The following is a 72089-nucleotide window of genomic DNA, read 5'->3' on the forward strand; positions in this document are numbered from 1 at the left end:
TAGAGTTTCCGAAAGCGCTCTCCCGCGCGGTGCCGGAGCTGACAGCAGGCTGCTGGTGCACACCCTATCCAGAGTCGGTGGCCCGAACTGGAAGCGGACGGGCCGCGGGTCCAAGAAAACAAACGACTGTTTTGCAGCATTCCCATTAAACAATAAAGCAAGCTGTAAAGCCTCAGGTGCTGTGTTTGTTGTGCCGTCTGTGCCGAGCGGTGGCTCCGGCAAGGGTGAGCGGAGCGCAGTGGGCCGGGGGAGCGCCTCTTCGGCTGATTCCAGGAAAAGATAAGGAGCCGCCGAGCCACCAGCTCTGTCTAGACTCGCGACCTCACAAGTCAAGCGCCTTGTTTGGATTAGCCCTCCAGATCTGCCAACCTGATCAACTCCTGAAAGAGAAGGGCCCAGCAACACCCTTTTTTCCTCTCACGGACCACGATTGTCCCTTCTTTAAGGGATCAAGGGCTGACTTGCCTGCGGGAGTCGCGGGGCTGGTTAGACCAGTGTCCGTCCCCGCTTCTTAGCGCCCACCCACCCACGGGAAACGCACCAGAGGGAAGAACCACCAGGAAGATCGACAAAAATAAGTAGCCATCTCAATCAAATCCATAAATAACACCACCCTGAAATAAACACGAACTTTCAATCAATGAAGTGGAAAGAGGATCCCAGGCAAGGAGAGGGCTAAGTAGAATCTCCCACAGGACTGTCTTAAAGTGCCTTTCCCCCCACCTGGCGAAAAGCAATCTTATCCACATCCTTTTCTCCAAATCTAGGCGTCCTCTTTTGGGCGGGGGGGGGGACGGTTTTCTTTTTAGAACGCTTTGCTTATCATCGCCGAGCGCTTTTCCAAAGTAATTAGGCAGAAAGATTTGAAAAATAATTTTTTAAAAAAATAAAAAGAGTCAAGTGGTCTTAAGTGCGGCTCTGGGGAGAGACTGGCTTCTCCAAGACACAGAAACTGGCTTCTCAGAGCCAACAGCTTAAGCGCCATAAAAATTAAAGGATGTGATAGTAACAATGCTCACAGCAAACACTCAGCAGCGTTCCCTCCCGCCCCTCCCCCTTCTTCGCTCCCTGTGAACCAACTTCTCTGTCTACACTTCAGAAGTCTCTGGGAGGTGTGGAGAGATCCTCCATCACTACTTGGGACATTGTAAGCTGTGAAGTTTATGTTTGTGGCGCCTGGGCTCAAACAGCCATTCAGTGGCTTGCTCAGTTATCAAGAAAACAACAATCAGAAAAGATCAGTAAACAGAATCGCTGCCAGCACCCTGAATTAACTACTTGCATTTTAGTTTAAAAACATTGACCCACACTGTACAAGTTAATTGTTTTTATTTTAAATAGTTAGCGAGAATTCAAGATTTGGGGCCATTTTTTAAAGTAACAGTTTTAAAATAAAAGTACACACACACACACACACACACACACACACACAAATCCTTTACCCTTTTCTCCTGGCACTTCCAAAGAAAATTTGACTTGCCTTGTTGTGACTAATCTTTAATTGTTGATCAGCAGAAAGGAAGTAAATAGCCTTTAATGAATAAAACTCAAGCATAATTTGGATTATAAATCTTCCTTACAAAAATTGAATAAACTTTACAAATAAGAAAATAAGTACTTTCTGCTTATTGTACTTGTAGTAGGGGAGTAGGGGTGGGATTAAAAACCCAAACTGATTGAGTTCTATCCAAATTTAGTTTTTCTGGTGTTTTGGACAGAGTTTTTAACTTTTTTCTTCTTTTTTTAGGAAAATGGAAAAGACTAAATAAATCCACATGGGATTTGCAAGAGATGTTTCAATGAGAATGATCGTATGGCTTAAAGATTCAAGGTGCTAGGGAAATGCCAAGTACTTCTAGGTACCTTAAAAGCACATTGTCTTTTAGCCAGTAGTCAAAAGGCTGAGATAGACCAAAAAAGAGGTCAATGCAATGAGTTTAACAAGCTTATTAGGGTGAATAGCAGCAGAGCATTACAAAGTCATCCATTTAATCTTGAATTCCAAAAAAAAAAAACTTGTGAATTGGTAAGTGGGTACACACGCCCACGAAAAATGTCAAATAACCAGAAATGTTATTTCAACGAAGAAAAAAGTCTCTTCAAATATGATTCTAACTTAGAAAGGGCCTTTTTTAATGGTAAGGAAAACCAGGCTCATTTAATGAAAAGGAAAGAGAGACAGTGGACTGAAATAGAAGATGTTATTGCTCTGAAACAATGGGGAGGGGATCCTGAGATTAGATATTGATATGGATCGCCTGATTTAAGGAGAGAATCCTGGATGTTTTTAGTTGCATTAAGTTTTAGCCTGCAGAAGCTGGAGGAAATGAGTCATAATGTCCAGAAGGAAGAATTCAGAGTAATAAGGGGAGGGAGGATCACAGATAATAGCAAACGGGAGGAATTTCATTAGAAGAGCGCGGCTCAAAGCTAGGTCTCCAGAGGTGTGCAGAGAAAAGGAGAGTATGTGCAAGAGATGGTTTGCAAACAAGGAGACATTTCAGCTACACATTTTAGAGCACATGCTGAGGAGTCTAGAGGGGAACACACCTTTCATATGAATAATACAAGAACTAGAATGCCATCGACCCATCAATCCATTCTCAGCCATCAGGCAACAAATATCTTGAATCTAGCAAGTGAAACCAAATCATTCATCACTCCCCTCCCAAATTACTGTACTTAAATTCAAGCTGTGGACCTCAGAAAAGTCTGACATCTATATATGTAAAACATCACCTCCATCCCAATCCCCATCCCCCTAATCTTAGGAATAAACGCCAGGATGAGAAAGCATCACAAAGATGTGTGCCTCACTTAAGTCCCTCCATTGCATTCAAACCCTAAATAAAAATCTCCCATCTAACCTCTACAGAGTCCACCAGGGGCTGTGGCTGGGGAAGAGCATTTAATGGTTTCTAAACAAGGGTTTGGGTGGTCAGTAACTTTGCAGACACCAATATTCACGTTGAACCTGCCATCTTTGCACTTACCAGCCATCCCAGGTATGATGGGGAGGAAAAGGAAAACTGAAAAGGCAGGCAAAGAGAAATAGTGAACAGAAAGGTAAAAGAGCCAAGTCTGGTGGGAGACTTTAGAGAGAGACTCGAGAGGGGAGGGATAGAGATAGAGATAGAACGAGAGAGAGAGAGAGCGAGAGAGAGAGAGAGAGAGAGAGAGAGAGAGAGAGAGATCTTTCCAGGAGAAGATCTATGTGAGATAAGACATAACTCCTGTTTTTCTCAACAGAAGACCACAAGCCATTATTACCGCCGGCCAAATTATTACCCCTCTGTGAAGAATTAGACACAACAATCAAAGTAATCAACGGGCATGTCTAACGCACTGTAACATTTTCAATGCAAAGTTTGTTTTCTCTCTGCCCCCACGTTAGAGCCTGTAATTAACCCGTTATGTAGAACGGTGCCAAACAAAAGGCTAATTGAGGCTCGTTTCCCGACTTGCGGCAGGTTTGGAGAGGGTGAAAGCAACTGAAGAGCCCGGGAGCCGCGGGGCTCACCCGGTTTCCAGCCGGGCCTCCACGCTGCCCCGTCAGGGGTCCGAAGGGGCACGCGCCACAAGACACATGATTAGGGTACGTTAGCTCTCGTATTTATTAAGAATTGTCAGATACTTAAAACGGCATGACACTCGAGCATACAGATGAATCCAGTTTCTCAAGAGTCAAAGTATCATCCTGGGGTGAGAAAGGAAAGGCGACAGGGTGGAGCCCCAAATCCTAACTCTACACCCGCAAACGAAGAAGCACCAAGAAGCCTGATTTCGGGCAGGGCCCTTTATCTATCCCTGGGTTCTGGCTCTCACACAGGAACTACTGCTAACTGCAGGGGCGGGGGGAGCGGGGAGGGTTAGAGCGCAAGTCCACGTAACTCCGACCGCGGAGAGAGCTGCAGAGCACGCGACCCGGCCCCATCCCATAAAAGGCTGTTTCCCAAAGGAGCCTCCGCCGCGCTTCTCTGCCCTAGCCAGACGTCGTTCCAAGGTTTAGGGAATTAGAGTTGGGGGAGAAAAAGAGAAGGGGAGGGGGTTGGGAAACAAATTGGGAGTGGGGAAGAGAGACAAGAAAAGACACACGCTGACTGGTCTGGGAATTGCTGAAAAAACTCTCTCCCCTCTTGGCCTGCTCTTCCTGCGCAAATAAAGCAGCATTTCTCAATCGGCTGACAGCCGCCACTGGTAAATAATGGTCATACCTCACTGACTAGGCAGAAAGGCTCTCTTTTAGCAGGAGCTTATACTTGAAATATGGGTCATTTCAACAATCCTAAACAGGAGACTTTGGTATAAAGCACTTACTCCCAGAAAATAAAATAATGACTCAGAAGCAAAACCCATTTTAAGCAGTACCCTCTTCCCATTTGGGGTGAGGTGGATGGGACAAGAAAAGAGACAGGAGCAAGGGGAGGTAGGGAGCAGAACGGGGAGACAGCACCTCATTTTCAAAAATACTGTATAACATTATCACAGCTGAGAACCAAAGGCTTCCAACCAGTTTTGATTCAACTATTAAAATGCAAACTAGCAAATTCCACCTTAACTATTTGCAATAAAACATCACACCTATTGTATGTCAGCTTACCCCATTCACATGCAGTTCTTAATTTCAGACATTTTAATCGCTTACTTGTAAACACATAAAAGAGGGACCCTGGATCATTGCATTTATTTATTTATCTATGCCAAACGTTTATTAGTGAAATAGTCCTGAAGATATAATTCTACATATGGCGCTTTGATTTCACATAATATTTAAGAAAAAAGACAAAACACATAGAATTAGACATATAATTCAAAGACCACGGTATAACCTTTATCTTTTTTTTTTACTTCAGCAAACAAAAAATAATGTCAAATGACATGAAAAGTGGCAAGTCTTTCGACAATAAATAATAAATTACTTTATAATTTTTGCAATGCAAGAGCAAACAAAAAAAAAAAGTTTCCTTTTTTTTTTCCTCTTTATTTCCAGAGAGAGAAAACAGTCATTTTAACCAATAACTATACACATCTTTGGGGGAAAAGTTCGTGGACAGACACAAGTCAAACACAATCCCGAGACGCTTGTGGCAAAATAGAGGTAACCTTGTTGCAATGCTTTATAAGTTGGTTTTTAAATTTGAATTCAAAAACCTTTAAAGTCGCTTCAGACTTCTTGATAGAGGATGGATCTCAAAAAAAAAAAAAGAAGAAGAAGGGGAAGGGGCAAAAGTAAAAAAGAAACCAGCTACAGGACATGCTAAGAGACCCAGGATTTCAATTAACCCCTTGTTAAAGTCAACTAAAAACATCGCAAACCAACGCAGCTCCACCTTCCTGAAAGGACTTTCAGCCAAAGAGGCCAGTTTCTCTTCCTGCTCATTTGCTGGAGCTCCTGTTTGGCAAGGCAATGACCAATATAGAAACAGCACCATTCAGAATAGGATGGACTAGAAAATCTCTATTTCTGCTTTTCTCTAGATGTGCAGTGAAATGAAAATGCTTTTTTTGAGATCCTTGAATATAAATCCTCTACGTTTTAAAAACGTCTTTTTTTTTTTCAGTACTCCTAAGGTCATTGGATAGCGTATGTTGAGTTTGGGTTTTGTTTGTTGTTTAATTCTAGTAAAATCCCATGATTGTCTTCACAGTGTTGCTACCATATCACCTTGTCATTAAAACAGACTTCGTGCATTTCATGGAGCATTCATTTCTCGATTCAGTTTTCATTGACTGGGTCGTTAAATACTTTTGTTTCGGAGTTCAACATTATACTTTCCCACTTTCTCCAACAGGGAAAAAAAAATACATCTGAATGAATGTTCCTCAAGCCTCAATAGGACTGGCTACCATGCTGTTAGGTGTATCTGGGAGCTGAGAGGACATCGACGCCACTTCACTGCCAGTGGAATTAGAGCCCGGTCCTCCTTCTGAAAAATTCACCTGCATAGAAGGTTGAGAAATGAATAAAGGAGGCTGCGATTGTATTCTTTAAAGGATTGTAAACTCGTCATATGTGTCCATGTATGTGCGAGTGTTTGTGTGTGTAGATGGATATGCTGATAAAGATATCTACATATATAACTGAATTTTAACAGGCTTAAAGGAAGCCCACAAAGAAAAGAACTTGAGAAGAAATCCTCTAGCTTTCCCATCTTTCAAGAGATCTCTGTTTTAACTGAAACTGAATTCCCAACATTGTGTTGCATTAAATTATTTAAGAACAAATGTGTTTCTCACTGTAAAATGGCATCGCAACTCTACCGTGCATGCTCAAAATAAAATTATCCTGCTGGCTACATGCTGCCCTGGGAGCAGGCGAGCTCTCAGTCTCTAGGCATCAAAGCCTCTCTTCTTGAGTTGGAAAATCCATAACACAGGCTCAGATCCTGTGACAGAAGATTCAGAGGAGACTCCACAGAACAATTATTAACTCCTCAGAGGGTTCACAGCGTGGGCTTTCTTCCTTGTTGTTGGTCCTGCTGCCTTTTGGCCTTCCTCTGTCTTTCTCTTTCTCTCTCTCTCTCTTTAAATCAGACTCTTCCTTCCAAGAGGAGACCCGTATATTATAACGTCATTGCATTATAAATATCTGGCTCCTTCTTTTAAACTGAAAGTATTGTGTTGCTGTTGGAAACCTCCTTCTCCACTCTGCCCCCACACCCCCTCCTGCCTTGGCTTTCCTCCCACTGCTCTCATCTAACACTAAAGTTTCAGAAGGTACAAACACTTGGCTGCCCTGAACCCTCCTCTTACTTGCATTCTATGATCCAGGTTTTGCTCAAATAACTCATAAGATTAACCTCACTTTAAAATAAGTTCTTTTTCCTAATTCCAGAGTCTACCTTCCTTTCTATCCTATTAAACTTTCCCATGGTGAGGTCAAGGGACTTCTCAAATTTGCCTAGCCTCTAGACTGGCCCACTTACAAATGTAAACCTGGGCCAAGTCCTTGTAACCACTGCCTCTGGACTATTACACCTAACTGTTGCCACAGAGAAAGAAAATGTCCTCCGGGTAAACGTGAGGATAAAAAGCTAACCTCAACTAAAGTTTTATTTTCAAAGAAAGGAACAAGTTTTTAGAATAGATCTTGTTTTGTAGAACAAGATTCTATAGGACTGTTGACTATCTAAGAAAAAAAATTATGTGTATACATGTCATAACACAACGTACATTTAATAATCTTATTTATCTTGACCCTTAAGCCATTTGTAGGCGTAAGGTGAGTTAATTTTCTCTTCTCTGGGTCTGTAAAACATATTAATGCTAAAAAACAGGTTTTCATGCACTATCTCTCTGATTGGTAGAACTCATGTTCCTTTGGGTAGACCTGCCCCACAGTATGTGACTGTGTATACCATCTGAACTCATACACTTCCAATGTTAAAGTAGTCCTATATTGTAGATTAAGTTTGTCCCAGAAAGGGATGTTAATAACAAAAGGTATCCATCATGTCTTTAAATAACTGAACTCTCTATTGATATGTTTGAAAACTGTACTCAGGCAGGTGCCTGCTGCTCATTGATAATAACATTGATCATGTCTTACAACATCAGTTATTAATACAAACAGCTTGATTTAGGCCTTTAAATATACCATTCTCTAGGAGCTGAGGAGAGCAAATTTACTAATTGCTGATCAAAATGACAAGGTGATCTCTAAAGTCCCTTCCAGCTCTAAAAGTCTAAGATGTATCATTTTGTAACCCTGTGCACCTTTCCATGCATGTCTAGGTACTTAGATACCTTGGAGGTTATCCCTCAAAACAGGCCCGGCCGATAGAAAATTCAACCTGTATGGTCAAATTATGAACTCACAGAAAAGACTCATAAGAAGTTTGTTTTCCCTGAGCACTTACCTCATCTACACCAAGCCTCCTTCATCTCTCCCCAACCCTGGAGCCAGGGAGGCACCCTCTCCCCCCTGAATCTTTCATTGTGTGACAGTTAAACCGAATCTTCTTTTTGTTGGAGATTCAGCCTCCTCACTCTGAGAGCTGACACTTACCAGTTGCTGAAAAGCAGGCTGATCTATGTCACTCTGCAAGGCGAAGTCACTCAGTACTTTCCAAGGCGGCTGGTAACTTTGCACCTCCACTGGGTTTGCCTGTAAGCCACCATCGTGTCTCTCGGGACTGGCAGCCACCATGGGAGTTCCTGTCATCCCCTGGATATTCTGTGAATAGGCCCCCCCAGTCCCAACATGTTAATGACCGAACTCCCTCCCTCCATTGTCTGCACAGGCTAAGCAAATATACCCTGGCATTATCTTATCTATATAGTGGCCATTATTGACTCAGTTAATCTTCTGCATGTAAGGATATTAGCCAGAGTTCAGTTTTGTTTTATTGCATTCTGTTTTTCTGCCTCTGTGGGTGGGACTAGTAGGTCTGCTTGGACCTTATTAAAATAAATTCTATTCTGACTTTCTCCTTTCCCTTTATGTTCACAGCTCATCCCAATTCCTCCCATCGGCCTTCATGGGCTACGGCATCACAGGGGCGGAAAGCTGAAGCCTCTAGACAGGGTGGGTTTTCTGGGCAGTTTCAGTTACACTTTCTACAGGCACTTTTCTTCACAGAGCCAACCCCCACCCCCAAGCATTTGGGTCTGGCCGCTCTTGTGTGCTATTACACACTCACCAACTTGAAAAGTGCCCAGGCCCAGGCTTGGCTGGCCTGCCAAGTTTAATGACAGCGGGCGTTTTATGGCATTTAAAAATAGGGCTGAAGCGGTAAAAAGAAAAAAGAAAAAAAAAAGAACCTCTTTAGTTTAACTCAACCGGAAATCCTGTGGAGTGGGTTCTTCCATGGGCCTGGGATGACAGTGTATAATAATATCTCTGGAGGCCTGGGCTTGACCTAGAGCAGAGGGTACCCTGTCTTCCCAGGTCACCTTGGTGGACCTCCCTGGTCTGAAGGCACTGAGGCAGGTCTTGCCCAGAGTCAAGGGGCACACCCAGGGGTTCTACGGCCAGGGTAACCCATCCACCCCCTGAATTAGATAGGGAGCCAAGGAGGTGTCTCTCACTTCAGTGCCTGAGGAACTGACAACCTGAACCTTGGCAAAATGGGGCCAGGCCTTGTTCTCCCCGTCCCCCCGCCCTGTCCCCCCCTCCCCCCGCACAGGGCAGGGGTGACCCTGCCCTTCCGGTTCCGGGGTAGGGGCAAGGTTCAAGGGCACAAGCCCACCCACGTGGGCTGGGGGTAGAGGTGCAGGGCTCGGCAGGCAGCCCTTACTGGTGTCTTCTCCCCTGGGCATGGGTAGAGGAGGTAAGGGGCTGACGGCTTTTGCTCTGGGGCAGGACGGAACCCACTTACAGGCCAAACTGGGCAGCCCCTGGCACCTTGCACACTTGCTCTGCTCCCCCCTCAAGTCCCGTACTCTGCCCCAGGGCCACTCACAGTTTTGTCATTGGGCTGCTGCTGCTGGAGCTGCTTCATCATGATGCTCCGCTTCTTGTCCTTGCACCGCTTGTTTTGAAACCAGACCCGGATCACGCGGGGGCTGAGGCCAGTCATCTCTACCAGTTGCTCCTTCATGAGTGCGTCTGGCCTGGGGTTGGCGGCATAGCAGGTCCGCAAGGTGTGGAGCTGTTTCTCGTTCAGCACAGTCCGAACGCGGGTGGTCTTCTCGGGCTGCTTGTGGACGTGGGGCCGCAGGGCCGGCTGCCGCGCGGAGATGGGCTCGGCTGCGAGGCAAGGGGCGCGGTAAGCGCGGACCCGGGCAGCTCGCCCTCCCCTCCCGAGCTGCTCCCTGACAATGGCCAGTGCTTTGCAGCCTCAACAGACAAAGACAGGGCGGCAGAGGTGGGGACCAGGGAAGCATAAGGGAGAATAATATCTGGCTCTCTAATCTGAGAGGTCAATGCTGAGAATTCAGGCCCAGAGCACAGCCTCCACCCCTACTCTTAGCCTTAGCAAAGGGGCCCATATCTCAGGGGCAGCATCATTCAACATTGTTTCTCCTCCTTTCTCGCCTGTCCTCATACCCAGAGTGGGCCCAGGTTACACGAGTACCCACCACCTCCAGACTCTTAGACAATGGCCACAGATGGTACAAGGGAAAATGCAGAATACCCCTGTGTCAGCGAGACACTAAAGCAGCCAGGAGATCTCTAATGCAAAGGTCAAAGAGAATTCTGCCAGAAAAGCTTGAACTTCAGTCCAGAGAGGGCAATCATCTCAAGGTGCTAAATAAATTCAGCATTTCGGCCATAATTCCCGACCTTGATCTTTCTTACTACTAAATCTACCTGCTGTTCCTGAGATGGGCTGACCCCATGCAAAAGAAAACCGAAACTGTTGAGCTGCCTAGGCTCTAGATAAATGACAGCTGGGAAGTGTTCTGTCTCCTGACTTCCTCCCAATATTTCCACCTCTTCTGTGTTTCCCCACAAGCAGAGTACAGATTGCACAGAACAGAAATTGCCACTCTGGCTTTGCTCCTGTGCAAGCTAGTCACACATCCCCCCAGAACAGAAGTCTTACAGCCTCTGAGAAAGCAGAGTGGACAGATCTGTGTTTCCTCACCATCAGTGTTTAGTAAGAACTGATACTTTAAAAATGCACCAGGTAGATCTATTCCTGAGGGGAGGTAAGGTTTGGAAACATTGCCTTCTAAGGGAAGGCCTCCTCCGGGCCAACCTTGCCCTGTTTCTACTCTCCTTCTTGGGGAAAGGGCTCTCTGAAATGTATGGTACAAATTCTGCACCTTCTGGGACCCCTAGGGTCAGGTCAAAACCTATTGGGTCAATTTAGTGTTATAGCGACAGGCCTGAAGATGAAATTCTCACCAAATCACATAGAATGAGTGGTTTAAAGAGGCAGGCTCCCTTTAAAAGGCAATTACGGCAGATTAGCTTGTTGACAGTTTTAAATTACAGCTCTGTGCAATGGCCTGCAGTTATTAAGACTGTATCTTTTCACATCCATTCTTTCACAAAAGGATAAAAATAAATTTTAAAAGTGTTTTGGAGTATGGGGCAGTTGCAAGGAAAAAGGATTTGAAAGGCTAAATGACTTCGGGCCACCTGAGCTTCCTACATTGGGTTAAAGGAGGAAGCTCTGCAGGGGGGCCCCCCCAGCTCCACCCCTTTAATTAGGCAGCAGCAGGAAGAATACCTGGGGGGGGGGCGGGAGCTGAAGCCCATTTTCAGTAAGCCCGGGTTTGGAGGGCAAGGTGAACTGGAAGTACTGTTTGGCCATACGTATGCATGTATGCACAAGTGGTGTACATTCATGTATACCCATATTTAGACAAGCAAACGTGTAGATGTGCTGGGGGTGGGGGGGGGAGTCTGGAGAGACAGTGAGTGCACCGAATCTTGTGCAAAAGAGCGAAGTACAGTGCAAACTGTTCCCAGAACACTTCCTTTAACTACCGGCCACAGCTGCAGCGACTGCCCTGTGGCTACCAACGTGGCCGCGGCGGCCTGCGCACTAGCTGGGGCGGTGCTGGCCTAGCCCAGCACCGGCCTCCCCCAGCAGGCCTCCCTCCCGGCAAGGAGTACCTGCCATTTGCAGCGGCCGAGCCGGGTGCAGAGGGCTGAGTGGGTCACCGGTGCCCAGGCTGGCCCTCTCCACCACGTCGTGGTCCGCACGACAGAAGAGCCCGTCCTCCCGAAGCGCGAACTCGTCCCCAGGGATGAGCTGACGGCTGCAGGCCACGCAGCGGAAACACTCGATGTGGTACACCTTGGAGCGGGCGCGCATCACGAAGTCGTTCTTGCTGAAGCCGATGCTGCACTTGGCGCATTTGATCCCATACAACCTGCGCGCCGCCGGGCAGGGACCGTGAGAGAAACACAGAAAGAGGGAATCATTTCAAGCTGGCACTGTCCCGGCCCAGGATTGCCGAGGACCCTGGCCACTGCCCAGGGCCACTGAAATCAGCATTAGCCGACCAGCTGGGAATGGGAGGAAAGAAATCATTAAGTTTCTCTCTCTTCTCCTCCCTTTCTTTTACCCCTCTTTTCTTTTCCTATGAACCTCTGTGTCTCCGTCGGTAGCTTTTAGTTCAGAACACTCCCAAAGTAAAAATATTTGACATGCTGGAAACCTGGACCTCTGTTCTAGCCCAGTCCCTGGGTAACCCTTGCAGCTCTTGGCAGAAAGGAATCAGGAGGAACGCTGGTACACTGGCCCCACACTTTTGCCTTCCTATGCCCCAATTTCTGCTACTAGAAATGTCTCTAAAACTGCTACAAAAAGTCCTTCCAAGAGAAAAAGAGGCGAGGGGACGAGACTGTCACCCCACTCATTTGTAAATATACACAGATGCACAAGCAGAGTAACAAAATGAAACCTCTGAGGGTTTCCAGATCCCCTTCTGCACAACAAGCATGTTGCAGTTTTTCCCCAACTAAAGATTATTCCTCGGGCAACAATGTTAACAGTAAGTTTCCTTTCCATTCTTCCTTTTATTATTATCTTTAAAATCTTCTTCTGCTCCCTCAATCTTTTTCAAGCTGCTGAAGCATCTGCCTCTATTTCAGTTTGCTTGAGAACCATGACCAGCCAGAAAAAATGAAAAGACCCACTTCTAAGGTCTTCCTCACTCCTGACCTTTCCTTACCAAGGGACAATCCTTGTAGGTTCCACCTAGGCGGCACTGCCCTGGCACCCTCTCCATGTATCAGTAATAACAGAAGCAGGGGCATTCTTACAGAGAATGTACCAGAGGAAAAGATCCACACAAAATGGGAGGAGGGTACTTCACTCCCCCCCAAGGGGAGAAGGGCATTCAGACCTAAATAGTCTCTCTGTTCTGCTTTTACAACTACAGGAGTTCAAAGACACACACACACACACACACACACACACACACACAACTGAGAGAGTGAAGGAGAAAAGGCAAAAGCGATTGGCTTCTTCTATAAATGTGTACGCAAAATTGGCTACATGAAGTTCTGTATGCAATTGAGCAAAACACTATCTCCATAGGAGGAAAGATGCAAAGTGAGGTGCAAAGTGAGCTCTCTCTCTCCAGAATCTTGAGTTCACACACTAATCAAGTAAACAATGAAAACAGCTCATTTGTCAGAGGTTAGAAGGTAGATTCAAAAGTTTTTCCTCCCTCCGCCTACTCTATGTGAGATCTTCCATTTCATAGGATGAGGACGGTACCTTGCCTGTGACCAAACAATTTGGAAAATCCCTCCCTCTTCCTCCAGTTCCCCCCTTCCCCTATTTCCTCCCACTCTACTTCCCTCCCCCACCCCCATCCCACAAAGTATTAATAAACCCTTACACACACTTTTCACTTTTACCTATCAGGATTATACTCTCTATTTCATGATTTTACAATAAGAAAAAGTGCTGGACACTAAGTGAACAGGTAAAAATTGTGACCACTTACTTAACTCTTGACTAAACTTTAATATAAGTTCTCAGCTCCAGAAATTCTATAACGTACAAAAGCTAATTACTTGTTAATAGCCACTGGAGAAATTAAAAAATATATAATATTTGATATTATTTAACATAATAGTGAAGGTATTATCTCTTCTGTTTGTTATTAAAACAATAAAATTTTCTTTAGGAATTCTACTGACTTCCTAAGGCAGAAAATGAAATTTCTGACACATATACACAGGTCAGAGAAAATTTGAGATTTGTGAAGCCTGAAGTTTTAACACAAAATAAACTAAAAGGAAAAAAAAAAACACCTCAGAAAGTCTTCTATGCGGTTTTAGTCTTGTCAGTATGGGCAATTCCCTCATTTTATCAGTTACCAGATTTTAATGTGAGAAAGGAAGCTGTTCAATTATCTAAATATACCAATTGTTCGTAGACAGATGATGGGCAATTTGATCTGCTCTGTCTAATTCATCAGCTCAGATAAGATAAGAAAGAAAAGATAGTCAGATGTCACCTAAGGGTTAATATTTAAAAAGATTAAATTTCCAGTCTTTTTTGGGTTGGTTTTGAAATTTTCCAAGAAAGGACTCTTACCCTAAAAATAAATGGGGCAATATTTCTATCTGCACTTTCAAAGTGCACTTCGAAACGTCCTTAGGTCAAACTTTTATTTCGCCTATTGCATTGACATCTCCACAAAATTTCTAAGTTACTAATAAAACACTGAACTATAAAAATAAATAAATGAATAGGGAAAAACACTGCATGATACAATAAAAGCCAACCTTTAAAAAAGAAAGTTTAGAAAGGCCAAGTTATCCATCTTTAAATTTCTGCTTGTTTTGGAAGGGGGAGGGTGAAAGAAGAAAATAATTTGAGCATCACAAATTCCAAGAGCAATTAAACAAGCTTCAACACCACACAATTTATGAAAACCACTATTGAGTTTGTGGGGGGGGTTTCCCCTAAAAAGTGAAATAAACAGAATAGTTTAATTTATGTAACATACTTAAAGGATAACTTTTGCACATTGGACCGCACTAAGGCATACTTCGCAAAAAGACAAAGCCACATCAAAAAATAAAAAAGGAGTAGAGACAGGGAAATCTCACAAAATTAAGGAAGCAATATAAATGGCGTACCTGATATAATCTCTTTTACAGTAGGTTTTCCCATCTCTAACAAAGCACGTACAGCTCTCGTCCAAATACTGATTACACTCCGCACATTTCAAACATGCCGCATGCCATTCCAAATCCGGAGAAACCCTCAGAATATACTGATCGTGAATCTGATTGCCGCAACCAACACATAGGGAAATCAGACGTTTTTCTGAAATGAAAATAAATACATGATTGACTAACCGTTTACTTCCTACAGAGATAAACACACTTTTAGTGTCGTTCTCTTATAGGGCGTACTCTGGGAGTTTTTTTCCCCCTTCCTTTCTTTCTTTCTTCCCCCCCCCCTTTTTTTAAGAGTATTGCACTTTGGGATGGTAATTGAAGTGTGCCATCAAAACCTTGACTCATTTTAAAAAGGAGGTGGAATATATGTAAAATGCAGATTTGAATAGTCTACATTTGTAAGCCTAGCACGCAATCAAACCCGTTCATTTTGTATTTCTTTTTCCTCCCTCCTCCCTCTTTGCCGTAATCATTGGGAAAGATTATGGATAAGTCAAGTCAAAGAAAAGGTTTTGACTAGAAGCGTTAAGTGAACGCTTATATTTTCCATGAAGCACGCTCTTAAATACCACATAGGACTGGATATTGTTAGTAAGAGCAGACATCAATACAGTTGTCACTCGTTCTCTTTTGCAAGTCTAATGCTAATTCACATCTCCGGGTATTGTATGTACACGCAGACCTTTGCAACAGAATAACCTTCTCGGAGAGCTCAAGATTCCCGAGGAGGAAACCACCGCTTAGCACCAGAAGGCTAGGGCTTTGGAGGGCACACAGGCGAATTCAAGCACAAGGTACGATCAGTTTCCCGAAGATCAGAACCGACAGCAAGCATGCAGGCGTGGCGGCAACAAGAAAAAGCCACCTTTTCTGTCTCTCCAGGCAATGACTCCAACTCTGAAGAGCCCTTGGCACCCGTGCCTGAGAGAGACCCCCGCACAAGAACAGCACACCGAGCCCCACAAGGTAAAATAGCCTCTTACTTTTTGGTGGATCTCCCATGTCTCCCATATCTGTAAGAGGGAGTAATGTCCACAGTGAAATGGTGGTTGTACAGTTGGTGAACAGCCCACACAGAGGATGCTGGAGCTGTGGCTAAGTGGGAAACAGTGGCCCCTGGGGTTGCCAAGGCTGAGAGAGCCGCTGCCCGGCTGCGCCGCGCCCTCGCGGATCTGGGAGTCCAATTTAAGCCGGCGGAGTTGGCGGAGCAGAGGCGCTGCGGCGGCGGCGGACTCGGCGCGGCTCGGGCACCTCTCTTCCTTATCTCTTACTCAAACTTCTCAGCTCCAACTCAGCTCCATCGCCATTGGTCTGACGCAGCGCGCGGGGACGTCAGGCGAGCGCCGCGCCCATTGGCTGCGGGGCGCGCGGCGCAGCTGTTCTGATTATCATATTTCAGCCTCGCCGCCGCCGTGCGCCACTGACCGCTCGGCGAGCCCGCGGGAGAGGATTAGGGCTCCCGAGGCAACTAGCTCCGGGCTCAGGCCGCTCTCTCCCGAAGCTCGGGCTGCCCGGCTGCTCTGGCTTTTGGCCTTCCTCTCTTTCTCCTCCTGCCCCCCCTCCCGTGCTCCTTCCCGGCCGTGCCGTCAGCGCCCTCGCCTCCTGTCACGCTGCTCCTCCGCCCTGCGCTCCTGGGGTCCCCGCAATCCGGCTGGCCGTGTTGCGCGCGGGGCACTTTTCTGCCGCCGGTGGCGAGTGGCTGGTGGGTAGGTCTTCCTGATGACGAGGTCCTTCCAGGGCTCTAGGAAAAGGGGCGACTTGGAACAGGCCTTTTGGCTCGCTTTGGTCTCGCGCTTTAGCGCTCAGCTCCGGGTCTGGCCCGACTTGGCTGCCGGGGAGGGTGAGTTCCCAAACTGGCTGCGCCTGGCGCGCTGGGAGCTGCCTACGGGAAGAAGAACCGGGAATGGGATGAATAAACCCACCAGAATTGTTCTCTGCTGCTACCCCACTACCCCGTTACCACCGACCTCAGATCTCCAAAAAGCTGGGGTGGGAGGAAAAGAGTGCTTCTTGACTTAGCGGAGAATCAGGTTGGAAGCACACAGGTAAAACGAAGTTGACTCCGCGGACTCCTCTCTCTTCTAACAGCCCTTGAGGTCTGCTTTTGCAGAACTTAGAAGCTCACTAACCCAAAGCCAAAGACTGAAATGATCTTCCAGTAGTGGAAAGTTTGTAAAGCGATTATATATATCCTGTCCAGTTCCTCTGTCTGCTGGTCTCCTGCCCTTTGTTTTGAAGCAAACGTGTGCAATTTGCTGGTGGTGTTTCGGCAGTTATAAGGACAGTTCTCCGTGTCTCTAGTCTAGAGATTTAAAAAAATGTTTTAGTCTAAGGGCGTGAGTAGGGAGGAATCTAATACTGAAAGGCAGTGAAATACCTGTTTCACTTCACCGGGTTTGTTTATCTGGTAATTTTCTCTCGGGAAACAACCTGGAGAGAGAAGAACGTTGCCTCCAACTCGCCGGCAACCTTTTTAAATAATTTCTGACATGTTCCCGTCACCTTTTACAGTCTCCCCAAAACAAAGTCACAGGAAAGGCCACGAAGAACACCCACACGTCTTCCAAAGCTTCTAAATACCTATTCCTTATCTAAAGTGACTGCCAGTTTTCTCTTAAAAGGTCCACAAACCCAAGCAGTAGAAGGCTTAATTTCGGTGTCTTGCTGCCGCGAGAAAACCCAGTTGTGTTAGAAAACTACCTTCTTTGTACTTTCCACCAGATCTAACCCTTGATAAGAGCTGTGAGCTCTCAGCTGGCCTCAGTGGCTCGGTTGGCAGGGATATGCTTTTCCAAAGCACAAAAAAGCTAAGATGTTTGAGTTTCCTCCCGACTTAGCTGGGCTTTACCAAGAACATGTTATCTGTTTCTTTTTGTTTTCTCTCAAGGAAGAGTTTTACCTGGATCTCATGCCTTCTATTTTTATTATAAGAATACCTGTGTGTGTGTGAAATTGAAAGTTGGAATAGACATAGGTTGATAAATTTATCCATTTTTTTTGTTTAAAAATCTGTTTTGTTTAAAGTTTCTAGTCTCCGGTATTATATGCATGGAGCCTTTTGTCAGGGTGCTTTTGCAAAGCTGATGCTGGTAATCAAAACACGAAGCAAGGCTTCCCGGTATAAGGGCATGTTTCCCTTACAGATAACCAAGTTGACTCTAGTTTAAAAAAAAAAAAAAAGATACCACTATAATGCCAGAAAGTAAGTAGAGGATTTTAACCAATCAAATTCCATTATGCCACCTTTATAACATGGAATTAAATGACAGAAGCTGCCAGAAGCTGATGACATATTTGAGATCCACAAAGTGCCCTCACTATCCATTCTTCTTCAAACCAGTCACATACACAGTGTGGTATTTTAACTTTCTGAACTAATAACCTATTCCAAAGGATTATTGCCGATGATGGTAGCAATTCCAAATAGAAAAGCTGGCATGTGTCTTGGAGGAAAAACTTTACTCATGGGCAGTTTCATCATAATGGTTAAGACCCTTTTCCCCCCTTTTTTTGAGCCCACACTGTTATTGTAACCAACCGAGTATTTATTTTCTTAGTAAGTTCCTAAGCTGATAGAGGTAAAGATCATGCAGAAGATACTCCCTGTTAAAGGGAGAAAGTTGAAGGAACCTAATAAGATGTTCCATGATGGATGTGCTCTGGAGTTCTGTGTCTACTGCTGATACATTTTGCATCAGATTCCAAGTTAGAGGAGCAGCCATTATTTTTTTCACTTCACCTGAAAGTTCAAATGTGACCACAGATTATTCCCCTTTCCTTAGCTGATTGCTATATGTGCATTTAATGCATCAAATATATCGGTTAAAAAATTGTGTTTTTATAGAATACAACAAACTGTGATTAGCAGTATTTCCCCCCAGTACTTGATCACAGGAGCGACCTCTTGTGTTCAAAGGGGAGATTAGACCCTCTCCCCTCTCCTGACAAAAATGGACTTATTTTGACCTTTGCATGTTCTGTTAGGTCAAAAATACATCTTTCAGAACAGCAGTTGTGTGAATCCCCTGCTGTGATCTCCTCTATTGATGAGAGAAGAATATTGGTAGTTACTAAATATAGTCCCCATTACCTCCAGGCCATCCCAATATATTTCACAGTGTCTTTGAATATAAAAGGTATGCTGAGATTAAGTAAATTCCTCTTGAGTCTGTGGCATCTGCCCACGTGCACTTGCACACACCTTCCAACATGCAGCTATTACACCTAAAACTCCTGGTGGGCTCTTAAGCCTATGTGTTTGTGTGCTGTTACTTTCTTTCTCTGCTTTAAAATTTAAACATTCCACATCAAACTTAATGCCATATACAGAGCTCTGAATATGTTCTCATGCTACTTTTCAGAAATCTAATAGGTTTTAATTGCGATTGAAAAGTGGCATTGCACATTTAGAATGTATTTATTCCCCAACAAGCTCTGGCAGATACAAGTGAATTTTAGGTCAGTTCTTTGGAAAATTATGCACAGAAAAAGAAAAAGATTTTTCCTTCCCCACTAACCAAGATTGGGAAGGAAAGGGGGTTTCGATTGGCTTTTTCTGAACGGTGGATTTGTTTGGGAACTTATTCCCAGGGAGGTGAAGCTCTCTCTAGCCCACATCAGAATCGGGTTTGAAGGAGTAGAATAACAATTGGTCTTCCAGTTTCCGTGGGGAAAAAAAAAAGAAAAGAAAAATATGTATATGACTGAAGGATTTATTTTTCTGATATTCAAAAAAACATGTAATTTGGAGGTCAAAATGGACATATTCACCTCAGAAAATAGGTATGGAATATATGAATATGTACTCCATTCCCCTTCTCATTTCTACTTTTTCTGTGTAGTTTTAATCATGCAGAATAAGGCTATATAGCCATCAGTATCTTAAATCACATCCAAGTCTCAGGTAAAATTATGTGCTTTTAAAGGGAGTAATGATTAACCATTTATATTCCACCCAGAATGAGGGTATGGGTGTTTAGAGCCAGTTTGCCCCTCTTCCAGTTGTTTTAGGTGGTGGCTTACTGAGGATGAATCAAGAGAATCTACACTCTAATTTCAGAAGAAAAAGGAAGAGATCTTTCTGTACTACTGGGTTTGAAATGATTGTTTCTCTTTCCTTTAACTGTCCATTAAAAAAATACCAAGCGATGATAATAATAAAGGCAGTTGTTAGCAGCAAAAGCAACAAACCTTCAGTTGTGATTCTCATTTTATTGACGAGGACTCCTGCTGTGAATGTGGTTTTGTTGAGTGTCAATTGCTTTATTAACCAGTTAGAACAATCCGGGTGAATTAGCAAGAATCTTCTTCTGCAGGCTGAACTTGTTAGCCTGCGTTTCTGGGTTCAGGTAGCTCTTTCTGTCACCAGCGTTCCCGATATTCTTTACTGGCAGAGGCAGCCCGGGAGGCAGCGTTCATGTGCGGTCTGCTGCTCGGTTACCAGCCGAGATAGAATTCCACGCTCCCGGCAGCAGGAAAGCCACAAACCTCAGGATCAGTCTTGAGAATGCGAGGTTCGCTGTTCATCGCAGGGAGGAGTTCGACCAATCGACAGAACTTTGCACCCTTCGTTTAAAATTGTGCGTCTGGAAGTGTTAGGATCACACAAAAGCGGCTGGTAGTGTCAGGTGACATCTTTTTCTTCCCTTTTTCTTCTTTTGGGAGGGGCGTGTTTGTTTTTGTTATTGTTTTTGGAACTGTGAGTGAGTAGGAACAGGTAATTCTTAACGGACCAGAGTTCTTTCTGGAGCCCAGATTGGAGCCAGTGAGTGCAACGTGCGACTGGGAGATTCTGGCCCAAGGACGCACTGAAACCTACATCTGGCAAAGCTTTCCTTAAATGTATCGGATTCTCGCCGGGTAGTTGAGCGTCTGGAGAGGAGAAAAAGCTTTATCTCCCAAGTCCTGGACAGATTGGGCTGAAAGCTAACATATCTGCACTGAATCTAGCAAAACACCCACGGGCCCACCCGAGCTCTCAGGAAACCGGGAACAAGTTAACTCGGTCTAGTTGATCAAATGACATTCTTTCTGAAAGAAATGACACCCTTTCCCCCAACCACAATTTTGTCCAACGGGGAGATCTGAGTTTAGCGCCAAAGGATTGATTTCCACCGCCCGCTGAAGGTTTACCGGGAACGAGTGGAGGAGGGGAGGCGAAGGTACCTTGGAAGAGGTCAAGAGGAGGAGAAGGAGGAGCAGCAGAAAATTACCAGCCAAGCGGGGGAGGGAATCGGAAGCCCTGAAATCTATCAGGCTGCCTCAAACAACCTTCCCTTACCCTCAGAATTCAGCGCTCAAAAATCAGCCTCATAGCAAGGTGTCCTGGGCTGGAGTCCTCGGGTGGGTTGCGGAGGTGATGTCAAGAGTTAGAGCTACTTTCTATGAATTAAACTCGTGGCTAAACTGTGTCAGGGCTGTTCAGTGTAGCTGAGGGATGTGTGGGTAGGGGCTGTTTTTAAGGGGAGGGGCAATCTTTGGTGGCATCTACAAGTAGATTCTGAGAGTGAAAGAGAAGGTGGGTTCGGGGCCGGAGAAAATCTTCAAATCTTAGAAAGTGGTTCATCAGTTCGAGAGATAAGATTTTAGCAAAAATTTTGAAGGTTGCCGTCTGCTTCGACTCCGCGGACGTGAATAAGAGGATGGAGCTCTGGGCTTGTATGCGTTTAGAATTATCTGCGCCTCCGGATCCAGTCTGTGAAGAAAACTCATCAATTCTTGGAGACTTCAGGTTGAGAGACGGATTTGCCCTGCTACTCTACCTGGTAAATACAAAGAAAAGGGGCTCTGGAAACGACCCCTTCCAGAAAGAATCTCATTTGATCAACTCAACTGAGTTAATAACTTGCTCCGGAAAGGGTCAAGAACTCCTACCTTTCCCACCGCGCAGCTGCGCGGCGCCGAGGTTAATTTCCCTATCCCAGTTAGCCTCTCAGCGAGGGCCCTGGAATTCCTGTCCTATGGTTCTTTTTGGGTTCAGAGTCCTGCAATCAAGTTTCTGGTATTTCCAAGAACCTACACCCTTCCGTGTTCAAGCACCTAAGTCTCTAGAAATTTAGCCTAGCCCGGGTCCCAGGATAAGAGAAGAGTGAAACAAAGAGACGCAACCCCCGCCCCCTCCGGATCCCCGTGGCTTCCTCCCTCCGGGATTTCCAAGTTACCAACCTTCTAGCTGGACCCTCACCCCCCGCTCCCCACCCCCCCGTGTTCTGCGCTCAAGATCATTGGATTCCATCTTCCCATTGACAAAAGAGGAAAAATCGAACTGAACCTACACCCCTTGCCCTCACTCCTTCTAGACCTAAGGAGAAAATCAACGTCAAGCAGACCTCTCTCTTTCCCAGGTTGGCGAGCGCAGCCCCTGGAGGGCCACTCAGTTCCTTAGTGTCAATTGCCTTGCCACCCACGTTTGGCGCCAGAGCCCGGGTTGGCCTCCAACGCACTTTGGTGGTCCCAGGTGGGGACGTGAAAGCAAAAGTGAAGGAATCCTGTCGCCCGCGGCTCCGATCACTAAAAGAGGAGGGGTCCCTGCGTGCCACCTGGGGGCTGTCTGCTGGGGGACCTTCGGACCTCCTAAAGCCGAAGAGTGGAGAAAGAAAGCTCAACCTCTGGCTGTGGCCTCAGAGATGCAATCCTCTAGGAAGGTTAAACTTTCAGTCTTAGGTTGCTCCCTTCTCCCCTCGTCCTTCAATACCCCGGGTTTCCCCAAAATGAATACACTTGTGGAAATGAAAGAATCAAGGCACCATTTTAATTGCTTCAAACTCTGTCAAATCACCTCTTTATGCCATCTCCAGAGGCTCTGCTTTCTCTGAGTGCCCACCTTCCAGAAAATTGTTAAGGACCATATTTCCTCTGCATTCCCCTTGTTGGTGGCGTCGGGAAATGACATAGTTATCAGTATACAATATTTAAAATAATAGTTTAATTCTTAATATCATCCTCAAAATACAGACACCCCAAAGTATTAGTTGCCATTTCTTTCAAGTTTATTCTATTCACTTTGTGTTGGAAACGTTGAATTGGGAAACAAGAGAGAAACCCCGCAGCGTAGATTCACTTCTGTGCTCTTCTGTCAGGCGGGGAACCCGCCTGGGCTGATTAGCGGAGAGACGGGCTCCTTTGTTGATTTAAGAAGTTCACCAGCCAAGACAAGACGTAACAATTACCTTGATGCCTTTTCTCAGTTGTCTATCCTTGACTTGTATCTGCAGTGCCTCCGCTGTACAAAATTAGATCCAAAAAAAGAAAAACAAAAAAATTTAAGTGAAAATATAATAATGGTAATAGAGGTCTATTTTAACTGGCTTTGTTTATGGATTGTCTATATCTCACACATCTCTATGAAAGATATCAGAAGTGTATAGCACATATTTTATGTATAATTTATATGTTATAATTATATGGTAATGTAACATCATTTTTATGTTATAAAGTTAATGCCATAAAGAAAAGTTTGAAATGTTATTTCTTAGACACATAACACTTTCTGTCCAAGAAAATCATTTGCAGGCTTAAAATTGACATTCAGAGGTGTTTCTATAGAGAACAAAATCGGAAACTTCAAGAACAGAAATCCCATCAAATATGATGGTACATACCTGGGTTACCACAGATTAATACTGCAAGAAAATACTCTCCTGTTTTGCACAATCTCATTTTATTTTAGCTGTGCATTTAAAATTTGTATTTTACCATTTAACAGTTCTGAAATCTCTGATCACCTCATATCAGCAAGAAATAAAATCTGAAAAACTCATTGATAATGCTTAAGGAATTACTATAATTAACTTTTGTGTTTTCACAATACTCTGCTCATCTTTATTTAAATGTAAATATTAATATATTAAAATTAATATAACTGTATAACAAGATAATATCACCCCATCATAATTTGCAAGAAATTAATATACAGTAAGAGAGCAAGTGTAAACTTCTTTCCATAATGGCTAGTTAGGGTTTATTATCAAAATATAGTAATAATAATAAAATTCATATGTGTAACAAATATGTAGCTCTCCTATCAGAGTGTTCCATCTAGTCATAAAAACATTGAACTATTATTATATAATGTGTGGTCTCACTTGAATGTAGCTAAATTGATGTTTTGCCATACTTTAAGAATCCTTTCCTTACTCCTTAGAAATATGTAACAGCCTAGAAAGATCACTGCATCTTGAACTGTAATGCTAAATCAGAAATTATATTATTACCCATAACTAGCATCCTGCTGACTTTCACTTAAATGTCAGGACCCAAATTATTTTATATCTCACTTCAGAATGTGGTACAATGTGCTATTTCATCTTCTTGGCCTCATCTTAGAATTTATTATACACCTTCCTTTTAATGAGCCCCACAAACCATTGGTGATAGTGATGAGAAGCACTGTATATAGTTTCATTGGCTTTGGATTCTTGTATGGTGTATGAAAAATAAAAATCACATCTTCTAGGTCTTGATGGCATATTCCTTCCAATCCTGAGATGTTGATTTAGCTTTCCCAAATGTCACATGATGTGACTCTCCATAATCCTGTACTCAGGCCATTGCAGAAATGCTGATGTGACTTTGGTGTGCTGTGCCAGGGTAAATATATTCTTTTGAATTATGCCAGCAGTGAGGAAGAAACATGAATATAGATCTCAAAATGGAAGAAAAGGTGAGTGGATGGAAAATCATTTTTTTTAAAAGGTTTTATTTATTTATTTGACAGATAGAGACAGCCAGAGAGAGAGGGACCACAAGCAGGGGGAGTAGGAGAGGAAGAAGCAGAATCCCAGCAGAGGAGCCTGATGTGGGGCTCGATCCCATAACGCCGGGATCACTCCCTGAGCCGAAGGCAGACGCTTAACGACTGAGCCACCCAGGCGCCCCGGAAAATCACTCTTTTTGAATATGGTAATAGAGGAAGAATTGAGTGTACATGACTTTATCAGCCATCAAAAAAGAGGATGAAAATAGGTGTTAGACTAAGTTAAGAAAAGTATTCAGCTTTGAGAAGAGAAAGAGAATGCTTATTGAGGAAAGAGAAGAGTGAGGTCAATGTCAAGAGAAACAAAGGAAAGGAACAGGCCTCACTGACCCAGTTCATCCTGATAGACTGTGCATTTAAGGGCAAAATCCAGAGCCTTATTGGTAGTAGATGGAAGTTGGGAAAGTAGATGAAGACTGGGAAAAAGGAGACTGTATATTTATTTTATAATCTGGAATTTAAAACTTTAAAACTCCGATTTAAGAGGTTTCTTTCTTTTTTCTTTTCTTTTCTTTTTTTTTTTTTGAAAGTAGACTGGCAATTTTTAAAAGTTGCTTTGCCTCCTTAAACATATACTAGAATGCTTACAAAAGTAAGCTCACTGTTGGTAAACTGTAATAGCACAGAACAGGGAAACCCAAAGTGCTGGAAATACCATAAAATGGATTCCTACATTTTAAAAAAAAATGTATATCTAAGGTAGGCTCATTTAGCAACAGGAGTCAGAACTTAGTAAGGAGAAAAGACCAGATCCGAGAAGGGATTTTTAAAAATGGCTTCGAAGTTTTCTAAAGTTTTTGTTAGCCATTGCTTTTTCTACAGATTGTAGTATACCAGAAAATGTAATTCATATATTTGGAACGGCTCACTTAAACCACAATAAAAACAGAAAGATGTGAAAACACTGCCTTATGCTCAAATTCATGCCAGGCAACTTGAAGAGCTGCCAGCAACATTGCTGTTCTGTTAACATTTCTGACCTGGCTTCACGTTCTCCCAGACTGTTTCTTCTGATGTGAGAAGAATGTAAGCCAAAACCACCAGGGAGCATTCTTCGCACCCATGCACTTGAGAGAGTTTGGGTGTCCAAAACGTTGAAAAGGTCAGATATAGTTGTTCTCATAGAATCTCTTCTGGAGGTCACGGGGTCAGAATGTCTGCATATGTGCACAAACCAACAGGCCCATAAAAGCCTGATAGGAGGCAGCAGTGCCCCATAAAAGGTCACACCCAGCCAGAATCCAACAACATTTGAAAGGCGTCTGCTATAGAGAAGAAATATGAGACTGACAGCATTGGTAGCGGCAGCAGCAGCAGAGAGAGATGGATGGGGATTAATCATGGTAAAATACTGAGCAAAAGAGACAGCAAATTCTGCCAAGCATGAATACCTCTCTACTCACATGTTTCACAAAGTACACTCTTCAAAGTACAAGCCGATTGGCCAAGGTCAGGTTGATCTTTGTGAGGCTAAAAGAAGCAGCTGCTGAGTGTATATCCTGGCCAATGGGGAACACATAAGGATCTTTAATGTTAAAGAAAAAAGGGGAAATTAGTTTCAGTTCAATAGTAGAAAATCTCCTGATAACACACGGTAATCAAAATTGCATTCCCTCTCTGTGCTCAGGCCATGAACTTTGGGGGTAGTACCCATTTATGAAGATCATTGATTGTCATTAGCCTATGGGTCTCCAGGACTTTCCTTTTTAATGTATACCCCTTGTGTTTCTTAGATTTAGCATCTTGCCTTATTTCAAAATCTCTCCTCGTTGAGGAACCATTTGTATACGCAAAACATGTTACATGACAGCCTTCGGAAGATGGAAGAGGTAGCCCCACACGGTGCAATTTACAGGATTCGAAGCAAGGGCACCACAGCTGAAACAGCAGCCCTCGGTTCTGTCAAGGTGCACTGACTAACTGGTAAAGCTTTACTGCCTTGACACTCATAAGGGCTCTTTAATCTTCAGGTATTTTTGTTTCATTTTGTTGGTTTCTTCTTAACTTAAATACCGAAATTTTCTGTAGGTGACTTTTTTCCTGTTCCTTTATCCTTTTGTACAATTATGAAAGTTTCTTATAATAAGCATATTGTGCTGACAATAAGAAAGAAAAAAAGGATAATGTTAAAAAGGAAACCAAAAAAGACCTAAAAACAAGTGATATGCAATGAAATACCACTTAACACTGAAAAGAACTATTAATACATGCTATTACCCAGATGAAACTCAAAATAAATAGCTGAGTGGAAGAAGTAAGACCAACAAATGGACACAAGGTGTGATTCCATTTATATAAAATTCTAGGAAATACACAGATTAATGTAGAGTGACAGATCCATGGAGGCTTGAGGATGGGGGTTGGTGACAGGGAGAGGCAGCAGGGAGGGATTGCCAAGGGGATTCAGGAAGCTTTTGGAAATGATGTATCTTTTGGAGGTTCGTTATCTTGACTGAGGTGATAGTTTACCGAATCGTACACTTTAAATATGTACAGTTTATCATATGTCAATTATACTTCAATAAAGCTATTAAAAATATATTCCAGGAAAGGAAGAAGCTAAGTGTTGTGTTGCCTTATTCTTTTTTTTTTCTTTTAAGATTTTATTTATTTATGAAAGAGAGAGAGGGAGAGAGACAAGGGGGAGGAGCAGAGGGAGAGGGACAAGCAGACTCCATGAGCGCCACATTGGAGGGGGTAATGTGGGTTTGGGGGGGCTCAATCTCAGGACCCTGAGATTATGACCTGAGCTGAAGTCAGACACTTAATTGACTGAGCCACCCAGGCGCCCCATCTTATTCTTTATTATTATTGTTTTTATGATTATTATCATTGTTATGTACTTTTCACAGTGAGGTGGTAAGGCAAAGGGCGAATACACAGCATTGTATGTGATAAAATAAGGAATTTGAAGGGAGAGAAGAAGAAACTTAACCTTAACCATTGGTCTGACCAGTGTTTCGTCATTTGTTGCTCAAGAACACCAATCTGAATTTCCTGTGACCTATTCCTATAATTTTAAGCACTTTTCTGTCCTCTTGTAGTATCCGTGTTAGGGATCCCAGCATACACTTTCAAGAAGGCATCTCAAATACCCTGCTTTCCCCCCAAGTCAAATTCTTCTCTAATTTGTAGCGCTTTAGGGGTAATTGTTTTATGAAGTCATTTTCTACCTGTTTAGGTATAGGTCTTTCTACTATCTTCAAAAACTCTTAAGTTTTTAAGGAGAGCGTCCACGTCTACCCCATTATCATAAACCATTGGCTTTCTGCAGATCTTGAATGAACTATCAAGTGATCTACCAGCCAGATTGTTGGAGTCCTACTGCCTTTGGCTGAACTTCCACAGATGTCAGTGGCTGGTTCCAGAGCACTCTGTCCTGTCACCCAGTGGGTCCCAGAGTCAGCCTGATTTATGTCTGAGCTCTTCATACGCTTTGGGCACTGCCTCCAATACCTGGCTTCAGCCTAAGGCCTCCCGAACAGGTTAGCCACCTTCCTCTTTCTGTCCACTGTGGATGGGTCTCCAGCATGTCCCTAGCTCATTCCTTCTTCCTTGTAAACTTAAGTTGCTGCGAGCTGACCTTTATACCTGATCTTTAAGTAGCATGTCGGTTCTGTCTTTACTCATTCAGCAACACACAGGCTTTGCTGTGAGACAGAGAGAAAGGTAAAGGGAAGTGATTTAAATGTGATAGTGCTTCAATATAAGATTTATTTCTCTTCATGTTTTGGAATCGGGGTTTAAATATCACCGATCAAGGAGAGGATCAGGCAGTGGGTCGGTTTTGTGGGTCTTTCCACAGGATAGAACGTGAACCTAGTGGGTGAACAAATGACTGGTAAAGGCAGGGAAGGGTGTGAGGCATTTGGGGGCAGAAGAGATGAGCAAGATCAAGAACATCAGTGTTGATTAGAAACCTTCCTTTATACTCTGGTCAGAAGCTTGTTTGTAATATGCTTCTGTGCTTCTATAGGCATTCTGCTTAGAAAATTCTCTCCTATCAGCAAACTTTCAAAGCAGGGGAAAAAAAAAAGGACCCTGAAAGACTGATGTCAGGAAATGTGTTTTTCTCTTTGTGGAAGAGATTGTTATTTACTCACCAAAGGTCCATTCCCCTTCCACCCACCTTCTTTCTTGTTAATAGAATTCTGTTTTTGTTTGCTTGCTTATTAGATATTTCCAGCTAAAACATTCTATTTCCTAGCTTCTCTTGTAGATAGGCATGGCCAATAAGGTAGAAGTGGAGGTTATGTGTGGGTCTAATGGGAAAACTACTTAAAATAGCAACAGACAACTAGCATGTACCTCCTTTGCTCCTATTTCTTTCTTTCCTTGATTAGAACCTGTGGCCAGAGCTCCAACAGCCATCTTGTGTCTTTGGGATAACCTTGAGGAAGAAGCTATGCACACCCAGTAGAAGGAAGGTTTGCCTGGATCTGTGAGTATTTTCCAGAGCCATCATATCATTTCTGAACTGTTGTATCATCTATTACTGCATAACAAATCACTACAAGTTTATCAACTTGAAGCAACACTATCTATTATCTCACAGTTTCCCTGGTTCTTGAGTCTGGGCATGAGTCCTTTGTTCTGAGTCTCGCAAGGTGTCAATCAAGGTATCAGCCAGAGAGCATTTTCATCAAGAGCCTTGACTGGGGAAAGAGTCTGCTTCTGAGATCACTCAGGATATTAGCATAATTTATTTCCTTGCAGTTGTAGGACTGAGGTCCATTTTCAGGCTAGCTGTTGACCAGGGACTACTCTCAGCATGTAGTTCAGGACTTCTCTATGTGACAATCTGCATAGTTCACAATATGGCTGTTAGCTTCTTCAAGACCAGCAGAAGAGTCTCTCTCTTCAGAAAGGGCCCATTCCCTCTTTCAAAGGCTTTTGCTTGATGAAGCCAGGTGACCCAGGATAATCTTCCTTTTGATTAACTCAAAAAACAACCAATCTGGGACCTTAATTACATCTGTAAAGTCCTTTCACCTTTGCCGCATATGATATCCTAATCATGGGAGTGACATCCCATCGTATTCACAGGTCTTCTCCACACTCAAAAGGCATGTGTAGCAGAAGGTGAGAAGCTTGGAGGCCTTCTTAGAATTCTGCTATTCACAACTTCTTTACATTCAGGGAACAAACCTCTCATTCCTTTGGCCAAATAGACAGGGACATCTCTATTTCTTGCAACCAGATACAATTCCTAACAGTTACAATATCTGGAGATGTAAGGGAAAATATATAAAAGAATAAGTTAAAAAAAGTAATTTCAAAATTATTATAAAAGCATGATAATTAAATTTAAACAAGAGAGCTCTCAAATATATAATAAAACATGTATTTATTTGTATATATGTATTTCTACATATATACATCTATATTAAAAATAGAATCACACAATACCTGATATTGTCATAAAATGTTCATGTATGTTAATTAATGCCTTCCATCCAACAGACCACCAGGAATTCACCTGTAGTTGAACAGGCTGGATTTATGGTTCATTGCAGCAAGAGAGACTGCACACCATGGAGAACTGTATAGTGTCTTAGTAAAATGGTGTTACAAGGGATTTAGAGGATTCGTGCCTTGATGTGTTGATTTTTGGGGGGGGTGTCAAGGAAGTGGAGGTTTGCTTACTCTGGATTGGGTGCCATTGGGAAGTGGGGAAAATTCTATGATTGGGTATCTTAATAAATCTTTTCTAGAAGGAGGGAAGACTAGAAGGAAAATAAAGCTGTAAAGAAGCAGCAATCACTTAAGTTAGCCAGGAGATGTTTGATATTTCTGTGGATTGTGCATGACCTGTGCTTAGACAAAATTATGAAGTGGTCTTTTTATTTACAATGACATATAAACCTCGCCTCATGTTGATATTCTGTGAGATTGTTTTGGTTGGTCAAACAAGAGAAAACTGAGTTAGCTGGGAGGGCCAGGTCAGCTCCTAATAACTAGCAACACTGAGGCCCAGCTATGAGTGTCAGACCAAGTTCCTGGATGTCAGTGGCTGCTTTACTCTTTCTCTTAGAGAATCTCTCTAGTGAGAGAAAAAGCGAGACACAAATGAGGTAATATTTTGCATTGAATCGGGGATAGAGCACCTTTAATCAGTCCATCACACACATAATCATATATGTAGGAATATAATGTAGTTAATAATTCTAGACTTTATTTCAAGACATTTCCATGTTGTTTGAAATGTCCTATGTTGGTGGAATGCACACACACACCACATATACATACATATATGAAATACATGTTTTATATGTGTATCATATATACATATATATACTTATAGATATATACTTTTTAAGAGAAAGAATTTCTCTAAAGTTATCTATAGACACATTTATAATGCATAATATATAACATCTACTGTATCAACTTTGTTAAGAGAAAGCATTATTAACTATCACATCCTGAATAAGTATATTAGTGAGAACTTGTAGGATTTAGCTTGATTGGTCTTTGTTTCAAAATTGTATGAAATAAACAACTAGCTGCTGCTGCTGCTAATATCAACAACATTTTCTAAAAATATGTTGAGTATGTTGTGTCCTTCTAAATATTTATCTTTTTTAATAATCTCAATAAGCTATATTTTGGGAAGCTTTTTGGGTGGGCAAAGAAGTACTTCCAACCGAGACAAAATGAAGAACAGTTCAACTTTTCTCTAGCATTTACAGAGATTGCCTTCTTATCTACGCATCGAAGCGTCCTTGGCCCAAAATAGGTCTAGTATATAATGATTTTCTCCCCAAAGTTGGAGGAAGTGAGATTCTACCCACTGGTCAAACAACCATTCTGGTCTCTCATCTTTCTATTTGAGAAAGTGGCCCTTTCCAAATTCATTCTGAAGTTCCAGCTGGAATATTGCACATTTCTCACAGTTCTAGTCTTTCAAGTGTTATAAACCTTCTCTACAAAGTAATTACCCAGTTATCTGAAAGGAAATGTGGATCGCTTGTCTATATTAGTAAGGATAATTTGTAATTTCTTGGGGAAAAAGTCAGAAAATGAAAATTATTCTTGGGTGTTTGAATTGAATTTCAGTATTCAAAGGATGAAATCTTCCATAAATCTTTCCATTTAATGTTTTTGAAAAAGGCGTAATGTAAACACAATACTGAACCTTCTTTCCGTAACTCCTGGAAAGGTGCCATGGAACATGCATTTGCATCAAGTCTTTGCTTGAGGTGAGTAAGCAATTACCATCGATCAGCTTAGCACCCAAAAGGGCACTAAATTCATTATTCAGTTTCTTGGTCCTTGATCTTCCAGGTGTTCTGTACACGTGCCTCCTGCAATCTGTAAACTGAAATGTTGCTTCATATACAGCTCACATGGTGAATCAAAGGGAAAAGGAATGGCATTGCTGCCTCTTGAGAAGGCATCATGATGAAGCAAGTGGTTTTTAGTACCTTCCACATCTTATGGTACTGTTGCCAGGATGCTTGAAGAGATATCCTGCCAAACCCTGAACTCTATGGGAGTCATTCGGACGCCCGTGCTGGTTCTGATTGAGCTCAAGTGCCTAACAAGGTGCTCTGGATTATCACACAATAGGGCCACTTGCTCCCAGCCTTGGTTTGTCCGTTCTAGGTTTGTTCCCTATTCCTATTTGGTCATTGAAGTACCCTCATTGCTCTTAGTTGATGCCTCTGATGGGTTGAGGCAGCCCCACATCAGCTGAGGTTTGGTTGATTTTCAAACTCCAAACCAGAAAACGCATTTTGAAGATATTGGCTTCAGATTTCCTGAAGTCGTGCATGGAAATTCTACTCATTGAGAAGGTAAAGTGTAAGTCTTAGTTGCAAAAGATATATGAGACAAATAAGTCTGATCTTCCTCTTCTGCCATCTGCATTGCATACCTCTATACCTCGAATATTAAAGAGTATATTTTAACATCACAAGGGTTATGTGAAAAAACTAAGATAATTGATGTGGAAATAATTTGTAAATACCAAGCAGATTAATTTATAGGTGTTGTAGTGATAGTAGTAATGATAGCATTATTATTATCATCATTACTATTACTACTACAGTTATTATCATTGGTGATAGTGATAGTAGTAGCATTAGGAAGGATATAGTAGATTTGTTTCTGTTCAAACGGCAGAAGACTTAAGAATGGGAAGTACAAGCAGAGAAAGAATTATCATATGGATTCTCTCATCTATGAAACATAAGAACTAGGAAGATCAGTAGGAAAAGAAAGGGATAAAGAAAGGGGGGGTAATCAGAAGGGGGATTGAAGCATGAGAGACTATGGACTCTGAGAAACAAACTGAGGGCTTCAGAGGGGAAGGGGGTGGGGGAATGGGATAGGCTGGTGATGGGTAGTAAGGAGGGCACGTATTGCATGTTGCACTGGGTGTTATACGCAACTGATAAATCATCGAACTTTACATCAAAAACCAGGGATGTACTGTATGGTGACTAACATAATATAATAAAAAAATATTATTATAAAAAAAAGAATGGGAAGTATACTAAGGATTTAACTGCTAGCTAATAATTTGCTGATGATTATTATATTTTTTCTAGCCACGTAGAAATATATAGCTTTATTTTTTTCTTAGAGATGCTGGGCAAGTTATATATATAAATGTACATTACATATATATATATGTACGCATGTACATATGTGTATATGTATGTATACGTATACATTATGTATATATGTGCAATATGTCAATAAATACTAATAGGAACACATATTCATTAATGTTATGTATAGATTTTATAAGTACTATCCATGATGTAATGTGTGATATAATATCACAGCATTATAACTTAGACTTGACACATACAATACAGTATACATCAAGTTAAACAGAAGCTAATACCTCATAACAAAGACAGACCAATTATCATATATATTAATTAGAGTTTCATCTTAGTTCTCTTCAAAGTATAAATTATTTTTACAATGTTGTGCAAAAATGTTAACTCGACCTTGGAAATGCAGGTATTTACACATACATGTGTACTTCAAGCGCATTATGTTTTACTAACAAATACCAGTAAGTCTAATGAAGGCAGCTCAGTGTAGTTCAAGCAAGTGTATAACACAGACAACATGAGCATAAATCTTGTCTGTTCTTAATATGCCTTAGAGATAGGACCTATTTTATAGCTAAAAGCAAGTGCTAAAGTTATAATCATAATGTGCATATTTAACGAGTTTCGTATTTTTACAATCCTTTGATTTGAAGCACTTTTAAAATATGCATTATCCAGAGAGTGAAGCCTGTTCTTTTATCTTTGTTTCAGTGAGAATATAGAACTATCGTATCTCTATAGGTAAGAGCGTTTGAGGCAGGTCCAGGAGCAGTAATACGCATTAAACCATCCCCAGTCCTCTGTCCTTTGTGACATTCATCCATGAATACTGTGAGAAAAGGTAGAATCTATAACAAAATGGGAACCAAAACCAATTTTAATTGATGTGAAAAATCTCAAGCCCACTTGGTGGGGAACTTTAGCTTTATTTCCCAGAATCTTTCATCATCTGCCTGTAGCAAAAAATGATCTGTAGGGTTTGATTATTTATAAGATAAAGACCTTCAAGATTTGCATGAAATACAGTTATTTAACCAATTTGAGGGGACTGGTGGAATGATGTAGAAATTATGCCATTTTATTACTTTACGTAATTTATCAAATTCAATGAAGTGTGAATGTTTGTGGTGTAAGTACATACAGAAGAAAGTTCTTTCTATCGGCAACTTTGACCTAGCTCTTACCTGGGCATAATGAAGTTGTTCTCTCTATACACACAGTATAAAAGAGTCAGATGTAAAGCGATAAATATATTTTGGTTATCAGTCATTTAGATATTTATTTTCCATATTATAGCAGATCTCCAGAAGTTTGACTAAATGTTTTTGATCAGTCTAGATATTTGCCACTGCATTGATATGGTTTCAAAAACAGCCACAGTAATAGGTTTAAATAAACTATAAATAAAACAAATGTGCTCCTGATGGGCACACACATTTTTAAAATTAAATTCTACTTACCATTTATTTATTCCTGTAATGATCTATTATATCTAATTGACCTTCAGTATTGCAGTGAATTGTATTACCTCATGAAAAATGTCTCTAGTCTTCTTTCTGCCTTTGCTAATTAGTTTTAAAAATGCCTAAAACACATATTTTTTCCCCTTTGGGGGTATTTTTGTGACATTTTTTGTAAATGTTATTTCTTATATGTAAATATGAATAACCACTGTAAATGTGTGTGCTGGTGTGTGTGTGTGCGTGTGTGTGTGTTAATAGGTGAGGATTCGGTTTCTCTATAGTGGGGACAGATGTTATAATTCATTTCAGAAGATGAACAAATTCAAATTTTAATTAGTGATAGACTGTTGTACTGTCAAACTGTCTTATACTAGGGATTCCTTCAGAGCACCTCAAAGACAATTTAAGATTCAATTAATTTAACCCTTTAAAAAAAAAGATTTATCTATTTATTTGAGAGAGAGATTGAGAGCATGCGTGCAAGCAGGGGGAAGGGCAAGGTGAGAGGGAGAGAAGCCTCAAGCAGACTCCTTGCTGAGCATGGAGCCCCATGTGGGGCTGGACCCCACAACCCAGAGATCATGACCTGAGCTGAAATCAAGAGTCTGATGCCCAACCACTCAGGCACCCCACAGTTAACTGAATCTTAGATGAATAGTTATGAAAAAGATGTTCTATGTTGAATTGGACATTGAGCCCACCCCATGTAATCCAGGATAATCTCTTTATTTCAAAATCCTTAACTTAATCCTATCAGCAAAATCCTTTTTGCCAAGTAAGGTAACATATTCACAGATTCTGAGGATTAGGACATGGACATCTTTGGGGAACCTTTTTTCTGTCTGCAGACCACATACCCCAACTAGCCTATTAATATGAAAGAAATTGATGTCTCTGCTATAGGAAGATTAAAGCTAGAGACTGTGTTTACACATTCACAACTAAGAATGAATTACTTTTATAATTTGAAAAGTATTTTCTTTTTTGAAGAATGCAAAAAATGTCAAACTAATATTCTGTTTAATGTTAACATGGTTGTATATATTTAGGCCTTTATGTTTTGAATATCTTCTAAATGTTCAACTTCTCAAGTTACCTTCTCCACATCTCATGGCATGAACACTTTGACATTTTTCATTAAAAAAAAAAAAACCTAACTTGGAGAAATAATAATCAGTAAGGTTTATTGAATTGCTATGGTTTCCTAGCCATTTTCATATACTATTTCCACAATGTCCCTGTAAGAAAGGTACTATTATTAACTGTATTTTAGAGATGATGAAACAGATATGTAGATTAAGTAATATGTCTTGGATAATATAACTAATAAGTGCATATGTTGGATATCATTTTCCATTTGCTTCCCTAGATCAATTTTCCACTCTGCTCTGCTCTGGGAAGCTGACCTATTCACACTGCATCACCCACGCTCTCTTTTTCCCTGGCTTCTGATTGGCTTCAACTAAATGGAGAGCTCAGCAAACTTGGTGGTGAAAGGAGAGAAATGGTGCTACTTTTCATTACTGTACTGTCACTCCCTCTCCCTTCCTGCCTTGCTGCATAGAGGGTCTGCTTCTCTATGTAGCTATAGCTTCTATTGGGTGTTCTTTCCATTCTCACCAAATTCTGGGACTACCTTTCCTTGACTTCTTGGAGTAGTAACGGCTTTCATTTTTGCTGGTCCTGGGGTTCTTCACCATCTCTTGTTGTTTCCTTCTTTTTTTTTTTTTTTAAAGATTTTATTTATTTATTCGACAGAGATAGAGACAGCCAGCGAGAGGGAACACAAGCAGGGGGAGTGGGAGAGGAAGAGGCAGGCTCATAGAGGAGGAGCCTGATGTGGGGCTCGATCCCATAACGCCGGGATCACGCCCTGAGCCGAAGGCAGACGCTTAACCGCTGTGCCACCCAGGCGCCCCTGTTGTTTCCTTCTACTTGCCCACACCTCTGTAAATAATCCCTTCATTATTTTCATTTAAAACCCTCTGAAAGTGTCATCCTTTTCTCTCCCTTTGTAAATCAGCTGCAGTTTGATTACAAGGATATTTGAATTAGAAGCTGAGTTCTTAATCCTTTCAGTACATTGACTTTAACAAAAACACATCTCCCAAGCAAATGAATTTACAACTTGAAATGAATTAGTTGCATTTAGCCAACTGCTTATATACTTGTTTATAGTTGCTAATTTTTTTAAAAAGTGACTAAATCACTAAATTTAGCCAGTTTAATAATTTTCAGTTGTGGACGTGGCATACCTTATGTTGGGTATAATGAGTATACTCTGTAATGAATCTATCTGTAAATATAAAGCCAATTCATCCTTGTTATTTATTATTCTTCCATCAGTAAGCATTGTTTATAGCATTTTATCTGTCATGCTCAGATTTTATGCTTTGCGGTGAGTTTGGGTTCAATTCATTAAAATGGGAAACTCATCAAATTCTCTTTCAGAGAAAAGAACTCTTACCCTGCAATATACAATACATTTCTGTTCTTTTACGGATTTCTTTTCACTACTTCCTAAGTGATGGTGATGTCTGTTTCCTTGACAACAAGGTAGGGTGAGTGCTGCAATGATACCAAGTGCATGTCAGATGTATTCATAAAGTGAGTTGTAGTTGTTCAGAGGAAATATATCAGAACAACCTTGTCTTCTTTTGTGAGCAAAGATGCTAATGAAGGAGCTTCCTATTGACAACAATTTCCATGGAGCAGAGGGGATAGGTACACTATACTCAACACCAACCTATCACGTTTTTGCATTTGTTTACTTGTTCTGTTCACTTTTTTCCCCCAGTCAATCTTAAGTCACACATACTGACCAACTAGTTTATAACCTGAATGCTAAACAAGCACACCATCTATTTTTTTCCACAACTGTGGGATACAGTTAAAGGACATCATGATGATCTCCAGTGGTCTTTGCACCTAGGATATGTGGTTCAAAATGTGTTGTGACAGTATGATAATTATTCTGTGGCCCAACAGTAGATTGATCAGAAGTCTTTCTTAGCAGTTGTTCCTGTGAGCCTAAATTACAATGTCTATATTGATAAACCTGTAATGTAATAGGATCCTAAAATGACTTTTGACTCATTAAAAAAGTATTAGATTATTTTCATAGTTGCCTGGATATTAAATGTATATTGATGTTTTTGGATTATTTGAAAATTGCTCATTCAAAAGTAGTACATATGGAATCTCTATTAAGGGGAATATGATTAATCAGCACTTTCCTTTTCCTGATCAGACAGATAACAGCAAGTTTTCTCTGGAGTAATGAGCTTCCTGAACTAAAACCTAGGATACATTTATTAAAAATTAGGGGCGCCTGGGTGGCGCAGCGGTTGAGCGTCTGCCTTCGGCTCAGGGCGTGATCCCGGCTTTGTGGGATCAAGCCCCACATCAGGCTCTTCCGCTATGAGCCTGCTTCTTCCTCTCCCACTCCCCCTGCTTGTGTTCCCTCTCTCGCTGGCTGTCTCTATCTCTGTCAAATAAATAAAATCTTTAAAAAAAATTAAATTATATATGTGGTGTAATCTTTGTCTATGATTATGGAATATAGACCTTAAGGCCTTGCAACTTCAGTTCTCTTTGGTATTAAGATATTTTCCCAATAGTTAAGGATGTTTTAAAGTGAATATATCTGCATTCCTATTGGGTAAAAATGAGAATCAGTCCAGAGAGCTTATACTGTTCAATCAGTTGAACACATTGATGGTATAACTAAATACTTATAACAGAATCAGAATTTCTTTTACAGACCATGAAGATTATCTGTTGTAGTCATTAACAGAAGTTTATATCATCCACAAATATATCTGATCCACTTACTATTAGTAGTTGTCATTAATGGAGTGCCCTGGGAAGCACACTTCAAAATGGAAGATTAGTATGCAGGAAGTTCATTTTTTGAAAAGGGATGGAAGCAGAGTTAGGAAGAGGCGAAAGTTGGGCATTGATGCAAATGCAACAAAGGCTTCAGCCCACCTTGTGGGCTGCTCTGGAGCTGGGATGGCCTTTCTAGCTTGTCCCAAGTCAAGGTAAGGAAGCCTAGCCCTTATAACTCCATATTTACTAGTCATTGGATTTGGGCTGTCTGAGAGACAAAACAGGTCTCTTAAGCTGGTAGTGATTCTAAGGGGATGACAACAGATCCGAGAGCCTTCAATAAACTTCAAAGCAGCTGAAAAATCATTTTGTCAATTTTGAAGATGGATTTGGGTAGGACAGCATAACATCCATGATTGTCCAACCCTTGAATTATTTGTTTCCACATGCTTTATATAAGGCTGAGAACAACTCAGTCCAGACTCGCCTGAGACTCTTTTCCTTAGGAGAACAGATAAGAGAAAATTGAATGATTGAGCTACAGCCTCTGCTGCTGAAGTTGGTCTTGAGGCAGCAACTGATACTTAGCATCTCCCTTCTCTATTACCTATTCTGGATTTGCCTTATTCTCAGTTAGCAACTTTGCTGGTTTAGATGGCTTATCTGGTGGGATGACCAAACCCTCACTCCTGAAGGGTCCAAGCTCCTGGTTACCATGCTCTTTTGAAGCTGCTGTTCGTATCTATAAGACATCCCAGTTAACAATCAGAATGCCAAACATATTCATTCCCTCCTGTGTCTATTGTGTAACAGCTGCCCTACATCCTCTCAATGAGGTGAGATAATTAGTCCTGCCTAGGTTGTAATTTCTCTTCTTGACTGCTGGTACCTTGGAAGTGGTGGAGGGGGGATCCCAGAGTATTTAGGCAACAGCCGTAGTTTAAAGTTCAATGTAACTCTTTTCTGTATTCGCTGGTGACAGTTACAGATTTGGGAAGTACGGTCACCCACTTGGGAAGTGGGTCACTGAGAATCATGGTAAGCATATGGTAAGCACTGCTACTTCTATCATTTGGTTCTCAGACCTATGTATTCTATCTGTGGGGTTGTTGGATTCTATAATAGTCATTTGTTTACTGTGTATATTGTGTCTTGGAGGATAATACCATTATCCTTGCATGGTAACATCTCCAAGCTGGCACCTTAGCTGTTTGGATAGGTCATCACATGGTCTATGAGGCTGTAATCCATTGTGTGTGTAATATGTGACAGGACCAGTGGACTTCATGGTCATGTGCTCACTATCATACCTCCTATGTTGTGAAGAGGAACCACATGTCTGATGCAAAGTTATAGGGGATAATGAGTTAGTGTATCAAACATCCTGTAAGCCCTTGAAGGATGGTGCTAGTTAAACCTCTCTGGACAATAAAATCACACTCACACTTGGAATACATGTCAGTCACCGACAAGGTATATCAGTGCCCCTTACCATGGTAGAAGGGATCAAATGTAATAGACTTGCCACCAAACGACTAATTTGTTTCTTCAAGGGATAGTGCCGTATTAGGTGCTCAGTGTTGGTCTCTGTTACTAGCATGTTGGAATTCTGCTATAAGAGTAGCTGTGTCAGCTTTGGTGAGTGAGAACCCATGGTCTTTAGCCATCTTTAGCCACCATCTCTGCCACTATGGCTACTATATTTATGTGTCCATTGTATCAGCACTGTGGTGGTTAATGATGGATTTGGACTGATGGCAACTAGCTGAATTGTTCTATCTATCTGGTAGTTTAGTGTCTTTTCCATGGTGGATAATCTCAGGATCAACACTTGGAGAAGAGAATGAAGCAGGACTGAGCTAAATAAGAAGTTGCTCTGTGCTACAGTCCCAATGAGGCCTCAGCTGATACCACGAAGGGCTTGAAACCTTAATGGCTCTTCAGGGTTGCTCTGAGTTGGGAAAAGATAGCTTGGCCTTTATAACACTGAATCAACTAGTCACTGGCTGTGGGCTCCCCTGGGAAGGGAGGTATAATTTTGGTCAAGGTGACCCTTTTCAGACAATTTCTCCAGGGTGATTATAAGATGGAGGAAAACAAACAAATAAACAAAACCTTTGAACCACAAAGAACTTGAGACTTTAGGAGAATCTTCTTTCCACTAAAATTAATCTTCTAATCCAAGCTCCAAATCAACCTGGGTTAGTATCCCAATAATTTTTAGGTTTATGAGAATGAAGCCCCCTCCACTGAGGACTGAGATGTGACTAAAAAGGCTGGAGATCTATGCTGTCAGATAGATTACCTTTGGGAATCATGTCCATCTGAAAAGTTCCTAGCTGCCAGTGGTAAAAGAATATACCATCAGTCTCCTGCAAGTGGAGACTGACATATGCAGGGAGCTCTCCCTGGTGCTGCTTAAAAACTTGACCAAAGACTGCCTCATCTGTTTAATCTTTTTTTGAATACGGCTTATCTGATCTGTCTCTAGTGCATATTGCTTAAAGGTAATATATTTTGCCTTCTTAAAATCCTGCCAAATCTCTTGGAAAACCCCTGTTGCAATTGTGATCTGATCTGATTCTAACATGTGCCCAGTCGTAGCCTTCACCCAGACCTGCCACCCAATGACAGTTCCTCTCTCATCAACTCACCCTACATTGTTTTGCCCAGTACACAGAAATCATTTATTGAAATGCTAAAGTTATATGCATGATTTTTTCAAAAAACATAAAATTCGTTTGATTAAAATGCAAAGTTAGTAAGGAGATTTCGGATATCAAATAAAGATCAAAATGCTTGTTAAACTCTATTAAACAGTTGTTCAGTATTTTACACAGAAAGAACAAAAACTTTATAGAAAACTAAGTGAATCAAAATTAAGATATATGAGGAGACACTCTTTTCCTTTATAAATCAACTTTTTAAAATGCCATTCATACCAATATGGATTTAGCTACCTAGCTTGTCAAGTGAATATCCATTACACCTTGTGTACCCCTTTAACACCCAGCTTGGAATACGTTTTTAGATCGAGAAGAACCATTTTTCTGAAAAAGGCCTTCAAGTTTACTATACTTCACTGCAGAAATATTCAAACAAATGTTCAAACTCACAAGGATTTTGAAATCCATATATGTTGTAAGGGGATGCCAAAGAGAAGGAGTATGAACTTAGGAGCAGAGGCAAGAAAGCAAAAGAGCATCTTTGGGACATAGTAAGAAGAGTGTATGGTTGCAGCATCAGATATTCAGCACACTAGTAGGAAAGACAGCAAGGAACATATAGATGCTGATAAGACTATTAAAGGCAATAATGCCTACGACAGTTTAAATCAAGTAAACTAATTAACAAGGGAAGAGATGCAGTTTTAGCAGTGGCAATGGGGGAAGAAGAGACACGAGAAGCATAGATATGGGTGAAGGCTGTTAAAATGGCCTGGGTGTGCAATTTTGAAAGCATAAACTAGGATTTTGTTAATAGAAATAAAAAGAAGAGGGTAAATGGGAAAGACATTTAGGAATTATAACTTATAGAATTTGGTGATTAATTTTAAGTTGGAGAGCATTTTTATGGAAGATTTTTATAATAGACTTAGCTAAGAGCTAAAATGTTTAGCTTGGATGATTGAACACTATATGAGTGTCCACTAATTTAAATAGAACTGTTATGAAGAATTTGGTTGGGAAGTTATGATATCTGAAGTGGCTGCAGACCAGCAGGTGGGAAAGCAAAAGATAGGTCTAGCATTAAAGAGGGAAGCTGGGTTGAGCCACTAAGATTAACTTGTGAGCTACATAGAAATAATAGTCAAATTAAATTAAGTGGAAATGAAATTTGTTAATCTACTAGTCTGTTGAATTCATCTGGATCTTGGGATCATGTGTCTGTAGTTTGAAGGAATTTCCACAAGGTGGTGATGCATTCTTACTAGGTAGCATAGACTTGAGCCCCAAATAAATATTAACAAGAATCCAAAGACAACTATTTTTTTTTTTGCCCCTTCCTTGGTGGTCTTCCAGAGCTATTATTTGATGTGTTATATAAAAATGTTCTTTACTGAGAAGAGCCATATGCACCCCAATGTTCATAGCAGCATTGTCCACAATAGCTAAATCGTGGAAGGAGCCGAGATACCCTTCAACAGATGACTGGATTAAGAAGCTGTGGTCCATATATACAATGGAATATTACTCAGCTATCAGAAAGAACGAATTCTCAACATTTGCTGCAACATGGACGGCACTGGAGGAGATAATGCTAAGTGAAATAAGTCAAGCAGAGAAAGACAATTATCATATGATTTCTCTCATCTATGGAACATAAGAACTAGGATGATCGGTAGGGGAAGAAAGGGATAAAGAAAAGGGGGGTAATCAGAAGGGGGAATGAAACATGAGAGACTATGGACTATGAGAAACAAACTGAAGACTTCAGAGGGGAGGGGGTGGGGGAATGGGATAGACTGGTGATGGGTAGTAAGGAGGGCACGTATTGCATGGTGCACTGGGTGTTATACGCAACTAATGAAGCATCGAACTTTGCATCAGAATCCGGGGTGTACTGTATGGTGACTAACATAACATAATAAAAAAATCATTAAAAAAAAGAAAAAAGAAAAAAAATGTTCTTTACTAACAAAATATACTATAATTTATGCTATTATTTTGTAAGATTTATCAAAAGTAGTGCTCGCTTCGGCAGCACATATACTAAAAATTGGAACGATACAGAGAAGATTAGCATGGCCCCTGCGCAAGGATGACATGCAAATTCGTGAAGCGTTCCATATTTAAAAAAAAAAAAGATTTATCAAAAGTATAAAGGTTACTTGTAGTAATAATTAAACCAATCATAAATCTAGGATCACTTAAGGCTGTCTCAAGTTTCCATGTGAAAATAAAACAATATTTTCTCAAATTCTTATCATAGTTCATTATATAATCTCTCTTCTGTTTGCTTTTATGACAGAACACTCATTTAGTTATCTTATTTTCCAGATCAATCTTTGTTTTTCCCACTGCTCTCATATTTTTAAATGTAAATAGTATTTTCTTTCTGGGTTTGAAAGCATTGTTCTACCCACACTCTCAAGAAATTCAAATCCTCGTGACAGATGTATCCCACTCACACTTGCTTATAGGTCCAGATGAAAACATGTTCTCTTCACATGTGAGTCACCAATGAATCATATAATGTTGCAAACACACATGTACCTCTCGTTATCATTTATCTCAACTCTTAACCACATACTCACTGTGAATACTTGCAGAATTTCCCCCACATTCATTATTGAAAACATAGTCTAATGTACCATTAAAAACATCATATTGCATTAAGAGTTTGAATGTGAGTGTGTAGATTGTTTTAGTCATATCTTAGCTCTTCTAATAGGATCTTTGTTTAAAAGTATTGTGCATTATCTATTGTCTTCTTTACATTATTAAGTGAAAAGATCTTTTAAGAAATTAGGAAAGCCTGAAGTCCAGAAAAGCTGTTCATTGGAAGAAAAGTTTTAAGTGCTAAATTGAATTGAGAGAGAAGAACTCATAAAAAGACATAAGCCAGGCAATGCACTTGTCTTTGTTTACCAGACGTGCAATGATTTTCTGCATGTGAGAAAGTAAAAAAAAAAAAAAAAAGAAAAAGAAAAAGAAAAATGTTGTTGGTACTAAAAACTTAGAAAAATAACCATGCATTGTATATTAAAAACCTCAGTCTTTATGGAATGCCATAGAGAACCATGTTGAAACAGCAGAAAGCATTAAACACCTCCAAAGACTTGAAGAAAGGAAAGGGAGGAGAGAGAGATTCACCAAAAGACCTTAGTTCAAGTAGGTTCAGGATGCTTCAAGAGATTTTAAAACTATGCATGACTATGGAATTTGAAGGTCATAGGTGCAGCAGCTGCTGCTGATACTCCTCAATGAACTGCAGGAAACTATTGATAATGTGGTTACTCTGCAAAAGCACATTTTCGATATTGATGAAACTAGATATCTTTAGAGATGAATGTCATCATGTAGGTTTATTTCAGATAACTAGGAGAAGACAGTGCCATATACCTGAAGCATTCAAAGATAGGCTAGCATTGCCTCTAGGTGGAAATTATGACATGCTGCTAAGCAAAAAAATTGTCAATTTATCATTCCCCAAACCACATGGCCCCAAGGGATCATTGAAGGGTGCTTTGTGAAACAAGCATATAATGATTATAGGAAGCGTTATCTTTGTGATTATTCATAATGGAATACATGAAGAAGGAAAATCTTGCAAACAAGTCTCTTTTGATAACATAATGTTCCCAGACATTCCTCTATTATTATTGATTAGAAACATCTTATCTGAGTAGCCTTTTTTTTTTTTTTCTTCCCCTGTTGTGTTTTAGTTCCTGTAGTTATTGATTGGGAAGATCCTATCTACATGGTCTTTTTTTGCCTCTCAAATAGTATGTGTAGTAGCTGGTGTGATACAACTCTATTAACAGATTCATGGAATAGTTTTAACACCAAGAAGGTCCTTAAAACTTATCAATCAGGTTTTGGCAAAATGCTCACAACATACAAAGAACAAATGTGAAAGACAGGTTGTTTCACAATTCGTCAACCTTTTCCAAAGTTTTAGGAAATGGCTGATGCAAAGCAAAAAACCCCAAAAAACAAAAAACCTTAGAGCTTACGGGGGCACCTGGGTGGCTCAGTTGGCTGTTGATTTCAGCTCAGGCCATGATCTCGGGCTCATGGGATCAGGCCCTGCATCGGGCTCCAAGTTGGGCTCCATGCTCAGTGGGGAGTCTGCTTGAGATTCTCTCTCTCCTTCTCTTTCCAGCCCTCTCCCTGCTCACACACACACTCTCTCTCTCTCTGAAATAAATAAATAAATCTTAAAAAACTTTAGCACTCACAAAAAGATTTTTTGAAGTAAACAGTGAAAATGCTGAAAAGGTATTAATTTCAAATAGCAAATAACTTCCCACCAAGGAATTGATTTAACTTGATGCTCAATATTAGACAAAAGAAGAAGACCACATATACTTCGTACCAGATTTTTAAAAATAAATTTAATATCAAGTAAAGAAAATGATTACTCTTGCAGGTGATTTTAACATGGAGCAATACATGTGGAGCCCAGGTCATCCCCACTGATACCTCAAATTATTATCTTTTCCAGTTAAAGCTGTGAATGGACATGTACAGCAACCTTGGCCTGAGAATGATATGATTACCAAGAGCTCAGCTACTTCAGGAAAGGTTTGAGTTGCTTCACTGGGTTAGTCATTGCGGTGAGTTTTGTGTCAGTTAGACTAGAGCACGTGGTGCTCAGATAATTGATCAAACATTATTCTGGGCATGCTTAGAGAGTGTTTCTAAATGAGATTAACATTTGAATGGGTAGACTGAGTAAAGTAGATTGCTGTCCCTAATGTGGGTGGTACTCATCCAATTGGTTAAAGACCTGAATATAATAAAAGACTGATCCACCTCCAGTAGGGCACTGCTTGAACTGGGGCAGTGGTCTTTACTAGCCTTTGGAGTGACACTGAAACAATGGTTCTTTTTGGGTCTTGAGCCTGATAGCTTTTAGACTGGCACCAGTCTAAAATCTCCTTCTCAGCCTCTATAATCATGAGAGACAATTCCATATAATCTTTCTCTGTGTATATATATACAACCATCAAGAACCACAGAGGTGAGACATGAATAGTTATAGTGACTAGTGGAGAATGGACATAATGAATAACAATTGTGATCCTGAGAGCAACTACACTGATGAGGGCAATAGTTCATCCCATTGATCTCCATCTTCCATAAGAAAGACCTATGGACAATCCCTGGGGAGACCCCTTATTTAAAAGTTTATACAGAGAAAGACAAATCAACCAAGGAGACTGGGGAGGGCCATTGAAAATCAGTGGTGTGTAGTACCATGAAAGAGAATATTTGAAGAAGGAAGGTTCTTTCAGGAAGTGAATGAAATCCATGGGAAATCAGGAGGGAGCTGCACGGAGAAGTGGACCTGTACACTGAATGGAGTAGACTGTGGCAGCCATGAAGAGGACTTTCAGTGTGGAACATAGCTGACTGACAGCCTCCAGTTGCCATGCTATTGAATGTCCTGTGGTTTTCATGCCAACGTCATCCTCTCCCAGGGTTCCTCACAGCCAATGACTAAGCATGGCAAGTGAACTAAAGCATGGTCATTTTTGCTTGTTATGGTACTTTTCTATGGGCAGCCTTTGCTTAGGAGATCCTCCATTGGCCTTGACAAGATTTTTTCAGAAATGCAGTGTAGTCTGAAGCTCTTCTTTCATACATCTCCTCTCTTCCTTTTCTCATTTCAAAGAGAGGTATCATATTTGCATCAGTCTGAAAACACTTCCCGTTTTCTCTGCTCCCTCCTTCTTTAAACTTCACAGGCATTTTTCACACAAATCTCTTGCCTATCTGATCTCTCCTTAGCACTTAACCTCTCAGAGCTCCCAAACTAACTGACACTCATAGATACGAAATTTAATAGGGATAGCACATCTCATCCCACTTGGTCTCAGCTACTGGTACTCAGAGCCCAGAGACTGGAATTATCTAAAGACTGACTCACATTTCTGACATTTGAAGTTGGTTCATAGCTAAGACCTTGGTTGGTACCATTCTCAGGAATGTATATATGTGGCCTCTCCCTATGGCTGGGGTTTCCTCCCCTCATGATGTCTGAGCTCTGAGTTCCAAGAGAGAAAGAGTTGGACAGAAGCCACATTACCTTTTATGACCTAGTCTCAGAATTCACACCACCTCTTATCTACCGTATCCTATTAGTTACACACAGGGCCAACTCTGATTGAATATAAGAGGCAATCACACATGGACATATTAACAAAAAGTGTGAATCATTAGGGGCTCTCTTGGAAGCTGGCTTACCTCAATCTAAATGAAACCCAAAAAAATTTATAGATTTGGAAAATGTTGTGTTAAAACAAGGTAAGAAACAGAAGGAACTCTAGAGTAAAATATTTTTATAAATTTAAAACACACAAACACAAAACCACAATACACATCTTATAAGGATGTGTGTAAACAAAAGTTATGCATCAGATGCAGCAGCCATTTTAGAATGGCTGCTTATGGGAAGAGAAGCAGAACAAGGATGGGGAATAGTAATAAAATATTTAAAAACAAAATATACTTTGCTGTTCTTAACAAGTATACAATAAAAGAAGGTAGTTTTCCATTTACATGTAAAAATTCGTATTTCAAAACTATATCCACATGGCAATATGCTAAATACCATTAGAAAATAGAGGTAGATTAAAACTCGATTACTTTCCTAGGAGCAAGAATTTTAGACAACATAAAATTCTCCCAGTGGAAACTTTACTTCAGTTTCTATTCAAACAGCTAATGGTGGTCTGGAACCTTTGCAAATGGACCTTGATTAAAATTTGTTATTTGTTGAAGACTGGCCAATGTCTAGGCCTATAATCAACATTAAACCCTTAGGAATGATGATTTCCTGTGTTTTGAGTCCAATTACTTGTATTAGGTACATGTAAAATTTGAAGATAATAAATATAAATGACGTATTTTGCATGTGAGAATTTTCTACATTTAGCCTATAAATTCATTGGGATACCATTTTTCATGGGTTATGTATTTTATTTGTAGATTTGTCATTTGTTTACTTGAATAAGCAAATAGACATTTAAGACTAAATTGGAAAAGATTTGCGGATTGTAAGGACATGAAACTCTAAGCTTGAATATTTTCATGATTGACGTTATTTCTTTCAAAACAGAAAAAAGGTAACAATTTATATAAAATTATATTTTCTCATTTTTAAAAGATTTAAATGAATACTTTTTTCCCCATTGGCAATGTGCTTCTCTTTCATTGCAAAGGTACAGTGTCACTGAGAATTATAACAAAAGTTTTACTAATTATTATATATACATAGTAACAAAAGTAACAAAAGTTTTACTAATTATTTTATATATATAGTAACAAAAGTAACAAAAGTTTTACTAATTATTTTATGTGTGTGTGTATATATATATATATATATATAATTTTAATTCCTTTACCTTTTTAAACCTCTGCATGCAGGTCCCTTTAAAAATTCCTTAGTCTGACAGTTGGCAGCTAGTCAATGCTGAACCAACTTCCTGTGAAAGGACATTATTTTGCATGTCCTTTGAGACTGGATAATTAATGTGTAACGTTTTACTTAAAACTCTAATTAAGTTTAAATTAAAATTCTTTGGGGTTTTAATAGAGGAGGAAGCATTTTGGTGCCTTTTTCACTTAAGCGTTATATTTGCCAGCCTGTCTGGGTTAAAGCACCTCCATATATATAAACTTAATATTGTTGTTTTAATGTTGGCGCTTGGTCTGGAAACTTTAAGAAAACTTTGTTGGTTTTTTCCTACCCTCTATTGCACTTTAATTTGTGTTAAAGATGTTATAAAACAAATAAGGCACTCATTTACTGTTTACTTCTTTCTAGAAACTAGAGAAGTAGTATTTACTCTTTCCTCATAACTTCACTTATAAACACTATAAATTAAGACTCATCTTCAAGAGCTTTTCTTTCTATTCTCCAAGGAGCCTAGTTCACTACATATGTAAATATGCATTTCCCCATCACCCTGATTTTTTCCCTTCTGTTTTCCAGGCACTGATTCCATTCTGAGGACCAATCATACAGAAATGAAAATTCATGAACGAGCTTTATCAGCAGACATCGTGGATTGGAGAACTGCCTTGTCTCTATCTTGAATATACACTCCACCCCCATCTTTGAGAGGCATCACCATATCCTGAACTTAAAGTGTTTTCTAATTAATTTTTACATTCAATAAATTATATTAGTTTTACCCGCTTTATACTTGCCCTCCTTCTCTACCTACAGTTCTCAGAATTAGGAAAGAGTTTTAACTTACAATTAATCACTTAGTATTATTCCTACCTGAGAGTATTTTTTGACTTAAAAAAATACCTGATGTAGTTGGTAATTTGTCCTATCTAAAGACTAGGCCAGGTTCACATAAGGCATAGACATAAAGAGTTCTTGAATATGAACTGATACATTTAATAAATCTTTAAGGTGGTTATTTGTCATGGTTACTGTGACTGAATGGCGATCATTTCTGGAAAAAAACGGGTCAACTAGTTTACAGAAAAATCCAGTCAGATTCAAACTTGGCTTTAGCATCTATACTTCAAGCAAGTGGCAGCTTTCAAAAATATGTTGAATTTTGCTATTTTTTATTGAATTGTAGCTAAATGTCCAATAGGAAATAGAGGAAAATTTATTAATTTATGTTAATAAATATATTAAATAAATAAATGAAAATTTATTATTAATTTATCTAAATTAATTGTGGTCTCTGCCAAGATTGAATGAAGGATTTAGGGAAGTGAAATAAATGATAGTATATTTAATGTACATAGCTCTTATTCTTTCTGATCTATGTTTAAAAAAACAATATTCAATTTTTTCTTTAAACTTGGGGTGCCTGGGTGGCTCAGTCAGTTAAGCGGCCGCCTTTGGCTCTAGCCATGATCCCAGGGTTCTGGGATCGAGCCCCACATCAGAATCCCTGCTCAGCGGGGAGCCTGCTTCTTCCTCTTCCTCTGCCCCTGCTTGTGTTCCCTCTCTCACTGTGTCTTTCTCTGTCAAATAAATAAAAATCTTTAAAAAAAACAACATATGGGACTCAACATTTTTATAAAACACACATTCGTTATTGCCACAACAATAAATTAATTAATTAAAACAGAGATTAAAAAAACACTATTTTTTCATGAATTTGCATAATTACTAAGAAATTAAATCGTATCACCCATAATAGTAACTTGTAGCAAAGTAAAGGAAGGGGAAAATCCATTCTTAATAGAACCTAGGGGAGCCTGCCTGGGTGGGACAGTGGGTTAAGTGTCTGACTCTTGGTTTCCGCTCAGGTCATGATCTCAGGCTTGTTACATCGAGCTCTGTGTTGGGCTCCATGCTCAGTGTGGAGTCCGCTTGAGATTCTCTCTCCTCTCTCTCTCTCCTTCTCCCCTCCAGCTCATGCTGTCTTTTTCTCAAATAAATCAATCTCTTAAAAAAAAAGAAAAGAAAATATTAACTAGTAGTGTAAATCATTTTAGAAAGCAACTCTTAAATTTTTTCTTAAGTAAAAATAAAATTGTAATTCTTAGTTTCATAAGAATTTATCTTGACCAGTTGCCAAAGGATTTTTTTTGGTCAATAATGTATCCAACAAATATATATCAACCAGTAAGCTAAATCAGCATGTTTTATTTAGTATTATTTATTTATCTCAAATAGTTACTTTTACAGTATTTTAAGATCCTAATGCAACATTTATGTTTTGTTTTTAAAAATACCAAAATGTCTAAAATAACACGTTTTTTAAGATTTATAAAATATATACCACATATTATTTTAAGCCTTCCCTAACATTTCTTTCTTAAATGTTTTATTTTTAAGTAATCTCTATCCCCAATGTGAGGCTTGAACCCACAACTCTGATATTAAGAGTCCCACAGTCTACTGACTGAGCCAGCCAGGCACCCCAAGCATTCTCTAACTTTAAAATATAAATATTTCACTAAAATTTCTTAATGAATATTAATTATACAATTTAAATGATGTTATATATGTATTTCAAAAATATTGTCTAGCTGAGAATTTTTAGATTGAATATACATAAATACATTAAAGATGCAGATTTAGTTAAAAATGTTAGCAATCAGCATTTAAAATTTTTACTCTATACTTTAAAAAATAAGTGTGTCATTAAATCCATCTATATAGGGGAAAAAGAAAGGCAGGGAGGAAAATATAGAGAGAAAGAAACAGCAAGAAGAAAAAAAGAAGGGAAGGAGCTGGGAGGGAAAAGATGGAGAGGAAAAGACATTATGAATGTATGTTTGCAGGCAAAGAATTTAAGGCTGTAAATAAGTTTGAAACTGTTATTTTGAGAATTTAAACCTAGTCCAAATAATTTTGAGTCTATATGATAATATTGTAAAGGTTTATTGAAATAATTGAGTACTCACATTGCATCTTTGATTTTTTGTATGCATTTTATCTTTTGCTTCATGTTCTTTTATTTATTTTTAATCTTAATAAAATTTTATAAAGTAAAAAATGAAAATGATCCATTTGTGAAGATTCTTACAAAATGTCTGCAACTTCAAACCAGTTGCCTAGCATTCTTTTTTAATCACTGTTCTTTAGTATATTACTATAATTTTGCAAATTTCCAGATTCTGTAGAATAAAACAAACCCATGTTCATTCAGCATGCTATGAAAAGAAACAAAATTGACTTTTAATATAACCATGAAACTGTGGCATTCCATAAATTGCAAATTATCAATGTCAGTTACAACACTAAATGTCCACTAATCTCTTGGCAGCTTTTTTGAACAGAAAATCTTTTTGCAACTTAATATTGTATAGAGGTCTTTGCTTTAGGGAGTGTGTGAGAAGAGTTTTGAAGACATCTTTTGGGATCCTAGATTTATAACCCCTGCTCTTTACCAGACTTACCATGTAATCTTTAATCTCTGGAAAACTTTGATTTAACATGTCATCTACAAGATATTACTTCATAGTTTCAATGATGCAGCCAGAATGCCATGCATTTTGTGGTGTCTAGAAAATTACAAATATCTGTGTATTTAGGCGAGAGTATCTTTTCATATTGTTTTGTCTGTGTTTTTTTTTAACTCTATACATACAAAACATGAATGAATATGATAATATATTCTTAGCATTTTAAATTGTATTGAATTTTATATGAATACTAAACAGAAGACTGTCTACCTTTTTTTTCCCCCTTGAGAGGGGGAGAAGGGAGGGGGAGAGGGAGAGGGAGAGAGAGAATCTTAAGCAGGCTCCACACCCATCGCAGAGCCTGACACAGGGCTCAATTTCACGACCCTGAGATCATGACCTGAGCTGAAATCAAGAGTTGGATGCTTAAGCAATTGAGCCACCCAGGCGTCCCAAGACTGTCTGTTTTACTTTTTGTAATCAGATAGGTCTCCTTCTAGGTTTATTTCTAGCTATTAAATACATCTTTTTAAAATAAGTATTCTTAAGATTCAGACATGATTGCATTTTGGCTTTTTTCCAATGACTTGAATTTAGTAGTCTTTGCCTTATATGATACATAAGAGAATTTACATGCTATTCATGTTGACTAATACTATAATCACTTTCACAATATTTGCTAATTTTCTTCTAAGAATGGGCTTGAAATTCCATACTCTCAAGATGTGAAGCTGTCTGTGGTATAACATAAAATCCCCAGAGTAAAGACATTTTAGAATGTTATAAAGATTATATTTCACTTTTTAATGTCAAAAGCTCCATAGAAAAAATGTTAATACTTAAGAAGTATGACTTTTAAATTAGTCACATGAAATTCTAGCATAAACATTAAAATTAGCTCATGACCAACCTTTTCCTGCAAACAACAAATGCCAGAGTCAAATTTCAAAAGGTGTTAAATTATGAAGATGTTTAAAAAGCTAGTTAACCATATATTTATGTGGAAAGTGATTCTAAGAAAATGAATTGTGAAGTTTTGAATGAAGGGTTGACAATGAAATGTTCTGACTCAATTAATTCTTTTTTAAAACAAATAGCATTTCTTTTTTAATACGTAGATACAGATATAAATTTACACACACACACACACATACACATATGCTGGATCAAAAAATATAGTTAGAGTGCATTAAAAAAAATTATTTCTCCACTCCCTAACCCATTTTCAGCCTGTGGCAACTACTAATCTCTTCTGTATCTATAAGCTTGTTTCTCCATTTGTTTGTTTGTTTGTTTTGTTTTTAGATTACATATGTAAGAGGGATGCTACAATATTTGTCTGTCTCTATCTAACTTTTATCACTAGCATAATGCCCCTGAGGTCCATCCATGTTGTAGCAAATAGCAAAATTTCATTCTTTTTTTTATGGCTGAATAATACTCCATTGTATCTATATACCACAATTTATCCATTCATCCATCAGGGGATACTTAGATTATTTCTGTATCTTACTATTCTAAATTAACATGGGGTATATATATCTTTTAAGTTAGCATTTTCTCTTTCTTTCTTTCTTTCTTCTTTCTTCTTTCTTTCTTTCTTTCAATAAATATCCAGAAGTGGGATTGCTGTATCATATGGTAGTTCTATTTTTAATTTTGTGAGGAAACTCCATGCTACTTTCCATAGTGGCTGCACCAATTTCGATTCCCAACCAGAGTGCACAAAGATTCCCTTCTCTCCACATCCTCACCAACACTCGGTATCTTTTATCTTTTTATAATAGCCAGTCTAACAGGTGTGAGGTGATACCTCACAGTGGTTTTGATTTGCATTTCCCTGATGGTGGGTGATGTGAACATCTTTTCATGTACCTGTTAGCCATCTTATCTTTTCTTTGGAAAAATATTTATTCAGATTTTCTGCCAGTTTCTAATTGGATTGTTAATTTTTTTGCTATTGAATTATATAAATTCTTTACATATTTTGGATATTAGCCCTTTATCAGATATATGAACTGTAAATATTTTCTGCTATTCAATAGTTGCCTTTTCATTTTGTTTGTTTCCTTTATTGTATGAAAACTTTTTACTTTAATTTATTTTTATTTATTTTATTTTGTTTTTTAAAGATTTGCTTATTTATTTGAGAGAGAGAGTACATAAGAGTGGGGGGTGAGGGGCAGAGAGAAAGAATCACCAGCAGACTCCCCACTGAGTGTGGAGCCTGATGTGGGGCTCAATCTTATGACCCCAAGATCATGACCTAAGCTGAAATCTAGAGTCAGACGCTTAACCAACTGAGACACTCAGGTGCCCCTATAGAAGCTTTTTAGTATGAGGTAGTCCGTCCTTTCCTCACTGTATATTCTCTGCTATTTTGTCTTTAATTAACTGTATATGTGTGGATTTGTTTCTGGGCTCTCTATTCTATTCCATTGATCTATGTGTCTATTTTTATGACCATCCCATACTGTCTTAATTACTATAGATTTGTGATATAGTTTGAAATCGGGAAATGTGATACCTCTAGCTTTGTTTTTCTTCTCAAGATGGATTTAACTATTTTGTTCCATATAAATTTTAAAATTATTTATTCTATTTCTTTGAAAAATGCCATCAGATTTTTTAAGGTTTTATTTATTTGAGAGAAAGAGAGCATAAATGAGTGGGGTGGGTGTGCAGAGGGAGAGGGAGAAACAGATCCCTGGATAAGCAGGGAGCCCGATGTGGGGCTCGATCCCAGGACTCTGCTGATGGCAGATGCTTAACCAACTGAGCCACCCAGGGGCCCTGTCATTGGAATTTTGATAGGGATTTTATTGAAGGTAGATCACTTTGAGTTGTATGGACATTTTAACCATATTGATTCTTCCAATCTATGAGAATAAATATCTTGCCATTTATTTGTTCCCTTTTCAATTTCTTTCATTAATGTCTAATATTTTTCAGGTCTTTCATCTCATTGGTTAATTTTATTCTGAGGTATTTTATTCTTTTCAGTTTAATTGTAAATGGGATTGCATTCTTTCTCTTTCTGACAGTTCGTTATTGGTGTATAGAAATGCAGCAAATTTTTGTGTGTTGATTTTGTATCCTGCAACTTCACTGAATTTATTTTTTAGTTCTAGAAGTTTTTTGATGGAATCTTTGGGTTTTCTATATATATTGCATGTCATCTGCAGATAGTGACAGTTTTACTTCTTCCTTTCCAATATGGATGCTTTTTATTTCTTTTTCTTGCCTAATTGCTCTGGCTAAGACTTCTAATACTATGCTGAATCAAAGTGGTGAGAGTGGGATTCTTGTCTTATTTCTGATCTTAAAAATAAGGCTTTTGGCTTTTCACCATTGAATACGATGTCTTCTGTGGGCTTGTCATACATGGCTTTTATTATGTTGAGGTATGTTCCCTTTATTCTGTCTTTGTTGAGAGTTTTAAATCATAAGTGGATGTTCAAAATCAATAAAGAAACATCAACTTTAAAGGATGTTTTAGACCAGATGGACTTAACAGATATATACAGAATATTCCATTCAAAAGCAAGAGAATACACATTCTTCTTAAAAGCACATGGAATATTTTCCAGGGTAGATCATATGTTAGGTCACAAAAAAGTCATAATAAATTTGAGCATTGGTGTCATATAAAACATCTTTTCCAACCGCAATGTTATGAAACTAGAAATGAATTATATGAGGAAAACTTGAAAATTCACAAATGTGTGGAGATTAAACAACATGCTACTGAACAACAAATGTGTAGAAGAAGGAAACAAAAGAGATCAAGATACTTAGAGACAAACAAAATGGAAGTATAACATACCAAAATTTTTGGGATGCAGCAAAAGCAGTTCTAATAGGGAAGTTCATAACAATACATGTCTACCTCAAGAAATAAGAAAAGTCTCAAATAAACAACCTAACTTTTCCTCAAGGAAATAGAAAAAGAAGAACAAATGAAGCCCAATATTAGTAGAAGGAAGGAAAAAACAGATTAGAACATAAATAAATAAAATAGAGACTAAAATATAATAGAGAAGATCAATGAAACTAAGAGCTGTTTGAAAAGATAAGCAAAATCAACAAACCTTTAGCTAGATCCACCAGAGAGAGAGAGAGAGAATGGTGGAGGGGGGTGTGACCCAAAAAAAATCATAAATGAAAGAGGAGATATTTCAATTGGTACCTTAGAAATACAAAGGATCATAAGAACCTACTATGGATAATTACATGCCAACAAATTGGACAACCTAGAAGATATGGATAAAATTTTAGAAACATATAACTTACTAAAACTGAATTATAATGAAACAGATGATCTGAATAGACCAATTACTAGTAAGGAGATTGAATCAATAATTAAAAATCTCCCAATAACCAAATCTAAGACCAGATGACTTCACTGGTGAATTCTACCAAACATTCAAAGGATTAATGCCAATTTTTCTCAAATCCTTCTAAGAAATAGAAGAGGAGGGAACTCTTCTTAGGGAGCTCTTATGAGGCCAGCATTACCCAGATAGCAAAACCAAGTAGGATGCCACAAGAAAAGAAAATTATAGACCAATATCGCTGATGAACATAGATACAAAAGTCCTCAACAGAATATTAGCAAACAAATTCAACCACACATTAAAAAGATCATACATTGTGATCAAGTGGGATTTATTCTACGGATGCAAGGATAGTGCAACATCTGCGAATCAGTCAATGTGATACACCACATTAAAAAACTGAAGGATACGATCACCTCAATAGATGCAGAAAAAGCATTTGACAAAATTCAGCATCTATATATGATAAAAACTCTCATAAGAGTGGCTCTTAATTCTTGAATGTGGACACTATTATGATGTTCTTTAAGGTGTGAGCCACAACCTCCTATTGTCTCTTGCTTGGCTTTCCTCATCACCTAAACGAATTTTAAAGCCAGTACATGAAGATTGGGAGTCTGATATCTGGCTAAAGCAATGTTAGTACATATGACAGAGTCAGCCTTGGCAGAAATCACAGATCTGATCATATTACTCCCTTGCTTAAAAACCCTTCCAAATTTCCCTAATGCCTTCTGCCTACAATTTGAGCTTGGCAGTGTGCAGAAATATCTCCATGAAGTTGTTTCTATCCATTGACCTGGCCTCATTTCTCCAATCTCCCTCTATTCTGTACCTCACTCCATACTTTAGTAATGCCAAGTTTCATGTATCTCCACACATATGTTGTTTCATGCCATTCTGCTTTGCTCTTCCTCTTCCGTTTGCTGGCAGTGTCCTTTCCAAAGAATGACATCATAACATGATGGTTTAGAGTGTGCACTGTGGAGTCAGGTATGCAGATTGATTTTAAATCTCTATTGTAGGGACACCTGGGTGGCTCAGTCTGTTAAGTGTCTGTCTTGGGCTCAGGTCGTGATCTAAGGTTCCTGGGCTCGAGCCCCGCATGGGGCTCACTGCTCAGTGGGGAGTCTGCTTCTCCCTCTCCCTGTGTCCCTCCCCCGCTGCTCATGTGCTCTCTCACACATTCTGTGTCTCTCTCTCAAATAAATAAAATCTTAAAAAAATAAATCTCTATTGTGGTTCTTTTGAAAGGTTAGTTATCCTCTCTAAACCTCAGTTGCCTTATCTATAAAATAAATTCAAAAGTAATTCATACCTTTGGGTGAAACGATGATTGTGAAGGTATTAGTAAGGGCTGAGCACCGAATATGGACTCAATAAATATTACCATTATAACCACTTTATTATGGAGTCATTGGGAGATAATATGAGTTTCTATTTTAACAATTAATGATAATTCTGGGGCGCCTGGGTGGCACAGCGGTTAAGTGTCTGCCTTCGGCTCAGGGCGTGATCCCGGCGTTGTGGGATTGAGCCCCACATCAGGCTCTTCTGCTATGAGCCTGCTTCTTCCTCTCCCACTCCCCCTGCTTGTGTTCCCTCTCTCACTGGCTGTCTCTATCTCTGTCGAATAAATAAATAAAAATCTTAAAAAAAAATTAATGATAATTCTGCTCTAGTGGATTCTCCTTTTCTCAATATGTAATAGGTTCCCTTAAAGGTACCATCTTAGTCCAATTCAATAGGTTTTTATTGACCTCTGTTTATTCAGAGTCTCATTTAAGTTCTTAAGGCTCAGTACTGTTTGCTTAAAAACTTTAATTTCATATTTGATCCAGCCCCCTTAGTACAGGATAATGCAAGTGAGAGGTTGAAGGTAGTAGTTTGCTTGTGTTCTTTCTCTCATACATATATGTACACACTCACACACCCCTCTCCCTTGAGTTCCCTGCTCTATTCTTGGCAAAAGAAGACAAGGCTGTAGTATTACAGTCTCCTATTTGGCTGACTATATTGCTGTTCTAGCTTGCTTTTTATGGGCTTGCTGTGGACAGATGTTTCCAACAGATCTCACTGAAGATAGGTTCTTCCTAAGCAACTTCCTGACGTTTTCTGGCTGTCCCCTAACCTATCTAGCCAGACATCTGAGGTCCTATGCCTCTGATACCTGTGCTTCTTTGCTCCACGCTGTGGTTGCCCCACCTAGACAACACACAATCTCAACTAACTTCCAGGGTTTTCCAGGATCCATCTCTCCTCTCCCCAGTTCTGGGCTTCCTATACCCTTCAGGATCCTATATCCTATTTCCTAGGCAACTTAAAACTCAAGAGTGAAGTGAAGAAATGAATTCCTTGGTTTGAAGGGCTTGGAGTCTATGAAAGAGAGGTCAAATGTACTCATGTTAAATTCCTGGGGAGTAACATTAGTGAAACATGTCAGAATATACAAAAAATTGTGGTATTAATTGAAAGCCCTGCATAAAATCTTCTAAGAGGGTATCAAATTCTTTTAAGTTAGTATGGTATCATCCACTTTATATTACAATTAGTAAATTGATCAATCGGTCTAGTTTATCTATATTAATGCCTCTGTCAGTGTCCCTTTATAAAGTGTTCAAAGCCTCCTCTGGTCATATATAAGCTAAAAATTATGTTTTTCTAAAATAAAAGTTACTTTCCCTTCAGCACCCATTGATAGAATTTTCTGGATAGAAAATGAATAAATTAAAAACATATCTCTGAAATCTGGCTTCCTATATTTCTAAAAAGTTTAATACTGTTCAAATCGGTAAGATTTAATAATTCATCAGATTCAAATGATGAATGGTACATTTACCACATTGCTTTGCTAGCTCAATGAATGTGTTGTGCTTGATGTATAAATAAAATAATCTATTCCTAAGATAAAATATTAAGCACACGCTAGCACTTATAAACATACCAGAAAATTATTCTAAAAGAAACCACTCTGAAAGTATGGATTTTAACAGAACATTTCATTCCCTTTATTTGTAAACTGGAAGATGAAGGTTTAGTTGAGTGACAGGGCACATGGTAGTTTTAGAGCTTGTGTTAGGTCTCAAATAAGGATTCTGAAAATGGGAAAAATGTTCTGAACTATTACAGAGGGGGAGTGCCATTGTCATGTAAACAAAGGGAAACCTGGTAGTAATTTAAATGAGTTACATATTTGACAGCCTTCTCCTTTTTCAGATTGCCTTATTCTTTCAATATTAAAATAAATAATAGATTTTTCTTACTTTGCTTTTCCAAATAGTACATCTATTTAATATGGTCTCACAATTACAATACATACATTTTCCTACATACAAGAAATATTAAATATAATATTTTATAGCTAAATTAAAAGAAATGGGTTCTAAATAAGGCAATTAAAGCACAATAATATGGCTTTATGTTACATTTTGGTTGGTGTGCATATTTGTTACCCAGTCTATATTTATGGGTTTTAAAAGCGATTCAATTGAATGATTTGTACACAGTACCACGTTTTTGTCCCAAGAAGATTCATTTCCTATCTTTAAAGTAAGTCTTTCACATTTTCCTAATACATTAGAATTCTCTGGGAAAAAAATACAGTAAAATATTTTAATAATAACCTCTGGAATTGACAAAATTCTTTTATTAGAGAGCAAAAAGAAAATTAAACTGGGAATATCAGTAATGAATAATGAGTAAGGAAGAAATTACCGATTAAAAAGGTGGTGTTTGATGAAAGCATCTCTACTAAACTAGATGATTTAATGACTTTGTTTCCTCCAATTTATTTTTACTATTTTAAGAAAGCAAGAAAGAAGAAAATTTCTTCTGGGTAAGGATCATAATTTAGAAGAAATGCATAATTATATCTAATTTATAACTATTTTATGGAGATAAACTAGATCTAGTTTGAACTTCAGTATTAATTTAAAATTTATTTAGGAAAAAATTCAGTGCTAGGATTTTAGCTGTTCAAAAATGCCTATTTGTGACAAATGTAATACACTATTATCATACAATGCATTTTTTAAGATTTTATTTTATTTTGTTTATCTTTTTTAAAGATTTTATTTATTTATTTATTTGACAGAGAGAGAACACAAACAGGGGGAGCAGCAGAGGGAGAGGGAGAAGGCTCTCTGCTGGGCAGGGAGCCCAACGACGTGGGGCTCAATCCCAGGACCCCAGGACCATGATCTGAGCCAAAGACAGATGCTCAATTGACTGAGCCACCCAGGCGCCCCATAAGATTTTATTTTTAAGTAATCTTCACATCCTAAATGGGGCTTGAACTTATAACCCCAAGATAGAGAGTCACACCCTCTGCCAACTGAGCCAACCAGGTGCCCCTATTATCGCACAATATTTTAATATGCATAGAATCTTTGGTCCTTATCTTTATTTAATATAGTCTAAAAACCATGGTCTTCAGTCGCTTTAAGCCAGGTACTCTAAAAAAGCACATATAGATCAACTTCCAGTTGGGAGGAATCTACTTCATCATAGGACCCACATATTCTGAGTTTATTTTGGAGGTGGAGGATGCATTCAGGAAAACTGGCTCCAACCTTGATTTTCAGGCATTGCAATTCCAGTTACAGCATCATCTGCCAAAATTCTGGACCAACCACTAGCTGACCATATGACCTTGGACAAGTTACTTGGCCTTTTTGTACCTCAGTTTTCTAATCTGGAAACATAGATACACTAATACTTGGACATATTAAAATCATCAGTGCCTGTAAAGTACTTGGTGCAGTGCTGATGCAGAGTACTGAGTAAATGCTAACTTCATTAACATCAAAGTCAGGCCAATGCTTTGTACTTCACACTCTCCTAGATTTAGAAGCTATTCTCTTTCTTTCTTGTTTCCTACATAGAAGCTAGAATCATCAGTACAGGCTTAAAATTAGTAGTATTTTTTTTATGCTAGTCATCAAAGACTAGGATTCTGTATTATTTGGCTTATTTAAAAAAAAAAAAAACCAAGAGGGGCATCTGGGTGGTTCAGTCTATTAAGGGTCTGACTGTGGCTCAGGTCATGATCTCAGGGTCCTGGGACAGAGCCCTGTGTTGGGCTCCCTGCTCAGCAGGGAGTCTGTTTATTCCTCTTCCTCTGCCCCTCCTCCTGCTTGTACTTTCTGTCTCTCTCTCAAATAAATAAAATCTTAAAATTAAATTAAATTAAATTAAAAAAACAAGAAACATAACCAAAATTTGATATCAAGAGACAGCCTGCGTCAGCAGCAACCAATTTTTTTTTTGAGAAATGATACTGCCTTCTTATTTTCCTAAAGTTCTGAGATAAGTGGGAGTAGGGATGAGGACAGGTATAAAATGTTTATAATTAGTGAAGTATATAGAAATATAGTAATGGGGATCCAGTGCAACTGTAAATGCTTTTCTTCCTGCCAAGGAACCCCAAAACATAGATAATTGAATGATGTCTATTATTAGCTTTGAGTAAGACCAGATGTGTCAGTTGGTCTTGAGTTCCTAGTTAGGGATCCATTCCCTGGAGAATAAAAGGAGTGATTTCATGAATTCTGCAAAGGATCGCACTATGCTCAGTTATAGGAATACATTTTTTAACTCCCTGATAGAAATATCTATCTGAAAAAAAAAAAAGAAATATCTATCTGCCCACCATCTAGACGAATACAAATGTAAAGACAAAACCAAAAGAGGAAACTATCCCTATGGTGAGAAGCTATAGTGTAGTTGGTAACACCTGTAGATAACAATCACCTAGAAACCAAAATAAGAGTGTGTAATCACGTGATAGATTGTATGGATATGTACCATGTGGGGATATTGGGATATAAAGAAAAATTTTTTTTCTTTTTTTAAATTTTTTTTTTTAATTATGTATGTTAGTCACCATAGAGTACTTCAGTGGTTTTGGATGCAATGTTTCATGATTCATTGCTTGTGTATAACACCCAGTGTTCATTGCAATACGTGCCCTCCTTAATACCCATCACCAGGCTAACCCATCCTCCTGTTCCCCTCCCCTTTGAGACCCTCAGTTTGTTTCCCAGAGTCCATAGTCTCCCCCTCTGATTTCCCCCTCCTTTTTTCCCTTCTTTCTCTTACTGTTCTTCATACTATTCCTTATGTTCCACGTATAAGTGAAACCATATGACAATTGTCTTTCTCTGCTTAACTTCTTTCACTTAGCATAATCCCCTCCAGTTCCATCCATGTTGATGCAAATGTTGGGTATTTATCCTTTCTGATGGCTGAGTAATATTCCATTGTATACATGGACCACATATTCTTTATCCCTTCATCTGTTGAAGGATGTCTTGGCTCCTTCCACAGTTTGGCTATTGTGGACATTGCTGCTATGAACATTGGGATGCATGTATCCCTTGTTTTCACTACATCTGTATCTTTGGGGTAAATACCAACTAGTGCAATTGCTGGGTCATAGGGTGGCTCTATTTTTAGCTTTTTAAGGAACCTCCATACTGTTTTCCAAAGTAGTTGTACCAACTTGCATTCCCACCAACAGTGTAAGAGGGTTCACCTTTCTCCATATCCTCTCCAACATTTGTTGTTTCCTGCCTTGTTAATTTTTGCCATTCTAACTGGTGTAAGGTGGTATCTCAATGTGGTTTTGATTTGCATTTCCCTGATGGCTAATGATGTTGAACATTTTTTCATGTGTCTGTTAGCCATTCATATGTATTCTCTGGAGAAGCTTCTGTTCATGTCTTCTGCCTACTTTTTGATTAGATTATTTGTTTTTGGATGTTGAGTTTGAGAAGTTCTTTATAGATCTTGGATATGAATTCTTTATCTGTAGTGTCATTTGCACATATCTTCTCCCAATCACTGGGTTGCCTCTTTATTTCATTGACTGTTTCCTTTGCTGTGCAGAAGGTTTTTATCTTGATGAAGTCCCAAAAGTTCATTTTCACTTTTGTTTCCCCTGCCTTTGGAGACGTGTCTTGAAAGAAGTTGCTATGGCCGATGTCAAAGAGATTACTGCCTATGTTCTCCTTGAAGATTTTGATGGATTCCTGTCCCACATTGAGGTCTTTCATCCATTTTTAGTTTATCTTTGTGTATGTTGTAAGAGAATGGTTGAGTTTCATTCTTCTGTATATAGCTGTCCAATTTTCCCAGCATCATTTGTTGAAGAGACTGTCTTTTTTCCATTGGATATTTTTCTTGCTTTGTTGAAGATTAGTTGACCATAGTGTTGAGGATCCATATCTGGGCTTTCTATTCTGTTCCATTGATCTATGTGTCTGTTTTTGTGCCAGTACCCTGCTATCTTGGTAATCACAGCTTTGTAATATAGCTTGAAATCAGGCAATGTGATGCCCCCAGGTTTGTTTTTCTTTTTTCAACATTTCCTTGGTGATTCAGAGCCTTTTCTGGTTCCATACAAGTTTTAAGATTGTTTGTTCCAGCTCTTTGAAAAATGCCCTCGGTATTTCAATTGGGATGGCATTGAAAGTATAGATTGCTCTGGGCAGCACAAATATTTTAACAATGTTTATTCTTCCAATCCATGAACATGGACTGTTTTTCCATCTTTTTGTACCTTTTTCAATTTCTTTCATAAGTGTTCTATAGTTTCTGGAGTATAGATCCTTTACCTCTTCGGTTAGGTTTATTCCAAAGTATCTTATGGTTTTTGGTGTTATTGTAAATGGAATCAATTCCCTAATTTCTCTTTCTACAGTTACACTGTTAGTGTACAGAAAAGCAACAGATTTCTGTGCATTGATTTTTTTCCTGCCACATTACTGAATTGTTGTAGGAGTTCCAGTACTTTGGAAGTGGAGTCTTTTGGGTTTTCCACATAAAGTATCATGTCATCTGTGAAGAGAGAGACTTTGACTTCTTCTTTGCCAATTTGAATACTTTTTTTCTTTTTGTTGTCTGATGGCTGTTGCTAGGACTTCTAGCACTATGTTGAACAATAGTGGTAAAAGTGGGCATCCTTGTCCTGTTCCTCATCTTAAGGGAAAAGTTCTTAGCTTTTCCCCTTTGAGAAAGATATTCACTGTGTGCTTTTCATAGATAGTTTTTATGAATTTCAGGAATGCTCCCTCTATTCCTACACTCTGAAGAGTTTTAATCAGGAAAGGATGCTGTATCTTGTCAAATGCTTTTTCTGCATCAGTTGAGAGGATCATATGGTTCTTGTCTCTTCTCTTATTAATGTGTTAAATTACATTGACTGATTTACGAATGATGAACCACCCTTGTATCCCAGGAATAAATCCCACCTGGTCATGATGGATAATCCTTTTAAAGTTCTGCTGGATCCTATTGGCTAGTATTTTGGTGAGAATTTTGGCATCCGTATTCATCAGGGATATTGGTCTGTAATTCTCCTTTTTCATGGGGTCTTTGCCTGGTTTTGGGATCAAGGTAATGCTGACCTCATAGAATGAGTTTGGATGTTTTCCTTCTGTTTCTATTTTTTAAACAGCTTCAGAATAGTTATTATTTCTTTAAATGTTTGGTAGAATTCCTCTGGGAATCCATCAGGCCCTGGACTCTTGTTTTTTGGGAGCTTTTTGATCACTGCTTCAATTTCATTACTAGTTAGGTCTATTCAGATTGTCAGTTTCTTCCTGTTTCAGTCTTGGTGGTTTATAGGTTTCTAGGAAGGCATCCATTTCTTCCAGGTTGTTTAATTTATTGCCATATAGTTGTTGATAATAATTTCTAATAATTGTTTCTATTTCCTTGGTGTTAGTCGTGATTCCTCCCTCTTCATTCATAATTTTATTAATTTGGGTCCTCTCTCTTTTCTTTTGGATATGTCTGGCCAGTGGTTTATCTATCTTATTAATTCTTTCAATGAACCAGCTTCTTGTTTCATTGATCTGCTCTACTCTATTTCTGGTTTTTAATTTATTGATCTATGCTCTGATCTTTATTATTTCTCTTCTACTGCTTGACTTAGGCTTTATTTGTTGTTCTTTCTCTAGTTCTTTAAGGTGTAAAGTTAGCTTGTATATTTGTGATTTTTCTGTTTTTTTTTTTTTGAGTGAGGCTTGGATGGCTATGATTTTCCCCTTTAGGACCGCCTTTGCAGTATCCCATAGGTTTTGGACTGATGTGTTTTCATTCTCATTGCTACATGAATTGTTTAATTTCTTCTTTAATTTCCTGGTTAACCCAAACATTCTAAAGCAGGATGTCTTTAGCTTCCGAGTGTTTGGAATTCCTTCCAATTTTTTTCTTGTAATTGAGTTCCAGTTTCGAAGCACTGTGGTCTGAAAATATGCAACGAATAATCTTAATCTTTTGGTGTTGATTGAGACCTGATTTGTGACTCAGTATGTGGTGTATTCTGGAGAAAGTTCCATGTGCATTCGAGAAGAACGAGTATCCTGTTGTCCTAGGATGGAATGTTCTGTATATGAGTGCATCTGGTCCAGTGTGTCATTCAAAGCTCTTGTTTCTTTGTTGATCTTCTGCTTAAATGATCTGTCTATTGCTGAGAGTGGATCTTGAGGTCTCCTACTATTAAAATATTATTATTGTTCCATTTCTTATTTTGGTTAAGAGTTGGCTATGTAGTTGGCTGCTCCCATGTTAGGGGCATAGATATTTTCAATTGTTAGATCTTCTTGTTGGATAGACCCTTTAAGAATGATATAGTGTCCTTCTGTATCTCTTACTACAGTCTTTAGCTTAAAATCTAATGTCTGATATGAGAATTGCTACCCCAGCTTTCTTTTGAGGTCCATTGGCATGAGAAATGGTTCTCCATCCCCTCACTTTCAGTTTGGATGTATCTTTGGCTTCAAAATGAGTGTCTCGTAGACAACGTATAGATGGGTCATGTCTTTTTATCTAATCTGCAACCCTGTGTTGTTTCATGGGAGCATTTAGGCTGTTCACATTGAGAGTGATTATTGAAAGATATGGTTTTATTGCCATCATGTTGCCTGTGAAGTCCTTCTTTCTATAGGTTGTCTGTGTAAATTTCTGATCTATATTACTCTTGGGGTATTTCTTCTTTTATAGACCCCCCTCCCTTAATATTTCTTGCAGGGCTGGCTTGGTGGCCAGATATTCTTTCAGTTTCTGCCAGTCTTGGAAGCTCCTTATCTCTCCATCCATTCTGAATGACAGCCTTGCTGGATAAAGTATCCTTGGCTGCATGTTCTTCTCATTTAATACCCTGACTATGTCTTGCCAGCCCTTTCTGGCTTGCCAGGTCTCTTTGGACAGGTCCGATGTTATTCTGATGTTCCTCTCTTTGTATGTAAGACATCTCTTCCCCCTAGCTGCTTTCAAGATTGTTTCCTTGGATCTAAGATTTGGGAATTGTACTATTATATGTTGGGGCATCTGTCTGTTCTCATTGATCTTGGGAGGGGTCCTCTCTGCCTCTTGGACATGAATGCTTGTGTCCTTCCCCATATTAGGGAAGTTATCAGCTACGATTTGCTCAAATATATCCTCCTGACCTCTCTCTCTTTTTCCACCCCCTCAGGGATCCCAATAATTCTGACATTGGAATGTTTCATGGTGTCATTAATCTCTCTGTGTCTGATCTCTTGGGCTTTAAGCTGTTTTTCCCAGGCCTCCTTGGTTTCCTTCTTTTTTATCATCTTATCTTCTAGCTCACTAATTCATTCTTCTGCCTCGCTTACCCTGGCAGTCAGAGTATCCAGTTTAGACTGAATTTCATTCATAGCATTTTTAAATTTGGCCTGATTAGATCTCATTTCTGCCCTTTGAGATTCTATGTTGTCACTAATATTCTTCTCAAGCCTAGATATGACTTCATAATTATTACTCTGAAGTCTGTTTCTGACACCTTGCTTATATCCATATCCATTAGGTCTGTGGCAGAGTCCACAGGCTCTGATTCTTTTCTTTGCTGGGCATCACTCTTCTTAGTCATTCTTTTGGGGGGTGGTTGAGGGAATGTGCAGAGTCCAAAGTATTAACCATGACCCAAGCAAGATGTACCTCTTTTATAGGGACCTTAGGGTTGTCATCCTCTTCTGGGGAAGGGACCTGCTGCACTGTTACTCAGGCAACCCTGCTTGGGCAGAGTTTTTGGGGTTCTGGGGTTTTGGGGGGGATTTTGTTCTCCAGTGGCTTTCCCTGGCAGCTTTCTGTGTCTCTTCCAAGAGTCAGAGTAGAAGTGACCTCAACCAAATCTCTGTCTCAGAACAGAGAGATCACAGTCTTCTCTTCAGTGAGCTCTCCAGGCCACACTGTCTCCATTTCTGTCTGTGCTGCCAGAAACTGCAGCCTTTCCAGTTGGGTACCCCACAGCAACACTCCCAAAGGTCAAACCCAGGGCTGGGTGTGCCTCTGCCTTTTGTGCTTCTAAAACTGCGAGCCGCCCACAGTTCACGCACATGCGACCGCAGCTCCTGGATCCTGTTTGGGGGCTGCACTGAAGCCCTTTCCCTACCACTATCAGTCTGCGCGTCTGTGCCTGGTCCCCAGTGGGGGATGCTTTTGTGCTTCGGTGTTGTATCACCTTCCCCGTGCCTGCTTATGGTGGCTCCCTCCCCCTTCTGTTTATCTTCCGATATCTGCATGCAGAATCACAGCTCCCCACTTCATACCTCAAGACCATTGGGGATATTCTGTTTGTAGAGATCTAGATATGTATTCTTACATTTCAGGCTGATTTCATGGGTGTTCAGAATGGTTTGGTAGCTAAATTCAGCAGACCAGTTGAAATAGGGTCCCCTACTCCTCTGCCATCTTTTCTATCTCCTAAAGAAAAGTTTTCTGAGCCTTGGGTTTCTCATCTATGGAAGGTATATACTAATGCTCACATCACAAGGCTGTTATGAAGATTAAAATGTAAAATTATATGTTATAATGAAGAGTTGGGCACATTATATGTCCTCAATAAATTTTAATTGAAACATATCATCCAGGCTTGAAGTAATTTAAAAATATTTTTCCACACATTTATACGAAGATCCTATTATGTGCCAGATATTGAGGATACAGTGGTGAAGAGAACCAAAGTTGGTTCTACTTACATAGAGCTAAAATTCCACTTGGGAAAGAAAGAAAACAATTACATAAATGTATAAGAAAATACCAAACAATGATATATTAGTAGACAACAAAGGAGCAAAGTGATATCTTAGAAAAGGAGTTGCTTTAGCTTGGAGGGTCAAGGAAGTCCACACAAAGGAATGGTATAATAGTAAAATGCTCAGTGAGATGAAGGAGCTAGGTATGCTCCTATCATGTGTTCTTAAAAAGACGAATGTAAATATTTCTGAAACTCTCTAATGAGCATATATTAGTTAATCTAATGCTACTTCAAGATCAGTAATATCGACTTCCACAAAATATATATACATCCCAATTTTAAGAGACCTCAAGATGAGCCTAATGCTTCCTCCGGGAATTTCATTTTTCTTATGTGTGTGAGGGTATATTATGTGTTTTACACAATGCAATTATTGCTAACCTCCTTGATTTCTTACTTGAAATGATTGTTCCATGCAATTGAACCATCATCATGATGACAATTTTCAGAATGTTAAGCTCTATTGACTAACATGATGTCTTTATTCTCAACAATTGGTAGCACTTTATCTGAAGGTGGCATGGCCATAATACAGAAATGAACACAGTTCTACAACTCTCTGTGGTGTCATTCTTCCCACTATTTGTGCTTTCCTGCAGCACATCAATAAATTATTTTTGTGGGATGTTGCCTTGAAATAGTAGTCTTGTCTGTGGCCTTTAATTAATTTGGAGAGTTAAGAGATTGAAAAGACGGTGGATGTGCTAAGATACACATTAAACCTGGAAGCTACATTTCATGGGAGGTGATCAAGAAGACTTGTTATGAATCCATGCATGGTTGACCTTATAGGACCCTCCAGGTTTTGATAGGGTCCTTTTATAAATGTGTCAAAGAGTTTCTAGGTTTTTCAATAGCATCTTCTGCAATAATGAAATATATGGAATATTTAAATACACAATTGAGTTTAGGAAATTTGTGAAGAGGCCCCTTTTATAATCTTAAGTAAAAGGTTAGATTATAAGAATAAAACAACTATCTAAGGGTTCCCTGAATAAGATTGTTGGAAGGCAACTGGCCAACGAGTTTGAGCAGGTTTATCATCACTCAATAAATTACTCCATTGTCTACATAGCACTGTCCTTCTGAAAGAGGTAGTATTTCAAGATATGACTTGATATCTCCTTTTAGACATAATTGAGAACATATGATGTAAATAAGAATGTAATATGAATACTGCTGTATATGTTCCTTTTGGTAAATCTTTATTACAAACATGCAACTCTGTTACTGGCCCAAAGTCAGTTCCAGCTTCTAGAATGCATATGTTTTGTCTCTTTTCAACACTGACTTGCTGTGAAGTTGCTTTTCCACTGGGGACTGAATACCAGAGAAAATAATACAAAGCATTTTGGGAACAGGCTCTACTTTTCTCAGTGACACTAAAACTTCCAAGTGAAGAGAGCCGTGGGTCTCTGAAGAACCAAATTGCTGAAATAGAGGACAAAGTATGTCTACACTACTAAGAAAATATAAAGATGGGATTATAAATGAATACACTCATATGTGTTAATAGATTATGTCACCAGGAGAAGAGGGAACTTGTCTTTGCCTGGAAGGTTTAGTTTTCAATCCTTTATTCTTCTTGGATTCCTGTATCTACATACATAATGGCCTAGGGTTAGACTAGTTAAAAATATGTTGGCAGCAATAAATGATCATAGACGGAAGATTTTGAAATTTTTTGCCTCTCATCACTTAATAAAAAAGGAAACATTTTTAAAAATATTAAAACCTTCATATTTTATATATGTGGTAGTGCAATGATTAAAAGGACTGGCATTTAACAGAAATAGACCTATGTTAAAATTCCAGTTCTGACGTTTGTTAGCTGGGTGACAATGGACAGGTTCCCCAACCTTTTTAAGTTGAGTTTCTTTATTTACAAACCAGAAGGAGAAATATCTATCTCACAGGAATATGATAATTAAAATAGTGTAATTTATCTAAAAGTACTTGGTACAATTCTGAGTATATTTGGATTTTCTTGTTTCCTATTTTAAAAAGTCACCAACTTCTCATTGCTTACCACATGGCACCCACCTTTCTCTCATTATTTTTCAACTTTCTCAATGATACTATCACACCTTCCAACTTCCAGTGCTCAGCTACAGTCAGGTGTGGTTCTTTGCAAATTTAGTCACCTACTTCTCCATTTTCTGGCAGTATTTCATAAAGCTTGATCTTAGCTTTACTCATGTCATGCTCTGTCTTGCTGAGGAAATTCCTACAAATTATTCATACTGCATAGAATTCTATGCATTCTATGATTATTTCTTCTGAATTCTTGTTTATGTTGCTAATTAAGAAAATTCAACTTCTAAGTTTGTCTGTTCCACCCTATTGCATATTGGTTTCTCCAAAACTAACTTTAACGTGAAGGTTAACGTGCAAGATGTATATTAAGAAGTGCCTTTCATATCAATACCTATAGAATAGAAGCAAAAGAAGCAGGATTGGGGTGCCTGGGTGGCTCAGTCAGTTAAGTGTCTGACCCTTGGTTTCGGCTTGGATCCTGATCTCAGGGTCTTGAGATGGAGCCCCCTCATCAGGCTCTGCGCTAGGCATGGAGCCTGCTTAAGATTCTCCTCTGCCCCACCCCCAGATCATGCACATTCTCTCTCTAAAGAAGAAGAAGAAGAAGGAGCAAGATTGGGTTAAGGGAGAAACTGAGGTGCAATGCAAGCCAAACAACAACTTCAGCTGACTGCACTGGGAGCTCTGGTGCTGAAATTACCTCTCACAGATGTCCTGCGGTGAGATGGAATGGTCTGGCCTTTATAATATTGTTTTGATCTATCAGTTTATATGGCCCCCTCTCTGAAGGATGTGAACTTGGTCAAGGTGGTTTTCTGCCACTGAGACAATGCCTGAAGGGGCAAACAGGAGACTGCCATTTGCTGACAGCACCATCAGTAGCTGGCACAACAAATTATTGAAAAAGGCAGTGTGTCCCCTTATATATCACATACCCATAAAACAAAGCTAGCTAATTGAGCTAAACAACATGACCTTAGTATTCTGTATCTTCTGAACAGAATCACTTTGTAGTGTCAAAGATGGGGGTCTGTGTCCCATACTAGAGAACAGAAAGCCCCGGTTGTCGGCAATCTGTGTGATGAATCATGAGCAGAAGAGTGAGTTTTATTCTGGAAAATGACCCTCTTTATATCTTGTGGACTGGTGGAAGAAGTAGCAAGGTTATCATTGAATAACGAAGGCCTGTTCACATTCACGTATTTTAATACTTATTTGAATGCCAAAACAAAATCCACAAAGTTTAGGAACATAAATCAGAAGTGTGTTTTTCTTACGAACTCTATGTTTGCCCTAACAGACCCCAGATAAGACAATTTATCACCTCAAAACATCACACAATCACATTTCTGTCTCCAGAATAACATTACTAATAAGGATTTCAAATAGCTTTTTTGAGAGCCTTAATCTTTTCAAGGATACTCATCATATCGATTTCTCAATAGTTTGAATCTCTGTATTCTCTCTGAGTTCAAATATCTTATGGTGACGTTTTCTGTCAGACAATTAAGTGTATTTATCTGAAGCTGCATTCATGCATACAGAACATCAGTCCTCTACTCAGAAACTCTACTGGATATTCACTCATTTTAAAAAACCTCACACCTCCTATGTTAGGTTTTTAATTCTATAATCAAATAATACCAGATGGTTGTAGTTGGTGCCAATGATCTATCATGTTTTGTCATTATGACCTTCTCAATTCAACAGATTCAATAAATATTTATTATAGGGCACTGCGCTAGGGACACAGGGTATACAAATATAAACATAATACAGATGCTGGATATTTATTGAATTGAATTTGTGAAAACAATTTTAAGTTTGTAAGAAAAATAAGATAATCTCAAATAGCTATCAATCAAATGAAACGCTATTGCTGTTAACCAAGAGATTGGTAAAGGCTTCATGAGGGAGATAGCATTA

General features: G+C 39.3%; 1 protein-coding gene, 1 long non-coding RNA gene, 1 other non-coding gene and 1 pseudogene across 3 annotated transcripts; 2 read left to right on the forward strand and 2 right to left on the reverse strand.

Annotated features, from left to right (window-relative positions):
• The window catches only part of LOC100476643, a 17986-nt pseudogene extending 17846 nt beyond the window's left edge, over nucleotides 1–140 (reverse strand).
• Nucleotides 141–4677: 4537 nt separating this feature from the next.
• On the reverse strand, nucleotides 4678–15826 carry ISL1 (ISL LIM homeobox 1). Its single transcript, XM_002919638.4, has 6 exons — nucleotides 15532–15826; nucleotides 14504–14693; nucleotides 11513–11772; nucleotides 9405–9691; nucleotides 8009–8176; nucleotides 4678–5940 (listed from the first exon to the last, which is right to left on the reverse strand). Exons 1-6 carry the CDS (start codon nucleotides 15557–15559, stop codon nucleotides 5824–5826), a joined length of 1050 nt encoding a protein of 349 aa, XP_002919684.1. The 5' UTR covers nucleotides 15560–15826; the 3' UTR covers nucleotides 4678–5823.
• Nucleotides 15827–27747: 11921 nt separating this feature from the next.
• LOC109489702 lies at nucleotides 27748–45405 on the forward strand. The gene is made up of 3 exons (XR_002142769.1): nucleotides 27748–27787; nucleotides 28646–28743; nucleotides 45340–45405. It is a non-coding gene; the product is annotated as an uncharacterized LOC109489702 (long non-coding RNA).
• LOC117801718 lies at nucleotides 42858–42965 on the forward strand. The gene has a single exon (XR_004624453.1). It is a non-coding gene; the product is annotated as a U6 spliceosomal RNA (small nuclear RNA).
• Nucleotides 45406–72089: the final 26684 nt, after the last annotated feature.

The sequence above is a fragment of the Ailuropoda melanoleuca genome, chromosome 3, assembly GCF_002007445.2.
Source record: "Ailuropoda melanoleuca isolate Jingjing chromosome 3, ASM200744v2, whole genome shotgun sequence".
Lineage (NCBI taxonomy): Eukaryota > Metazoa > Chordata > Mammalia > Carnivora > Ursidae > Ailuropoda > Ailuropoda melanoleuca.

Coding starts and splice junctions, on each gene's coding strand:
- ISL1 (XM_002919638.4), bottom strand. CDS start 15,559: ATGGGAGACATGGGAGATCCACCAAAAA. Junction 14,694..15,531: donor CATGGGAGATCCACCAAAAA/GTAAGAGGCTAT, acceptor TTTTCATTTCAG/AAAAACGTCTGATTTCCCTA. Junction 9,692..11,512: donor TCGGCCGCTGCAAATGGCAG/GTACTCCTTGCC, acceptor CTTGCCTCGCAG/CCGAGCCCATCTCCGCGCGG.